We start from the raw sequence: 55,807 nt of genomic DNA, 5'->3' as shown, positions 1-55,807 counted from the left end.
GGGTATGTGAGGGTTTTGCTTCCTTTTATTTTGCACAACTTGTAGAGATGGTGATTTCTTTTGCACACTGGGAGTGCTTGAAAACTCAGCTAACATGGAGTAGCAATGCTCGAGTACAAGTACCACTATACAAGGGGTTCGATATTGATTACTTTACAGTTTATACTCACATAGTGAATGCTGCATTCAACTTTTTTTCCTCACTTTCTCACTATCTTCTCTAGATAAAATGAAGAGATTATCACAGCATTTCCCCATCCAAACACGAAGAACAATTAACACAATACATCTTTCATTTTCTCTCCTAACTAATTCTATCGTTTTCCTTTCCTTTCCTTTATCCGCCTATACAACAAACTCAAAATAAGTGATATAGTTGTTCCAATTCTAAAACTAATTGGATTTGGGGATTTAAAAGCATGAAACTTTCATTTATCTTAACCCCTTTTCTTTTACAACTTTTGCTGCCCTGGGAAGATTATTTTCCCTGTCAAAATTAATACCTAGCTCATAAAGAATTAAGCACTTCAAACCATTGACAGAAACCTTGCATCAATAGTTAAGTAACCCATTTGAGAATCAACCTTTTTCTCCCAATACATCAAAGGAATAGAACAGAACACTGACATGGTTTGCCAAGTAATTTAATAATTGGATACAATGTATTCATTGTGGTAATAATTTGCAGGTTGGACAATACCACTTTCCTCTGAATCTTGTCTCAGGTGTGAGCCCAACACAAGCGTAGTGGAACCATTCACCTCCTTGGCACTGTAAAGGAGAACAAAAGATAGTAAAATCTAACCGATCAAGAAGTAACAACTTTTTAAAATCTTTGATCCAGGGGGAGAAAACACTCTAGATTTTCATAAATGGTGATGCCTAGAGGTTTACCTAAACGAAAATCCTATTTCAAGTCCCTTGAACTGAATGCAACATTACTTCCAACACAAATTTTCTCTTTCTTTGATAAAATGAATGTAAATTGCACAAAAATAAAAATAAAAACCCAGAAAAGGCCAAATAGCTAAGACAACTGTCCAGTGATTGACACCCTCTTTTAAGTGCATCCACTAGGTGATTCTGCAACTTGCTAGGATGGGGACTGTCAACCCCATGACCCACCCACATTGTGTAGATATTGTCCGCTTTGCACACTCTCCTCTCAATGCTCACGGTTTTCCTCAAAACACATCTACACAATTAGGATGTGTCAACACATAAGTGCCAACAACCTCTCCCCCCTCAGGCAACGTGGGATGTCACAGTAGATTACTGTTAAAAGGAAAAAAGACCCCTAACAATGGTCACACGTTAACTATAGTTTGAGTGATTTGATAGACTGCTGGCCAGTCACACAGCGCTCCAGGCAATGTGGGACGTTGCAGTATATTACTGTTAAAAAAAAGACCCCTAACAATGGTCAAACGTTAAGTCTAGTTTGAGTGATTTGATAGACTGCTGGCCAGTCACACATCCCTCCCACTCATGTAACAGGCTTGATGCTTGCATGTCCATTTCATCCCTCGCGCATACATACAAGGAGGACGGTCCATCCCAAGTCCATCCGTATTTATTCTAGCCTAAGGAATACAAAATTAAAGCAAAATTAAGACAAGAAAAAAATTGTTTTATGATATGTAAGAGGGGTGGCAGGTGCTCACTTCACCAATAATTAGCCAATCATTCAATTACCTCTATTCTCCAAAAGAATTTGGTGATTGGTGGAGTGGTGGATGGTCAGGCAATATTTTTCCTCTTCTGATATTTAAGGACCATATAAAGGGGCTTGGCAATATTGACCAGTTTGAAATTACTATTTATGTATTCTTTAAGATTAAGTGAAATTGGTGTCCAGTACAAAAAAATTGAATATTATATACAAGAAAGGGTTTGCCTCATATGTCTACATTTCAGTAGATGATTGTGGGCAAATTTCTGTACATACAGACATTTGCCTTTCCACCACGCACTTAATTAATTTGTACATCCTTATCCATGCTTATAATCGCAACTTCTAGGGGATTTCTATGTCGCAAGTATAAAAGAAGAGAGAGAGGGAGAAAAAGAGGAAGAGACGAGGAAGGAAATTCTTATTATCTCAATAATTTGATAATAGTCATCTTTCCAAGCCTTTATAGCTTATCAATATATATATATATATATATATATATCCAAGCTTTTATATAGGAAAATGCTGGCAAGCCCTTGGCAAACACTAATTACTAATAGATACTGCCAAAATATATATATATATATATATATATATATAAGCTAAAAATAAAGAATAAAGGTAACTACCAAATAAACTAATTCTTATCAGATCCTTAAAATATAAGAAAATCATAAAATTTGTCCTAAAATTTATCTTTCTTTTCCCCAATCCCTAACGTAGGTATGGATGATATGGTGATGAATATGTGTGTCTCATCCTAATTTCCACCCACTCTTCCTGACTGAGAACAACTCACCTCCTAGTTCAATAAATTTCGACACAATAGAAGATGGATCATTAAAAAGTATGCAACTGGACTGTCTAGGTAATCTTCAATACAATAGAATGCAACATCATTGTTCCAAACATCCGAGGAGTCAAAATTTTCATGTTGGGCCTTCATTACTACTTTAGTACCTTCATGCTACTTAGTTTGGCAAAAGTTCTGACAAGCAGTAGCTGGGTAAGAGATAGGGGACAAGAAAAAGGAGGGGGGGAGAGAGAGAGAGAGAAGAGAACGGGGACAGCGATACGGAAGAGGAGAGAAAGAGAGAGAGAGAGAGAGAGAGATTGCATAGTAGAGTGAACAAGGGAAAGAGAAAGAGATATTTGTGAGAGAGGAATACTAGAAAGAATAGATTGATTACAGTAGACCAGAATTTGCTGAAGAAACAAGAAAGAAGAAAAAAGAATAGAAAAAAAGGAGAAGAGATACGGAAGCACAAAATCAGGGAGGAAGAAAAATCTCAATATCTCAATAATCATTCAGAAGGTGTAATAATTTCTAGTACATCAAAGCCCTTACATATACCCCAGAGGGTGGAAGAGTTGGTTAAGAATTACAAGGTTTAGGTCCCATGAGGCTATTCTCACAGATTTTTCCTGTGTTAAAATAGGCACATGGAATTGGGGTCTGCCACAAGGTTTGAGGGAATTAGTCTCACTCATAGGATGGGGGTACCCATCTTATTTAAACAAATCCTAGGCAAATCCTAAGAAAAATCTAAACTAAATAATCCAAAATAGATAAAATAAGAAAACCCCAAAACCTATATTTCACTGCTCCTACGCTAACATAAGATCCCCATCAATCAATTAACATCTGAAACTTGTTCTTGCATTTAAAAAGAAAAAAGGAAAGGGAAAAAAAAAAAAAGTTCGTTTTCTAACAATCAGATGCAAGAAAACCAAGAATGACTACTGAGGAAGTGATAAAAAATAATAAAAAAAAAAAAAAAAAAAAAAAAACTCTGAAGAAGATAGGACTTACATTTTCATTGTCACAGGCAATCATATCTCCAAAAGATACCTGAAATATAAAGGTAATTATAGTATGTTAGTGAACATGATTTACCATATTATTGCACTACCAAACACTTCAAGTTTTGATAGAGGATTTAAATTGATAAATAAGTAGAAATAGAATAACACAAAAACAGAATTCAAAACCTGATGACAGACGCAGTAGGTAGGTTCATTTGGATCAATAGGTTGATCAACATCAACGGGTGCAGCAAAATCTTTTCTGAGGCTGCCTGGAGGAGGCATGAGTTCAAAATCCCTATCACGTTCCCTATCCCAGTCCCTTTCCCTGTAGTCAAGCCGTTTCGGTTGAGGTGTTACATAGATTGGTTTGCGTTTTTCATTTTTGGGGACTATAGGTAATGTGGGAAGGATAGCTGGCTCATCTGGTGCTATTTTTCCCTCTGCAAAGTATTGGATAAAGGACATTAAGAAAACCTATAAAATATTACAAACTCGACCATCAATAATTCCCAGATGGTAACGCTTTAATTAAATATCAACGTAATGGAACTAGCAGTCAAACTACTTGTGTGATGGAACTAGCAGTCAAACTACTTGTGTGTGATGCTCCAGTATGATAGCAGGTCAGTGATTATAATACATCAGCAACCTAGCAGAAACTATTATTTTTTATGTTTAATGGTGTTAATTAGGGTGAAAAGAACTTGAAATTCTAGTGGTCTATATAAATCCTTATTGCTTCAGCACATTAAATTCTTCAAAATTGTAATCTAGAAAAAAACGTTTAACTGGATAAATCCGGGAAGCATTTTCTGCACCTTGCTTAAGATCTTCTGCAAAGTTGTTTAGATCCTCATCAAGACGTTTTACATGGCTATCTATCTGAAAGAAAGAAAAAATCAAAAAATAAAAAGATATTACACGCTTAAACTCTCAAAGAATATAAGAATGCACACACAATTAATGTACTATAAAAAAAATGCTAAATACTAAATACATCATACATATTCATATTTCCATAATTTATTCTCTCGTGGTAGATAATCAAAAGGATGCCATGACAGAGGTCATGTGGTCTACGGACATCGGGAAAACAAAACAATAAATAAATAAATAAAAATAAAAATCTTGGTAACAAACTAAACATTCATCTATATTTTCTAGAAACCCTTGTATCTTCCTCTTTAAATTGAATGTATTTTATAAATAAAAACTTAAAAGAATTTTTGAATAAAAATCTGAAAGACATTCTGTAACAGGAAACTAACAGAAGTTAATCACAACAACTTCTCGATGACCTCACTAGGAAGCATAATTTAAGAAAAGGTACCCATAGATGTGGAACGCACGAAGTAGGAAGTACAATCAATAGGTCCCTCATGCTTGCTTCTAACACCATGCTTCTCCCGCTTCATTTAATGCAGGAGAATAAGAGTTTATCACAGTTCACACCGGTGAGTGTCCAATGTGAAACCCTAATTAATGAATGCATGAACCCTAACAGATGAATGTCCTAATGGTTGTAATTGCCTTTTTGCCATTCAGTATATGTTGAATTCCATATCTCTCCTCGGACAAGGTATCATAACTAACTTAACTAAGTAGACACTCAAATGCATAAAAAAAATAAAAAGGAAAAATTACAGACTCCAAGTTTTGCTCACAAATTTGTAATAAAAAATTATCTAAAAAATTAAATATAAGAGAAGACATGGACTCGTGGTATATAATAGGAAAGAATGGAAAAAGAGAATCCATGTGGCCTACCCCATCCATATGGGATAAAAGGCAAGAATTGTGAAGAAGTTTTGATCACAAATTTATCAACCTAGTCCTATTAATCTAAAACTCTTGTTCTATACAAACAATAATTAATTGTATCTTATTCGTGTCACTCTTAAATGTATTGAATGATTCTAAGACTATTTCCACTTTTTCATTTCTCCCTCCAAAACCATGTTAACTCATATCGTATTTTATAAGCTCCTATATGTCTGTTGAAGACACCTCCTATAAATATACCTTCACAAATTAGTATATGTGTTGTTTCATCTCGAGAATCCTCAAAAAAAAAAAAAAAAAAAAAAAAAAAAAAACATTTTTATAATGTCATCTAAGTCTCATTGTGGTGTATTAACACTCGTGATACTTAATACTTCTATATCCATACATTTTAAGTCATTAATCTATCAACTTATCTTCTAACTATAACCTTGTTCAATAAACTGTCTACTACTATACTTACCCTTTTTTTGTGTCCCTCCTAACCACTCAAATAGAAAATTTTATATCATTCCCTAACATCTCTAGCTTTTTCTCCATCCATTTAGTTTGGCTATATTGTTTTTCTTCCTTTTTGAGTATATCCATAAGCTCATTGCAGTTATCGGTTAATGTTCCTACATTCCCTGATAACATTTTAATTTTTATAATTGTTTTTATTTTTCTATTAGACTGATAATTTATACTAACCCCCTTTTTTCTCATCCGGAGTTGTGTAGTGGCAATGGTAAAATAATACCCTAAGAAGTAACCCTATATTTATAAATCTTAAACGGACATCTCTATAGTGGACTTAATGATTGTAAAACGAGTTATATGGACTTCAGTGACCTGAGTCAAAAGTACAAGGGCAAAAGAATTTGCCACACCAAGTGAGGTTACCCCAAGCCACCAGCACCAATTTCTCTTTATTCTATATACACCACCATATACATAACAACGCCATTGGCTACACTCTGGCTACCCTTTTAGCTAATTAAAACCTCGAGTACCAAACTAGGTATTATCTGCTTTATATCACCTGCCAATGGCACTCGAGGTATGACATGCTTTATATCACCTGCCAATGGCACTCGAGGTATGATATGCTTTATATCACCCACCAGTTATTTTTGTCCTCTATAGAGTGGAGCAAAATATTGAGCAAGTTAATGAAGGTGAACTATTAAACAAGTTGTAGGTCTTAAACACGCGCTGCCTACGTGGCCTTACATTCCAAAAGGAAAAAAGTCAAAAGCAGACCTTATATGGGACGCTTACAAGGATCTTGGAATGGTGGATGAGAAGTCAAAATATGCCTAAATCTTGAATGCAAGGCTTGACGAAAGAGACGGAGAGCACATGCCGTGACAAAGACACTTACTATTGCATTTAATGCTACACTCCAATCATTTAATGCTCAACTATCGCTGCTGTCAAATAGCCGAAAGCATTTAATGTTTCATTAAGCATTTAATGCCCCGCTACTAAACTAAGGGCCTCAAACCCTTGGGCATTATCCAGAGAACCTCGAACTATAAATAGGGGTGTCATTGAGCATTAAAGGGTCAGAACTTCAGGTGATCAAGGACGCCATAATTGAAGCTCATTTACTCTTTGTCACAAACCACCAATATTCCTCCATTCACCATCAATCCCTTTGGCTTGTCTTCTTCTCCTCCCTCTTCCAGATCAGCGTCCCTCAACTTGTGTTCAATATCTCTCTTTTATTTAAGTTAATAATTTGCAAAAATATTACGGATATTAAAGACTAACTAATGGTACTTGCCATGTGTATATTTTCCGGATATTAAAGACTAGCTAATGGTATTTGGCTATTTGCCATATGTGGGACATTCTCAATAAGCTGGATAAATTGTGTTCGTCTAAACAATGTAGCGGACCTTTCTATTTAGGCAACTCTATAGAGAACTTCCACAATACTGCTCAACACTGTGAGTCTAGTAAATGTCATTGGAAATGTTGTACGAAATTAAATAATTAATCGTTACTAAATAAGCAATTAATTTCCACTAAGTTACCTAGATCCCAGTTACCACACCTTCTAACAAACCCAACTCAGAAAATATAGTTCACTACTATAAAAGAAAGAGTTTGCATCATATGTCTATAGTTTCTAGAAACCCTTGCATCTTCCTCCTTAAAGTGAATATATTTTATATAAATAAACACTTACAAGAATTTTTTAAGAAAAATCTGAAAGACAAGTATTCTGTAACTGGAAACTAACAGAAGTAAATCAGTACAACTTCGCCATGACGAAACTAGGAAGTATAATTTAAGAAAAGGGACACATGGATGTGGAACGCGAAGGAGGAAGTACAATCAATAGCTCCCTCATACTTGCTTCTATAGCCATGCTTCTCCCGCTTCATTTAATCCAGCAGAATAAAAATTTATCACAGTTCACGCTGGTTAGTGTCCAATGTGAAACCCTAATCAATGAATGCATGAACCCTAACAGGTGAATTTCCTAATAGGTTGTAATTACCTTTTTTCCATTCAGTATATGTTGAATTCCATATCTCTCCTCGGACAAGGTATCACAACTAACTTAACTAAGTAGACACTCAAATAAACATTAAAATTAAAATTAATTTTTTTTTTTTTTTTTAAAAAAAGGAAAAATTACAGACTCCAAGTTTTGCTCACAAAGTTGTAATAAAAAATGATCTAACAATTTAAAAATAAGAGAAGAATATAATAGGAAAGAATGGAAAAGAGAATTCATGGGGCCGACCCCATCCATATGGGATAAAAGGCAAGGATTATGAAGAAGTTTTGATCACAAATTTGTCAACCTAAGTCTTATTAACCTAGAACTATTGTTCTATATAAACAATAATTAATTTGTATCTTATTCACCTTACTCTTAAATGTACTGAATGATTCTAGGACTATTTCCCCGTTTTCGTTTCTCCCTCCAAAACCATGTTAAATAAATATATATATATATATATATATATATATATATATATATATATCGTATTTTATAAGCTCCTATATGTCTGTTGAAGTCACCTCCTACAAATGTACTTTCACGAATTAGTATATGTGTTGTTTCATCTCGAGAATCCTAAAAAACAACATTTTTGTAATTTCATCTATGTCTACTTGTTTTGTATTAACACTCGCGATACTTGATACTTCTATACCCATAAATTTTTAATACGTAGTAGTTATTAATCTATCACCTTATCTTCTAACTAAAACCTTGTTCAATAAACTGTCTACTACTATAGTAACTATACTTACCCATTTTTTGTCTCTCCTAACCACTCAAATAGAAAATTTTATATCATTCCCTAATATCTCTAGCTTTTTCTCCTTCCATTTAGTTTGACTATATTGATTTTCTTCCTTTTCGGTATATCCATAAGCTCATTTCACTCATCGGTTAATGTTCCTAGGTTCCATGATAATATTTTAATTTTTATAATTGTTTTTATTTTTCTATAAGACTGGGAATATACTAACCCACCTTTTTCTCACCTGGAGTTGTGTAGCGGCAATGGTAGAATAACATCTAAAGAAGAAACCTTATATTTACAACGCCATTATATTTATAATGGCGTTGTTATGCATGTACACCACCACATACATAACAACACCATTGGCTACACTCCGGCTACCCTTTTAGCTAATTAAAACCTCAAGTGCCAAACTAGGTATGATCTGCTTTATATCACTTGCCAATGGCACTCGAGGTATGATGTGCTTTGTATCACCTGCCAGCTATCTTTGTCCTCTATAGAGTAGAGCAAAATATTGAACAAATTATTGAAGGTGAACTATTGAACTAGTTGAAGGTCTTAAACACGCGCTGCCTACATGGCCTCACATTCCAAAAGGAAAAAAGTCAAAAGCAGACCACCTCCGTGGCCAAACCAAACGTCTAGGAAGCAAAGTCCTCCGGACCAAAATCCTGACATCAATACGTCATCACAAACCTCGAGGGAAAATCCTTGAGCCAGGAAACCTTGACACCATCAAGTCACACCAAACCTCGAGGAGTCAATTCCCGAGTCCAAAACCCTGACATCATCATGTCACACCTAACTTTGAGGAACGAATCCTCTAGTCCAAAACCCTGATATCATCAGGTCACACCAAACCTCGGGGGATCAATCCCTGAGTCCAAAACCCTGATGCTGTCAAGTGACATCAAACCCCAAAGAGGCAATTCTCGAAAGCCAAAGACCCTGATACTAATAACCACGAAGTAGCAAAACTTGAAGTATCTAGCGTCCCACCTCAATAAAAGCAACTCATGAAACAACAGGCCTTGACAAACAATCCTTGAGGTAACTGGTAAATACGAAGAAGGACACCGGTAGGACCTCTTCGTACACTTACAGACCCTATATGGGACAATTAGAAGGATCTTGGAATTGTGGAAGAGAAGTCAAAATATGTCTAAATCTCGGATACTTGGCTTGACGAAAGAGATGGTGAGCGCGTGTCATGAGTCGTGACAAAGACACTTAGGATCACATTTAATGCTAAACTCCAATCATTCAATACTCAACTATCGCCGTTGTCAATTAGCCGAACACGTTTAATGTTGTATTAAGCATTTAATGCGCCACTACTAAACTAAGAGCCTCGAATCCTTGGGTATTATCCGGAGAACATCGGATAAATAGGGGTGTCATTGAGCATTAAAGGGTCAGAAAATCAGGTGATCGAGAACACCATAATTGAAGCTCATTTACTCTTTGTCACAAAGCACAAACATTCCAACATTCACCATCAATCCCTTTGGTTTGTCTTCTTCACCTCCTCCTTCCAGATCAGCATCCCTCAACTTGTGTTCAATACCTCTCTTTTATTATACAAGTTATTGAAGGTAATAATTTACAAAATATTATGGATATTAAAGACTAGCTAATGGTACTTGCCATATGTAGATTTTGCGGATATTAAAGACTGGCTAATGGTACTTGCGGCCTTGCCATATGTGGGACATTCTCAATAAGTTGGATAAGCTGTGTCCATCTAAACAATACAGGGGACCTTTTATTTAGGCAACTCTATAGAGAACTACCACAATACTGCTCAACAATGTGAGTCCAGTAAATGTAGTTGGAAATGTTGCATGATGTTACTAAATTAGAATCTATTTTCCATTAAGTTACCTAGAGCTCAGTTACCACATCTTCTAACAAACCCAACTCAAAGAAAATATAGTTCAGTACTATGAACACAAGGGTGCATCAGTATAGAACCATTACCATTATTGGAACATGCATCATTCCATGTAACAATTATTAATAGTTTCTTGCAAGGAAATCGGATAAATGAAGCACAACAGTAGCAAATGCAACAATAACTTCAGCTTACAAGGTCATAAGCTTGTCGTGCCAACAAAACTTTTTCCGTGCAGAGGCTTAATGCATTATCCTGGTTTGCTTCAATATCCTTTCTCATTTTCTCGAATGCCACCTCATCCTCTTCATTACTCCCTTTTCTAGAGCCTTGAGTAGCCAATCCCAAGCAGTATTTTGTCTGTTGCCTCGTCTGATTAATCATAGCTTTCCACCAAAATTTTGAACAGCATTATAAACTAATTTATCATAAGTTTATAAAAGAAACATAACAAACCTAATAAATGATATTATATACATATATATGCAAACGTATGCGTGAACAAATATGTATTAACATTGAAAAGTGAGGAAAGGGTTGTTTAGAAGAGAAACGGAGAAACCTTGGGAACGCTCGTCGAGTTCTCTGATGGTATTGAGAAGCCTCTGAAGCTCTGCGGGCAATGTGTTTGCATCTATTTGAATTCGAATTCAACACCAAACCGAACGCTAATTAGGTTTCGGAAAAAAAGATTCAAAAAATATATATAGCAATTGCAAGGATTGCAGGAAATCATACACTCCAAGTAATCGTCGACGAAAACTCCTGTTCTAGCAATCGCCATGTCTGTAATGCCGTTGCCTGCTAGGGTTTGCAGTTTGAAAGGGAAGTGAGCGCATTCGCTGAAGCGAAGAAATGAGAAACGACGCCGCTTTCAGGGGCTTTTATATATTTATATTTTCCTTGGAGGTCCAAATTTCGAGTCCGGGTACGGGCATGGTGGTGGTGACTTTGTGCCCGATTTAATTTTGGGATTAAAAAATCACGATCTCCCTCAATTTTTTTCAAAAGCTTTCGTGTTTTTTTTTTCCTTCTTTTTTTTTCTTTTCTTTAGAATAAGTCGAATAACAAAGCTTTCATTTCACAATTGAAACAGTTTGAATATTCCAAGGACCACTCTGAGGGAATTTTAAGAAGTGAATATTTTAAAAAAAATAATAATAACTTCATAGAACTTTTTTTTTTTTTTCCCTGATAATTCCATTATAAGGAACCCTTGCAGAAATTTGTTGTAAGATATGAGTTTAACTGATCAGTGATCTCAGATTTTTTTGTGAAAACTATAAAATAATAATGATGGCAAATAAGGAAACTTCATATTTACTCAATAACCATATATATATATATTCCATGTATGTATGTGACTTGACCAGATGAGGAAGAGACTCTGTCATTTTCCTTGGCCATTACTACCGGGGGATATAAATTTGGGATAAAATCTAGAAAAGAGATGAGCATCTATGTATCTTTAAAAGTATTAATCAAGAAAGATTAGTTAATTAATACATTTGATTTACCAAAAATAATACGTTAATAACAAATTTTGAATTCTTAAAAAAAAAAGTTACTAATTTTGTAAGAGAAAAGTACTTAACCTCAATCTATAATCATCTTTTAAATCAAACAGAAAAGAAAATCTTAATTTTAAATCATAAACCTAAATGGGATGTCTTGTCAATCCAATTAATAACTTATCTCAACTCATAAAGAAAGCTATTCATTGAGAAATCCAGAATCATTTAATTCACATTACCGGGAAAAAAATTTGTATGCAAATGGTTTTTAATACAGTGCTAAGTAATCATCTATTCATCTCAGTTCTCTAGCTATAAATAACCAAACCATGCATTAGAACCAAACCATGCACTAGATTTTTTTGTTCTTAATTATCTGTGTGTTAGCTAGCGATCGAGGACAATGAGGAGGACACCTTTCTACAACTTCCTCCCTTCAAAGGCCCAAGAGGAATACGAGACAACCAACAATCTCCGGCCGGTGTTGACGAGCCAACTGGTGGAAGCGAGAGACGATGGGCACCCTTGGAACGAAACAAACGTTCAATGGACCATTGTCAAAGCGCTCACCCTACAAGACCTCCAAACTTACAAGGTGAAGCTACTGGCTAGTGATGTGTCGACTCACATTTACAGGTACTGGTCGAATGAGAAGGTGAGGCGGGTCCAAACACATGGCATTGTGAATCTCAACTTGCTGGATCTTGACCTCAGGCACAGGATTGCATCTGATTTGGAGAAGAATAGTGATGGCAGTTTCCACATCAATTTGAGTGTTTTTAGCGAAGAAAGAGCTCTTCAGGTTGGAGATAGCATTCTGATGTACTATGATCCTGTTTGTGATGCATTGTGCTTCACTGTGGCTCCAACCTCACCACTGAGGGCTGGGCCGGCTGGCACAAGTTCAAACACAGCAGGTATATATATATATATATATATATATATATATATATGTATAACTCATATTCATGGCCACCTATTTGACTTTATCTCAAATGTTAATAATTTTCTAACCCTTTCTTTTTCTTTTTCTTTTTCTTTCATTTTTCTGTAATTTTAAATTACAGGTGGTGGTGGCGTCAGGTATTACTGAAAGATGGGACACAAATGGTTACATACCAAATAAGGAATTAGTAGCTAGAAGTACTATATAATAATGTAAGAAAAATAAATAATAGCATTGTTGTCTGACAAAATTGAGACATGTTATTTCTATTATTGTTGATGTACATCGCATAAATTTCGTATTAGAATTATTGCGGTGAAAGTTTAGTTTGTTTTTTCCTTCTGTTACCGTACTTCTAGTGAATAATAAATTTGTATTCCTTTTATTCTCATACGTATTGCTATTCACATTTTTTGTTTAAGTGGTTTTTTTTTTTTTTTTTAAGTTGCAAAAAGGGACCAAATAGGGTTAGATTGTTTGCATAGACTTTTAGCATCATTTTGTATAATTTTATTCAATGTGACGATATGAGGTTAGTAATAAAAGAATAAAAAATAATACTATTGGGAGAACCCTCTCAAAGCATGCTTGCAACTCTTTTTTGATCTACCTTATAGGCTTATATTACCAAAAACATCCAAACAAAAATATCCTAACATTGAATAGGGGAATTGTGAAAGCCATATTTAAAACGGAAAATGATTCAAATGTATGGAGGCAAAGGGGGAAAAAATTGACATATTAATATATATTCTTTTCATATGCATCAAGAGAATCTAACCTTATGCGGTTATTAGAAAAAAAAAGGAAAAGACGGTGCAATGCTTACACTCGGGTTTCTTCATAGTCGATACTTTTAAAGGGAGAAATGTAAGGTGAATCAAACCTAAAACAAAGATTACACAGGAGCATTAGTACGACGGAACTATAATAATGATTTGTTTTTCTCGTGTTTGTTTTCGCAATTATCTAATAGAAATCGTATAACAATAATAACGTGCATAGGCCACATCAAATTAAAAACTATCGAAGGAAAAAAAAAATGCTTCGCCAGCTATATATGTTTGTGTGTGTAAGCAAAATAAGTTTTTTTTTTTCTTGGTTGAATGTAAGCAAAATAAGTTGTATAACTTACTACTATTATTTTTGTTTTGTATAAATAAAAGATTTTTAAATTTTTTTAATGTTCTTTTACAGTAATCCTAGTCCAGTCGCATACAAACATTGAATTAATTTTATTGTAAAATTAAAAATAAGTGTATACTATTTTATTACTTATATTGATTTTAGGAAAATGAAAAATAAAAGTTACAATTGTTATATATTTGCAAAACATTATGACATAGTCACCAGGGCACAAAGTCTCGACTTGATTGCCATGTATTCCTAAACTGAGAGATTCGAGATACGGTCCAAACCCTAATGGGGCATTGTGTGCGAGTATATTTACTTATTAGTGGAAAAGAAAAAAAGAAAATTGAATTGTCATCCATCCATCCATCCAATGGAAGTAACGAATGGGCGCTTGTCCATTTAGTCAAAAGTTTAATTCGTTGGGTAGTATTATATAACCGCCCATTTAAACCCCTTTCACTTTCCATCTAGATCCGATGTGGAACAAGTCCCACTTGTAATATTTTCCCCCACCCAAACCAACGCAACACCCTCGTTATAGTCAGGCCGCCCTACCTACCAGGATGGCTCACTCGAACGTCTTTCAGACTCAGCGCTTGGCATGACACCGGGTCAAGGACTAGATCTGCCTCTGATACCAACTGTAACATGTGGGCGCTTGTCCATTTACCCAAAAGCTCAAGTTGTTCGATAGTGCTGCATATCCACCCATTTAAACTCATTTCACTTCCAATCCAGATCTGATGCAGGACAAGTCTCACTTGTAACAGATATGTACATGAATATCACTGCAACATATTAGATCGCTCAGAAAAATTCAATAATATAGTTAAACTCCAAAATATAACACATTTAACCGAAAAAAAACTCTTGATAATCATGATTTTTTTTAATTTATTTGCCTTTTTTAAATTTTATGAGTAGGAATGTGATGCATAAGTTGGTTCTTTTAATTCATGTGCATATTGTTATTCACATTTCTATGTGTATCTCGCTTTCAATTTACTATAACTTTAAGTAATCCTTAAATTGCAATATTAGTAGAGTAAAAAAAAAACTTTTGGAGCTCGCATCCTCTAACTGATGCGAAAGTAAAAAGTGCATGCTTACCAACATACATAATCTTGAAATAAAAATATTGCATGAATTTTACTATATGAAACTTGTCAACTAAGTTATTTAATTTGTCGTCTTAAGGGACCAAACGTGCTCTAAAATTGTACGAGGGATCTCACTTAAATCTTTATTACTATCTAACAGACATTAAAAGTAAAGCGCTTAAGTATAACCGTCATTGGCATTGATTTGACCTCATAACAGTCACTTTGAGGGCGGAGCCAAAAATTAAATCCAGGGGCTTAGTGTAAAAAAATAAAATAAAAAATCAATAAACATAGATAACAAATTTAGATTCTTCTAATCAAGAGATAAAAAAATAATAAAAAAATTATTGCAAAATAGATAGCTGACAAATCAATGCCAATGAAAGAAAAATAAATAACTTTTATCAGAAAAATAAATAGCTGACAAAAATTAGAAAAAGGAAAGAAAAATGAAAAAAACTTTAAAAGGAAAAACAATTAGAGTTTGATTCAAAAAGAAAATTTTAACTTTTTTTAAAGAAAATTAAATGAATTTAAAGAGTAAAAGAGAAAAGAATAGAAACTACATATATAATTATAGAAACTAAAATTTTATAGGTTCATTATATGATTTATTTTATATATACATAGAAAAAAACTTAAATTTAGTATATATTATAGTAGGCGGGGCCAAGTCGGGGGCACATGCCCCCTTGGGCATACACTGGCTCAGCTCCTAGTCACTTTAAAAAACACCATATTATGTATTTCTTGAGTTCTTCCTCCCATATCACTGTCATGGCATGGCAATAATTGAGCAGTACTCTTTTCACTAAAGATGTTAACCAAACCTAAAACCAATATAAAATAACAATTATGGTTAACGAATAATTACAAATAAACTTATTATAATAAACCAATTTAAAATAGCATATTTTTACATTTGTACGTGCATGTCGCTTAATTTACCAAAACTTTATGTAATTCTTAAATTACAATATTAGCAACAAAAAATGAAAAAACTATAATAAAAGCAATTCCAGTGCTCCAATCGTCTGACATATGAGAAAGAAAAAATAAATAAATGTCATACATAATCTTGAAATAAGAAAGTTGCATGAATCTTATTATGTGAGACTTGTCAAGTAGGTTATTTAATTTGTCTGTCTTGGGTGCCGCCGGGGGGGGGGGGGGGGGGGGGGGGCGGTGGCAATTCCGTTACCTATTAATTAAGCTAATCCTAAATGATCGACCTATTATTTCCTTATGCATCAAGAGTGATCTTATTTTTATCTTTGCTATTGTATTACACATATGCACGTTAAAAAAGTATCAACTTAAAGGGCTTGAGTATCAATGCCACTCGCCCTGGTTCGATCTCACAACAATCACTTTGAAAGATATCAAATATTCAATCTTTTTCAAGTTCTTTCTCCCCATATCTCAGCCATGGCAGAACCATAACTCAGTAACGATCTTTTTACTTAGGTGATTACTTAAACCTAAAACCAATTATATAGAAATTGATAATTAAGTTACCATAAGGAAGTTGCATTAATTTTATTATACAATATTTTTTAGCTAATTAAGTTATTTAATTTGTCATCTTGAGTGCAAACGCGCCCTAAAATTGCAATTTGTAACTTTGCATGTGAAACCACTACCTATTTAATTAAGCTTGTTATAAATGATCTATTATTTCTTAATGCGTCAAGAGGAATATTACTTAAACCTTCATTACAATGTTACACGTGTTGAATCCCTTGAATTTCGGTGTCATTGGCACTGTCATGACCCAAATCCGTAAGATCCGAGTCATGAACCGGAAAGGATGCAAATTGGGCTCTTGCTCGAGCCCAAATACAAAATTAGAGGTAAATTAGTTATTCCACGACAAAGATGGTGGATGAGCTGACTCTAAGTGAGTCAAATAGGAGCCATTCATGTCACTATAAACGTTTAAAAGCATTCCATAGGCTTCTGGTTGCTAGAACAATGCTTTCCCACATTTACGCACCCTCGGTTTAAGGGATTTCCTGAGCAGGTCCCACTAAAAAGGACATCACTCTCTCTACGATTAGAATTTCGGAATATGACTGGTATCATTGGAAAGCTAAGTTTAAATCCTTCAGTTTGGGCAAAAATTTGATCCCATTTAGATTTTAAGTGAAGAAGTTATGATGGTTTTGAATTGGTAAATCAAAATAATAATCTGGTCAAAGAGCACGACCAATCGCGCAAAACATAACCAGTTCTGCAAAGGTAGTAGCCCCATCTGGAACTCTAGAACCCAGAATCTTAGCGCAACCAGTTTTGCAAAATACAACAGTAAACTACAAATGGTCCTCATTTAGGACCATTTTGTTATGCCAATGGTCATGGACATCATTTTGGTCCAATGTAAAATCTTCAAAGTGACCTAAAACTTGCTTCAAGGTGTTGAATAAACTCGTACACCGTGATAAGGACATTAGCTAAGGCATTTATAAAATATAATGGTAGCATGATCACATTCTTTCAAGATTTACATACCAAATTCCAAACTACATACAAATGAATCCCAAGTGGGTCGTAACCACATGCACACGCCAAAATGTTTAGAGTTAGCCAAACTAGATACAATTACATCATTATAGTCTATCATAATATGAATTACATCAAATCAAGTATAGTTACACACTTAAACCATTTTGACAAAAAAACTAATTACACATGCTATGGATAACACATGGACATCCAAAGAATTTGTTGAGCACCTTCAAATCTGTGATAATGGACTTTCTTCCACTTCCTTGCCTTAAAGGGGTGAGCGGCACTCACCCAGTAGAGTTGACTAAAATATATGTCATCATAAGAAGGAGGGATCATGCTCCACATGAAAATTTCAAAAGGGAACACAAGTGAGCATTTCAATAACATTAAAAGGCAATATAAATAGTCATACCCAAATGTGATATAATAGAATCCAAACGCATCACGAATACAACATGCCATAAGAATGTGCACACATGCCGACCATGCTACACACATAACTCAACCACAACTCCAAGTCCATTAACACCCTCAACTTCAGCACGACCCGGCAAGGTATCCGCCTACAACACGAGAAAGTTGATAATCTATCCCTAGGAAAGAATCATCTTATAACCATTTGAAACCTAAAAGACTTAACTCTCTATCTTGGTTAATCCACTCGAAAACGGTATTTACCGATAATTTTGATTTTAAGCCAAAACTTTCCCATAAATTTTAAAAGCTCAACATAACCTTGGATAACTAACCTCATCACCCTAGTTACCACACACATCCCATACCACACATGAGTGACAAATGCACATAATGTACTCACACCACCATTTATCACGAAGAGCCTTGTGTTACCAACAAAGTCAACTAGACAAGCTTTCCAATATCAATTCCTACATACATTTTCACTTTGACAATTTATCATACAAATATCATGCTTATACTCAAGAAACTCATCTCTAAACATTCAAATACATAGACTTAGCAATTTCATTGACATAATGCATATAGGTTCTCTAAAATAAGCATGTAGCACACATTTTATCACAAACCAACATGTAGAACATGCAATTTTTCAATTCACCAAGCAATGATACATGAACTCAACAACTTAAGCTTAATAACATGTAATTTAGCAAACATACAAGACTAGGTATATCAAGTAACATGGAAATTTCTCAAATTAATCATGCTATAACATGTAAAAGCACTTAAGTACTTACAATAGCCCAGGAATTCATGGGTTAGGCGCCCCTACCTTATGAAAAAGGGACAAACCCTAACTTGCTTGAATGTGAAACTCCTCCAATTGCCAAACTAGTTCCATAAGATTAAAGAGGGTGAAGAAGAGAGCAATAAATCCTCTTGAAGCTATCTCAAATTTCAACCTTGAATTTTACCCAAAATCTTCAAAGTGCTCTAATATGAAAACCGTAACCATATGAGTTCGTCATTTTTCTAAACTATCATGTCTCCAAAATCTTATACTAACTAGATCAAAACCCAAGCTCAAGTATGTAACAATGGTAGAGAAAAAAATGAAGAAGAAGATGAGAATGGGGGAGGGGGGTCATCTCGGCTGAAACTAAAGAGATCGACCAAATGTCCTTCACACCTCTCTCTTCACGTATCTATCACTATATGAAGTTAATGATGGTTGGGTCCCCTACTATAAATTCAAATGACTATTTTGGCCTTAATTTTCTCTACACCCACATACTTATACATAAACCACATAATATATAAATTCAAGTGTCAAAATAAAAAAGGGATTGAATAAGTGAAAAATATATCAATTTTTTTTTTTTTTTTTTGAACATAGATGCATTACTCGAGCCCACATGGGGACCTCAAGGGTCCACAGGCCTGAAATGAAATAAATGGCTCTAAATACATTTCTAAGTGTCCGAGATTCGAAGAAATGGTCAAAATGGATCCTGGAACCTGTGGCACGGATCCCCACACATAGAAATATGAAATACAAGAAATTCAAAAAATGCCGAAAAAATAAAAAATGAAATCGGGCCTCACAGGCATTGATTTAACCTCATAGCAATCACGTAGATATTGTTGTTGAAGTGGGCTCAAGCACCAGATTTAACAGAAGTGGTAATCGAAGGAGTTACAATGGCTTGGCTCATAGTCATGCCAAGTATGCTATGCAGAGAAGAGAGAATTTTTTTTTTTTTTTTTTTTTTTCCGTAAAGGATATGGCTTATATGGATTGTATACATAATTGAGTTTCTCTAATGGAGTTCTACTTATTTCTTTTCCTTCTTACTCTTATTATTCTTCTTTAAATTTCTTTTTATTAGCTTCAAAAATTTTGCATTTGCTTTCTTAAATCAAAAGCTAATTATTTTTCTTTTAAAGTATTTTTCTTTTTAATTTCTTGCAATAATGTATGATTTTTGTGCATTAACCTTCTTTCTCTCTTATTATTCCTTAAATTTATCACTATAATTTTGTATACTTAGGGTGCATTAGACAACCATTTTCTATTATATATTTTCGTTGGCAAGTTATTGAAAATAATAAACAAGTATCACAAAAACAAATCAATAAACTATTAATTTTTGGCTTGTACTTAGATTGTTACTTTAGTAATATTTTTTCTTTTTTGGTTGTTATGCTCAATATGTCTGAATTAAAATTTTGGCTCCGTCCTAACCATGGCAGGACCATTACTGAGTATAAAACCAAGTGTATAAAAAATTGTATCACTGCAAAAAGAACTACCATAATTATTTGTTTTTTCCCACATATGAAGAAGAGAAAAAAAAGAAAGAAAAAAGATGAAGAACAAGAAAAAGAAGAAGATAGAAGAGATAGAGCACTGCCCCCACTTTTACATTTGTTAATTTTTTAATAAGCAATCAAATATAATAATTTAAAGATGTGTGAAAATTCAAATGAATAATTTAATACATCTTTTAATTTATTAAGTAAAATAGAAAGCTTATGGCAAGGAAATTTTAATTAATCTCTTGAAAACATTACTCTATTATTAATTAATATTAAAATTTTAATTAAAAAATTAGGTAAATAAACCTTTACTGTTAATAAATAATTATGTTAGTAAAAGTAAATAATATCGGTTGCTTTTTTATATTACACTTGTACTCCAGTTTTTAATCCAATAATATACTCAATCTGTCGCAAAATAAGTGGCATGCTTTTCTTTTTTGTCCGTTCCAAAATTGTCCACTTTTCTTTTTTAAACAATATATTTTATATCTTTTCATGTATGTCATTTGAGTTTAAAATTTCAATCTTGATATTCAAAATTTAAAAGGATAAATTAGCAACTTTGCAGAGATAATGTATGTCTCTCATGTCTTTTTTAAGAATTATTACTCCTCGTAAACAACACTTAGATTGAACCGCATAACATAAAGATGTGATCACAAAGGTAGTTGTAAATGCAAGAAAATATCTCTCCTCCTCTCTTTAGAGTTTCATCACATTTTTTCTATCTCCCCACTTATTTTTCTCTTCTATGCCTATTTATAGGCAATTACAAGTGTTATCACTAATTTCCTATGTTGGGCTCTCAGTCTTCGGGCCTTCTTCCTTTTGGGCTTGACCCAATCCGGTGGATCTCCGGTGCTGGGCCTATGGTATCACTCTCCAAGCTTGGGCTAGAACCTGCTGCCCAACCCGGTGTTCTCCTCTCGGGTCAGATCCGACCCACTCTATCTTCAGCTTCCTCAACTACCCCCATAATTACTCCTTAATAAATTAGGGGGTAATTATTAATGGCTGCGAATCATGATTTTGACGGCTCAAGGAGATCTTATGGGAAAAAGGACGGTTGGACCTAGAAACGATGCTTCGAGATTCAAAAAACTTCTCGTTTTCCTGACGCTTCGGCCTTCGGGCCCACTTTGTCTTTATAAGTCTCAAAGATGCCCCCACAACCCTCTTTATTGTCTCCATCCTGCCTTGCTGTTAGTCAAATCCTTGCTTGTCCCTTTCAAATCAAATCAAATCTCTTCCGTTGAACTCTTGCGAAAGCTTCTTTTCCAGCAATCTCGCAATGCTCTTTGCAGTCTCCAATCTTTGAGGTTAGTTTTGCTTCTATTTCTTCTTTCTAGGGATTTGCTTTACTTTCCCAAAGTTCTTATTCGCTTTCATCATGACAATCGACCTGGATATCCTTCGTATGAAACTTAATCTCCCCAGTGACGTTCAAATTAGGGTATGTCCTAGAGATGTAGATGTCAGAACTGGTACGGGTCTCCTTCCCGGCGAAGTTCTATTTTCCCATCTTCATCTTAACGTCATTAGGTTCCCTTTGCACCCCTTCTTTAACTATGTTTTTAATAGATTAGGGATTTCCCCTCTGCATGTAAATCCAAATTTCTTTAGAATCTTATCCGTTCTGCTGCTCCTGACCCGTGACAGAGGTCTGGATCTTGATCTCATAGATCTTCTCCTCTGTTACAAGGTTAGCAAAATCCGAACTGATGAACTGTTCTACCACTTCTACCCGTTTGAAAAGAAATCCATATGTAAGGACACAATCAAATCTGAGAAAGGTTGGAGAAAGAACATAATAGGGGTTAGGGGGGCCTGGTCTTCTATGGCTGCAAAGGATTATCCAATCCCGAGCGCCTTTGGCGTGTGCTCTGTTTCTTCGTATAAGAAATACAAAACACACAAGAACGATTGTCCCTGTAAAACTTGTATTCCTCGCTTTTACACTTTCTTATATCGTTCCCTGGGCATTCCTTGTAATGACTTGAGTTATGGTGTTTGCAGGGATAGGGTTAATTACCTGAAGAAGTATGTTCTGAACAACATTCCTTCCTGCTCAGATCTCCTTACTTCAGATAACCTTTCTGCCCTTTCAGTCCTCGGCAATACAATGAGTCAGCTCAAGATCCCATCCTTTGGTAAAAAGAAAGACCCTCCAAGGACCACTACCGCTTCTGCTGTAACCTCTTCTCCAGCCTCAGCATCTTCTTCTGCCATTATCTGTAGCACCTCCCCTTCTATCAATCCGACCGTGGTAACTGCTAGCCCGATCATCAACGTTCTGCCAACCAATCCGAGCACAACTTCTTCAGTCAGCAACCCTCCGAACGCTACCACTGTTGCTGCTCGTGAAAAGAAGAGAGGGAAAAGGCCCCTACCTGAGGGTATATCTGGCCCAGATGGAATCCCTCCGACCAGAAGGGTTCGCACTTCTAGGTCGAATGTGCCCGTGTTTCCACCAACAAGGCCCTCTGCACCCTCTGGGTCTGTCGCAGCCACTGTTTCTGCCTCCATAATGGCACCATGGAGTCCTCGATTCGTCCGAGTGGATGGGACAACCGTGAAACCGAGCGAGACCATGTTCAGGGATGGTCCTACCACCATGGCATATTATAGGAATATGTGGACTCCCAAAGACATTGAGGTGGCCAGAGGCTTGTCTCAAAATGAAGTGTTCAGCCGCTTCCCCTTATCTGCCATGGAGGTATCTTTTTTTCCTTTAATCACCAGCTCTTTTCATAATCTTTACACTTGACCTCTTCTGACCATGCGCTTGATTTAACTAGTATTCATGCATATCTCTACAGACCTTGTTCGGTATGATGGCCATGCAGAAGCAAGTGGAATTGGGGAAAGCCAAGGCTCATAAGTTTTATGATGGCCTTGATGTGGCCAAAAAAGAGAATGAGATTATCAGCGCCAAAAATGCCGAGCTGATGGTTCAGCTTGACAAAATTGAAAAAGAGAGAGATGCTCTGAAAAAGGAGGCAGATTCTCTCCAGGATGAAAAGGACGCTATGCAAATTCAGAAGAGTGTTTGGCATACTGAGCGTGAATCACTTAGGGCTGAGAAGGGAGAACTTCAGCGCCTACTTAGTGATGAGCAGACCGCTCGAATGGCTTTCAAGAGAAGGGACTTGGAAGAACGCGATACTCTACTTAACATTATTGGTAAAGTAAATGGTGGTATGATGGCTCTTCATGCACGCTTTTCCAGGGTAGGTGCCCTCAGGTATGCACAGGGGTTCTTAGAAGGTTATACCGACCGCGTTCCTGCTGAAGGCCAGACCGGTTCTACTCCGGATGAGGTTGACAAGGAGTTAGAAATTGATCCCCCAGGAACCTATGTTGACCCAGATTCCACTCCTGCTGAGCATATTTTTGATGAGTGTCAAGAGATTGCTTCTTCCAGGGTCACTCCTACTCCTACCACTGATCAGCCTTTGGACGTGCCTTCTCTATCCACCTTGGTCCCTTCTGCGACCACTGTTGTGGTTGAGACTCGGCAGAACGACTCAGTTATTCAGCTTGATTCTCCTCCTCGCGGAGATGGGGTGACCAATGGTGGCGAGGAGATAAGTCAGCTCAACCAGGAGGGCGATGGAACAGAGGCAGCCAGTTAGGGTTCTCCTGTTGCCACAATTTCTTTCTTTTTGTATTCATGTCATCTGTATACTTCATGGGTTGTAATCTCAAAATTCTTATTATAAATGAGATGACAGATTTTTTGGCTGAACTTTACTCAAATTTTTTTTTTTACATTTTCCCATTGATTACACCTGTTCATAAGTAATAACAATTAACTTCATATTCAGCTTCGGCAAGTTTTTAGCGTTCGGCTCATAGTGCCAGCTACCACTTACTTTGCAGAGTGGTTGGCGCTCGGCTAGAATGCCACTTACCACTACCACTCTTCATTTTTTGGCAAGTTTTTGGCGTTCGGCTCGTAGTGCTAGCTGCCACTTACTTTGCAGAGTGGTTGGCGCTCGGCTAGAATGCCACTTGCCACTGTCACTCTTCATTTTTTTTTTTTGGCAAGTTTTTGGCATTCGGCTCGTAATGCCAGTTGCCACTTACTTTGCAAAGTGGTTGGCGCTCGGCTAGAATATCACTTGCCATTACCACTCTTCATTTTTTTTTGGGCAAGTTTTTGGCATTCAGCTCATAGTGCCAGCTGCCACTTACTTTGCAGAGTGGTTAGCGCTCGGCTAGAATGCCACTTGCCACTTTTACTCTTCAATTTTTTTTTTTTTGGCAAGTTTTTGGCATTCGGCTCATAGTGTCAACTGTCACTTACTTTGCAGAGTGGTTGGCGCTCAGCTAGAATGTCACTTGCCACTGTCACTCTTCATTTTTTTTTAGCAAGTTTTTGGCGTTTGGCTTATAGTGCTAGCTGCCACTTACTTTGCAGAGTGGTTGACGCTCGGCTAGAATGCCACTTGCCATTGTCACTCTTCATTTTTTGACAAGTTTTTGGCGTTCGGCTCATAGTACCGGCTGCCACTTACTTTGCTATTTTTCAAACACTCAATTTTTTAAAAGATAGCTCTTTATAGATTTCAAAATTTCGTATATTCATACGTACACAATTTGAAAATGAACAATGATAAAATTGGAACTCAACTTTCTATTGATAATACCTTTTCAGAGATGTAGCATTCCATGGCTTGTTGACCAGCATTCCAGCCATGGTCTCTAAGGTGTAAGCTCCATTTCCTATGACTTATGTAATTCTATATGGGTCTTCCCAAGGTGACACCATTTTTTTAACCATTCCTACCTTCCTCTTCAGAACCAGATCACCTGGTGTAAAGTCTCTGTACTTTACCTTTTTGTTATGGTTGTTCATAAGGGTCTACTGGTAGGATGCGAGCTTTACTGCCGCTGCATCTCTCTTTTCCTCCAACATATCGAGGTTAAACCTCAACATACTGTCGTTTTGCTCTCGGCTCCATGCTAAGCTTCGGATAGTCGGAACCAAGTGCTCGACCGGTATAACTGCCTCGGTACCATATGCCATGGCGAATGGGCTCTCTCCAGTCGGCCTTCTTGAGGTCGTTCTATAAGCCCATAAGATGTTCGGCAGTTCATCTAACAATTTCCTTTCTGATCCTCAAGCTTCTTCTTGACGCAAGTAAAGATTGTTCTATTTGTGATTTCTGCTTGGCCATTTTCCTGTGGATGACTTACTGCTGCCAATTTCTGGTTGATTCCATATTCTTCCAGCAACTCTTTTACTTGCTTACTATCAAGATTAGTTCCATTATCCATGACAATCAACCTTGGAACACCAAAGCGGCAGATAATATTATTCCAAATGAAGCGCATCACATGAGTTTGGGTTACGCTGGGATATGGCTCTGCTTCCACCCACTTGGTAAAATAATTCGTTACTAACAGAACGTACTTGTTCTGTGATCTTACGGTCGGCAGAGGGCCAACCACATCCATCCCCCATTGCGCGAAAGGCCAGGGCGTGGCCATTACGTGCAAATCTTCAGGTGGTTGGTGAATCAGTGGTCCGAACCTTTGGCATTTATCGCATTGTAATACCCCTAATTTCAAAAGGGATAAAAATGGAATTTAAATTTTATTTTTGTGCATTTTAAATTAATTTTGTATCTATATGCTTATGTGTCCAATTGTTTGTTTATTTTAATTCATTGTGTTATTTTTTTTTAATTGTTTGTTTATTTTAATTAAGGGTGTAATTATTTATTTGTTTGTTTATTTTAATTAATTGTTTTATTTATTTTATGTATTTTAAGTGTTTCGTTGCTTGCTTATTTGATTTAATTAATGGGTGTTATTAAATTAATTATTTATTAAGTATTTAATTTTTGAACAGGGTAATTATGTAATTCTCATTAACTGGGGTTTTAGATACGTTTTAGTTAGGGTTTTTGGAGCCGTCTCATAAGCATCTGATATGTATCTAAACTGGGTTACTTTGTGGGCCGACAAAGTTAGGGCTCTGTGGATTAAGGTTTTAATCTTGCAATTATAAATACCTCAGTATATGTTAAACCTAGGGTTATATATTGTCATAGCTTTTACACGGAAAAGTCTGCCAAATAGAGAGAGTTACAGAGGGAGTTTTGGTGAGAACAGAGCAGTTTATGAGAATTTCGATTGGGGTTCCAATGTTTAACCAAGGAGAAGGAAGGAGCAGAGGTTCTAAGAGGTTAGACAAGTTTCAGTGGATGTCTAAAAAAAACTAAGACCAACGGCAACAAGGGTTTGTTTGCAAACCTATTCAGGTAAGTTCTATCTTCCTCTTTCCCTTTGAGCCGTGTTCTGTGCACCTAGATATGCTCTAGGGTTTTAAGGAAATTAACAACTAAATCATTCATGTATGTTATACATCAAATTAATCATATGTATGCTTTGAATTATTTCTGTGATGATTTCTGTAATATCTGTTACAGTGCAGCAAGTTGGTTCAGTTTTATGTCCTTTAAGCATGAGGGTTCTTGTCGTAGTTTTTGTCTCTGTTTTTTTATTGCAACTACTGTAAACTAAGTATGGAAAGACTATGGGAGTTATGTAAATCTCATAGGAAGGTTGCTATTTCTGTTTTAGATCTCTGTTGCATTTTGCTTCGTTGTAATCCATGCATGAGGTTTCAGTTTTTGCACAAGTTTACTTCTATTAATTGATTTAAATTGCTATAATCAAACCTTGGGGATGCTATCAGGAAGGTGTTAGATCCTTTAGATCACTTTAAGAAACAAGCAGAGGGGTAGGAATTGATCGGAGAAGGAGCAGATTGACGGAAACGGAGCAGGGATGAACTGGAGGCTCTCAAGAGGGAGGGAGCCGGCTCTAGAAAGTCAAGAGCCGGCTCCCTTTCAGCAAGAGCCGGCTCCTAGGGAATTGGAGCTGGCTCCAATAGGGGAAGAGCCGGCTCTTCCATTCCAAGAGCCGGCTCCAATTTGTTTTACGTCCAGAAAGTGTTTTCTAGGGCTCTGTTTGGTGTTTTGAGCACTGTTTGAGCTTCTGAGTGATGCTAATGAACTGTAGGGACTTAACAGAGGATCTAAGTAGTTAATTTTAAGTGTTATTAAACTTATTGTTGTATGGTTTAAGTCTCTAAGACAAAGGATGAAGCAGTGTAAAAATATACAACGGTGTATGCTACTAACAGAAGAAAGGAACTAAATGGCTTGATTAAATTTTAGAAATTTAATGAGACTTCACGGAGGGATTAAATAGTTAATTTTTGGGTGTTATTAAGACCCTAAATTGATTTAAGGTTAATTCTAAATTAACGAATCAAACTGTATAACACTTATGTACATTATATACGGTTAGTGGATAGATGAAGTTTTAAATACTTAAGCTTATTTTTAGGCATTCCAGTGGGATTTAATATATTTATAAAATGGTTTTAAATATATTATAGGGTCATTGATGTGTTAGATGTGATCTATGCAGGCTCTGGATGTTAGTTGTTGATTTATTAAATCATCTCCTGCAACTATATGGTTAATTGTTTGGATTTAAATTGCTGAAACATTTAAAAATCTTCTGTAATTAATTGGATATTGGTTTTGGATTTTAAATTGCTGTACTATCATTCATAGTCTGTAATTTACATGGTTTTGGTTTTAAGTTGTTGAACTACTAAATATTAATCTGCAACGATGTGGATGGTTGGTTTTGGACTATAAATTACGTGCTTATTATTTATGCCTTGTAATTTACTTGGAATCATATATTGGATTATAATTGCTGAATTCTTATATTAAATTTGGTCAATTATTTGGAATTATGTATTGGATTTTAATTGCTAAATTCTCACATTAAAATTCTGTCAATTATCTGGGTTCGGCTTTGGATTGTAAATTACTTGCTTATCATTTGAATGTTGTAATTTACATGGATATGGAGGATTGTATGCACCGGTATGGGACGGTGGCATACTAGGTATGGTTTAGCTCAAAATGCTAATTCCTACCTTATGGATTTTAATTGGTGAACAGTTTTACCTGTTCTATCAATTATATGGATTTTGTGGATTGTATGCACCGGTATGGGCCAGTGGCATACTAGGGATGGACTGATTCAAAATACTCAGTCCTACCTATTTTGGAAAGAAGGGTACGAATTATAAAAACATAATTCTCCTTATATTTAAGTCTGTGCAGTTGAATAAACTGAACGACTTACTGGATCTCTTATAAGTCTGTGCAGCTGAATAAGCTGAACGATTTATTGAAGTTCCTATGGATGGATTTGAATGGACTTTAAATTTATGGTTATGGTACCACGAGATGGGCTTGAGTCTCAGACTCGTTGGTTAGGACGCGTATATGCAGTGGATGCGTAGCTAGCTATAGTAGGTTGAGGTGTACCCTGTTAGGTCTAGGTACTCATGCCCACCTTTGGGTGCGTTTTCGCATGTTGCCTTCTATTCAGGTTGAGACCCCTATTGTAGTTCAGTGAATGTCCCATAGTGTGGATATATATATGTATGGACTAGATAGATATTGTGAGGTATCTATGGTGTATCCGCGTATCGGGTCACTGTATGGATTGCAGTTAGATTAGAACTTGCTTGTGGGCCTGACCCACCCTTTTATTATTTTTTTCAGGTGTTCGTCAGTTCTGGGCTGTAGAGCTTGATCGTGCTGAGCAGATACAGTTATTCACTCTACTGATGGCGTAGGATTTTATTTCATGTTAAGACTTGGGTTTTGTTCCAGTCTTTTGAGTACCATTGGATATTTTAGGGGTCCACTAGATGGATTCCCGAGTTGTATAAATTGGAGAACGATTTCCATTCGTGGTGGATCAGTTGTATCAAAATAGTTTTAATTATCAATGAAATTATTTATTCTGAGGTTTTCAATTATTGGATTATCATTCTAGGTTCTTTTCAGCAAAATTTTATTCATTCTTGTTTTCTATATTGTATTCTGTGTTCATTAAATTGCTAATTGTTGTGATATCCTCGGGTAATCGGGCGTGGGCCTGGCCAACCCGCATCCGGAAATCCGGGGGTATCACACGCATCTTCTAGAGAATTCTTCTGCATCTCGTGACATGTTCGGCCAAAAATACCCCTGCATCATTGCTTTGTGCGCTAAAGACCTCCCCCTTGAATGGTTCCCACATACACCTTCATGAATGGTTTGCAATATCTGCCGAGCCTCTGTGGGGGTGACACATTTTAAGTATGGCCCAGAAAAAGATCTTCGGTACAACTGGTTATGCACTATGGCATATTTCGCTGCATTTGACTTGATTTTCCGAGCTTCGTCTCTTTGTTCAGGCAGAATGCCATCTCGTACATAAGTTATGATCGGATTTATCCAGCTCGGTTCTTATGGAATGATATTCACCTGCCAAGGATCTGAGCCTGAGGGCTCTTCGAAGATGGATGGCTGGTTCAATATACCTACTGGGATCACCCTCGCCAATGTCTCCCCAGAACTCGAAGCACTACATGCCAACCGATCGGCGTCTTCATTTTGTTCCCTCGGTAACTGGACAAACTAGACATTATCAAAGTTTTTAGCCTTGCGCATGACGGCAGAACGGTATGCCTCTATTGTTTTGTCCTTAGTTTCATATTCATCATTCACTTGCCGAATAACTAACTGTGAGTCACTAAAGCGGTTAAGTTCCTGACTTTCAGCTCGTTGGCTAACTTAAGTCCCATCAGCAATGCTTCATACTCTGCTTCATTATTAGTGGCTCGGAATTCAAGTCTGAGCGCTTGACTTAGGAATGTGCCTTCTGGTGTCTGTAGTTTGATACCAATGCCTGCCCCCGGCTAATTTGAGGATCCATCTACAAAGAATTTCCATGGACAACTACGAAGGTCTTCCTCCACATCTTCCGAATCACATTCTAGCAAGAAATCAGCCACTGCTTGCCCTTTGATAGCCGTTCTAGGTTCATACGTTATATCAAACGAACTTAACTCTGTGGCCCACTTCGTCATTCTCTCTGAGAGGTCTGGCTTATGCAGGATCACTCTGATTGGGAAAGCGTTCATAACGACGATAGGATGGAATTCAAAATAATGCCTTAGCTTTCTTTTTGCATTTACGAGCAAGAGTATCACTGGTTCAGCCTTTGAATATCTCCGTTCAGCATTAGTTATTGTTTTGCTGACATAGAACACTGGATGCTGAGCTCCTTCCTTGCAGCGGATCAGAATAGCACTCGTCGTAATACTAGATACCCCGAGGTACAAAAATAACTTTTCTCCTGGTTCGGGAGCAGACAGGATCAGAGGGCTCTGCATATATTCTTTTAAACTAGTGAGCGCTTATCGCTGTTCGTCCCCCCAGGCATGTCTCCCATGGTTTCGTATGGTATCAAAGAATGGCTTGTAACGATCTGACAGCTTATAAATAAACCGGCTCAATGCAGCTATTCGACCTGTGAGGGCTTGTACTTCTTTAATTGTTTTTGGTTCAGCATTCTTGGTCAGAGCTTCTGCTTGGGCTGGGCTAGCCTCGATTCCTCTATGATTAACCACATGTCCTAGGAATTGACTAGAACTTACATCGAATGAGCATTTGGTTGGATTAAACTTCATTCCATATCTTCTCAATACCTCAAACACGTCCTGCAGATGCTTCAAATGGTCAACTCTTCTCTTGCTTTTCACAACCATGTCATCAATATAAGCCTCTACAGTCTTCCCCATCTGATCCTTGAAAATCTTGCTGATCAGCCTCTGATAAGTTGCCCCAGCATTCTTTAATCCGAACGGCATAACTTTGTAGCAATAGGTCCCTCGTTCGGTTACAAAAGAAGTTTTCTCCTCATCAGCCGGGTTCATGGGGATTTGATTGTATCCTGAATAAGCATCCAAAAAAGTTAAACGTTCGTATCCAGTAGTGGCGTCCACCATTTGATCAATCTTTGGCAGCGAGAAACTATCATTCGGACAAGCTTTGTTTAAATTAGTGAAATCAATGCATACTCGCCACTTCCAATTCTTCTTTCGCACAACTACAACATTCGAAAGCCAGTCTGGGTAATATACTTCTCTAATGAATCCCACATCAAGCAACCTATCAACCTCCTCGGCTATGATCTGATTACGTTCTTGAGCGAATCTTCTCTGCCTCTGCCTTACAGGCTTCGTGTTCGGATTGATGTTGAGGGAGTGGCAGGATGCTGAAGGGCTTATTCCGGGTATGTCCGAGTGGCTCCAAGCGAACACATCAGCATTCTAAGATAAGAAATCAATTAACTCCCGTTTCTCTTCCTCGGCAAATCTTATTCCCACTCTGGTTGTTCGTTCCGGTTTGTTATAATCGATCTGCACATCAATAAGGGGTTCTTCGGTCAAGTTCCCCAACTCTTCCTCCCTACTTTGGCTGGGTGGAGGCTCCTGTACTTGCTATCTGGGGCTTGAAGAATGAACGGGAGTTTTTCCCTTTGCAGCAGATTTCAGCGTCACAGAATAACATTCCTTAGTTGCAACCTGGTCCCCATGAATGTCAATCACCTTATTTCCGTCAGGCCCCAGGCATCTCATCACTTGGTGCAGAGTTGAAGGTACACCCTGAACTCTGTGAATCCACCATCTGCCCATCAGAAGGTTGTAAGATGGATGGATCTCAACAACCACAAAGCTTTCTATCAGAACTCTTTCTGCAGCCTACGCTGCGACTTCTACCATACCGACGGGTTCCACCCGTTTTCCATCGAACCCTAGCAAGGGATTTGCAATGGGCTTGAGCCTCTTGGGTTTTATTTCGAGCCAATCGAACGTGTCCCTCGGCATAACATTCGCGATACTTCCAGGATCAATCAGGACTCGTCGTACCAGGCACTCCGCTACTGTCAGACTGACGACTAACGGATCCTCATGGGAAATTTGAACACGTAACAGGTAGGTTCTGTCAAACTTTATCTGTGTTGATGCGCTCTGCTGGTGCAGAGTGTTTCACTGCCTATCCTCCTCTTCATCTGTGCCTGGCGGAGGCATGTTCGAAGCAGTTCATCTGACTCCTCAGTGGGTTCTGGCCGATCGTGAATTGCATTAATTATTCGACCTGGTTGCGAGTTGTGGGAGCTCGGCTTCTGATTCCTCTTCACGTGCTCCATCGGTCGGTTCTGTTCTACCGTCGGGCCTTGAATATAACTTGCGAACTCCCCTCTGGCTATCAGCATCTCTACCTGTTTCCTTAAGTTTCTGCACTCATTAGTCTGATATCCAAAGTCAGAATAGAATGCACAATGCTTAGACTGGTCCCTTTGTTCGAGGGGCTGTCTAATTGGTAAAGGAGATCGGAACTTATCTTTATTTTCTTGGTATAGCCTTGCCAAAGTGACTTTTAATGGAGTAACCAGCTCTTCCTCTATGAGCCTCTTCTCAGATTTCCAGGAGGTCTGATGCTGTGGCTGAACCTGCTTTTGCCAGATCTTTACTTTGGTTTTCTCTTCTGTTGATGTGATGGATGTCTTCCGAGCATTAGCTGCCTCTTCTTCTTCTAAACGCACAAAACCATCAGCTCTTTCATTAAGTTCATCCATAGTCTTCGGCGTATTTACTACCAAGCTTGTGTGGAATGGAGTGCCACGAGTCATGGCCAATTTAAACACTTGAACCGCCGTAGAAGGATGACATTCAATCACTATGCTCTCAGTAAGGTTAAACTTGGTAAGAAAAGCTTGGAGACGCTCGTCCTCATGCTGCTTCATTGTGAATAGGCTCAAAATGTCCTTTGCTGGACGTTTATTCCCATAGTACTGGCTTATGAACCGATCGCATAAACTTCGGAAACTATCCACTGAGCCCCTCGGCAGGTTCTTGAACCAATTGAGCGCTGGTCCAGCTAGACTTGTAGAAAAGCATTTGCACATTAAGGAATCGTTCTCAGTGTTCATGGCTATTTTCAACTGAATGTGATATACATGATCAATCGGATCGGTCGTCCCGTCAAACAGAATGAAAATGGGCATGAATAATTTCCTCGGACTAGGAGCATTCAGAATTTCATTGGTAAACGGCGAGTCAACCGTTCGAGCCGCTGAGTGGAGGGCTTCATTCTCCCTCTGGAACCCTGCGGTAGCTCGCTGATCTATAAATCTCCTTTCTGAGCTTCGATAATCGAACGTTGCCATGGAAGGCCGATAAGACGGATCGAATGATCTTTCCTCCATAGACTCCTTGTGCCACGGTGGTATAGCTTTGTGGCGATCAAACTCCATTGTTTCTTCTCGCCCGAGCATTTCTTGATATGGATCGAAAGTTATGGCTTCGTTTCGTTTAATCTATTCACGCCGTGGATCCACATGAGTTGATCCTTTATGATTATCAACACAATGAGGATTTGGTGGCAAATCATTTGGCCGGACCTCTTCGTGGTGAAGATTTGTCTGGTTGTTCCCTACCTCCTCACCGTGATGTGCAGCACCGGGACGTAGAACTTTTTCTTCTGCCGGGAGCGGTCGCGGAATCACCGGAGCTTCTTGACGCTGTATTTCAGTCCTTAGCTTTGCATTCTCTCTCCTGAGAGCTTCGATCATGCTCATCAACTCATCAAGTTTCATCTACTGTACATTCTCTACCGGATTGGAGTTCTCACCCCCATTCATCATTCCGGAACGGAGCAAAAGCATGAATTACAAATTCTAAATCAGATCTGAGTTTCACTAACGCGAATCACGTCAGATCTGGACTCAAATTTTATGAATTACGTTCACCAATTGCTAGATCTGAGTTTTCCTGACTTTGAACTTGTCAGATTGAGCCACGATAGAACGAATCACCGCTGTGTAAATCTGACACCAATTTCTCAAAATCAATTAGGAATCAAGAACTTCTCAAGAGCAAACCGCAATCTCTCAAATCTGGATCCAATTTCCAGAAATCAAGCTTCGTTTTCACGAATCAGTCCGAATTAACATGATGTTGATCAAACAAGAGTCAATCTTCAACGTTCCCACAGACGGCGCCAATTGTAAATGCAAGAAAATATCTCTCCTCCTCTCTTTAGAATAACATCACATTTTTTCTATCTCCCCCCTTCTCTTTATCTTCTATGCCTATTTATAGGCAATTACAAGTGTTGTCACTAATTTCCTATGTTAGGCTCTCAGTCTTCGGGCCTTCTTCTTTTTGGGCTTGACCCAATCCGGTGGATCTCCGGTGCTGGGCCTGTGGTATTACTCTCTAAGCTTGGGGTAGAACTTGCTGCCTAACCCGGTGCTCTCCTCTCGGATCAGATCCGGCCCACTTTATCTTCAGTTTCCTCAGTAGTGTAATTTTTCAATTAGGTGGAGAAATTCATTTTAGTTACATAACTCGAGGTGAGTGTAATTAATAATTGAATCTCTAAATGTATAAGTACGAAGAAGGTTTATGTTTATTATGATTGATTACCTAATGCCATAATGGAATGTATGTGTGTGTAAATATATATATTGAAAAATTTTATTTATCTTTTCTGAGGTATATTAATATTTTATATAAATTTCTCTATATTTTATAATATCACTTATTTTTCTAATAATATCACATATTTTCTTTGTCAGTGATTAAAAAGTCTATTTTGTCTTTATTGTACTTGAAATGACAACAAAATTTATGGATAAAATGATAAAGAGGCAAGTGGAAATTATTAACCTTGTTGAAAAGGAAAAATAAAAAAGAGGCTGGAAATTATGAACCAAAAAATGAGTTACGTGAAATATTAACAAATCTCAAAAGAATCAAAGTAAAATTTACTTTTAAATTTTTTTTTTTACATCAATGTATAGTGGAAAATAATATCGGATGAATTGATTTAGGCATTGTTATGAAACACAGATCAATAAATCCAACTAAGATTTGAAAACATCAACAGAAAATTGTGTAAATTCCTGTAAATATTATCCGACCAAAAAAAAAGAAAAGAAAAAAAGTACAATAGTGTCTACCATAGTCGGTTCGCAATTGATGAGTGTTGAATGAATTTGAATGGTCATGATGCACCCAAAATCCGTATGATCCCAAGTCATGCATTATACAAGTATATACAGCCACCAGTTCTTTCTGGCAATGACACTAGTACATATTACATGACCAACAAATCAGTGCTAATTTCGTCTTTTGGAATAGTTATACAGACTTTTTCGTCACTGTAATTAAATAAAAATAAATAAAAAATATATATATTTCCTTTGGTTATTTACAAGGCCACATATTGCATGCATTTGTGGTTTTTCGTATAAAACAGAAGAGGTTTGGGACACCAGAGAGTTTACTTACACATAGAGAGAGATAAATACATCATATATATATATATATATATAGATGAATATATAGATAGAGAGAGAAATACACCACCGATAGACGAAGAAGCAACACATCGGCATTACAGAGTTCCCCCAAATCTCCACCTAAACTTATCGGTTTCGAAACCCTACGAATTTCTTCCCTTATCTTCCGCCATATTTTACCGGAGGTTTCGTCAAACTTTAGCAAAACTTTGAGCTTCAGACAACAAAAAGATAGAGAATGTCACATGTATTCAGTGAAGATCTGAGCCCGATCGACTCATCGACGCGATTCTTGAAAGCTTAAATGTACCGATTCTTTAACTGTTTGCCACCGATCCTTCTGGTTTTTCAGATTTTGAGGTGCGATCTGTGAGTCCTTTTATCTTCTCCATTTTCTTCAATGTACGGATAATATTATTGCTTGATAGCTTATTTGATGATCGATTAAAGGACTTGTTATTATTCAATCATGATCGGATTAAATTTAGTTTGGTTTGCATAGATTCGATCCAATTCGAGTTAATCATTGCTCAGACTTTTGTTAATTGTTTGTTTGATAGGTTTGATATTGATTTGCATCCTCGTTTCTGATCGTTTTGGTAAAGAGCGTTCATTTCTGTTGAAACAGATTACTGCTTAAAAAAGAAAGAATTTTTTAGATTTTAGTTTAGAATTGCAGCTGATAGATGTATGCTTTTTTAGCTATACTCGTGTTCATATTTCTGTGTTGAAAAATTGCAAATTGGAAGCGTACATCATAGAATCTTTCTCTATATATGTGTTGCAATATATATATATATATATATTTGCCAAAAATAGTGTCTAATGTCAAGTCTGTTACTTTTTCAGTACGCTACTTTTCTCGTCTATTTTCCTCTTATGTACTATGGGTTGGAATCTGATAGAGGTTTCTTGGAACTGTTTTATGAAAGAAAGAGCAAGAAAATAGCAACCAGTATTATCGTCATAAGAAAATAACAACCCAAATTATTGGAACTTGAGGTTTCATTAATATAATTACAGCTTGATATTTTTGAATCAGGATTTTTTTACTTCAGAAGATTACTTTCGGAGGTTTATTTTGTTTGCGTGGAAGGATTTCGTTTAGTTGTCTTCTTAAATTTTTTTGTTGTAACTTGTTTCTTTTGCACTTCTCTTTTTGGTTTCAGAAGATCTGAAGTGATATTGCAGGTATTAAGTGGAATGTAATTTGCATGGGGTGACGATGCCAGAGTTGCGAAGTGGAGCCCGAAGGTCGAAACGGCTTGGTGATCTTCAGCCTGCCCCTCAACCAGCCGATCAGGCAGAAAATTGGCTCCTGCCTACTCAAAACAGAACCAGGAGGAGAGTTGGGGGAGGAAGAGGAAGGGGTTCTAATGCCAACGCTGTAGCGAAAGGACCTTCAACAGCATTACCTGTGAGACCAACTACTGCTGGTAGAGGTAGGGGAATTAGGTTGATAGATTTAGACCCAGAGCCACCTTGTGAGGTTCTTCCTGAAGTTGCTGCTATAGGGGCCGGCGAACCAGTTTTTAATCGAGTGGAGGGGGTTGCGGATAGGGATATTGCGATGGAGGGTGGAAGCGGGGACAAAGTAATAGGAGTTGAAGAAGAAGCAAGCACAACTCCTGTGCCTGAAAGGGTATCTCCCTGTTTTCTTTGCTATTTTTGGAAATGCTGTAAATCAAGTTTAAAGTTGGATAAATTTGAGATTGTTGACATGAATAACGGAATCATTACTGCCACTACATGCCCTTTTTGCTCTTCAACTGACTGTTATTATTACATTTACCTTAAAAAGAATCTTTCAATGCTTCAGAGTCTTTTAGGAGTCTCTAAAAGGATTATCTTTATGTCGTTGAATGCAGGTACAAGTGGGTAATTCTCCTCTATATAAGATAGAAAGGAAGTTGGGGAAGGGTGGTTTTGGCCAAGTTTATGTTGGCAAAAGGGTAAACGGTGGCACTGAAAGAACAGGACCAGATGCGGTTGAGGTAGTACTCACATCACAACTTTGTGTAAGGTTTTCATTAATGATATCCTTCTAAATATGATGCTGGATAATATTTTCTGTCAGGTTGCATTGAAGTTTGAACATCGGAACAGTAAAGGTTGCAACTATGGCCCTCCTTATGAGTGGCAAGTGTACAAGTGCGTGCTACCTTCTAAATGCCAAGAGACACATATTTAGGTTTATTTGTTATTACTTTAGGTTAGTTGTCTTAAGTTATTATCTTATTTGCTGCCTTTTGATTGAAAAGCACTTTGAATGGATGTTATGGAATTCCATGGGTTCACTTCAAGGGTCGCCAAGGAGATTTTTACATTCTGGTGAGGTTTGATATAGAACTCAATGTGCAAATGACTTCCTTATTTGCTCATCATTCTGAAGGAAATTAAATAAAATTTTCAGGTCATGGACATGCTTGGGCCCAGTCTTTGGGATGTGTGGAATTCTTTAGGCCAGTCGTAAGACAAAATCTCTCTGTATCTTTGTCTCTATCTCTCTTGCTCTTTCTTGAACACTCGATGTAATTTACTTTCACGTGAACTGAATATATGTGCTTGTATACCGATTGGTAACTGCAACAGGATGTCACCAAATATGGTGGCTTGCATTGCTGTGGAGGCAATATCAATTCTTGAAAAGCTTCACTTAAAGGGGTAATTTTTATTGAATCATAAAATATGCGCTTCCATCTTTGTACGTATCATTCCTCGTAATCAGATCTTCCCGCAAGTTACCATTTAACTTCTTTAATTGTTCTTGTGATACTTCTACCAGGTTTGTGCATGGAGATGTGAAACCAGAAAATTTTCTACTTGGCCAACCTGGATCTGCTGATGAGAAGAAGCTTTATCTTATTGATCTTGGTTTGGGTATGCTTACCTTCGTAATGTCTTCCACTTCTGTCACTTTCTGTCCTCCCTGAAATATCAGCTGTATTTGTATTCCACTGTTTTAAACAGTGTATATGGGTGCTTGGGGATATTTACCCATGGTTCTAATTTACTTTATGGCAGACATCAATTCACTTTTAAGTAATTATCTCTAATGCTACTAATACTTTGTTGATTCAGCTTCTAGATGGAAAGATTCATCATCTGGTCAGCACGTTGAATATGATCAGCGGCCTGATATATTCAGGTTTGCTCATTTCTGAATGTTTGTCAATTGTGTTTTGACATGTACTAATAGTCTTCTCTGACAGGGGTACAATAAGATATGCAAGTGTACATGCGCATTTAGGTCGGACAGGAAGCAGAAGGGATGATCTCGAGTCATTGGCATACACATTGATATTTCTTATTAAAGGAAGGCTACCATGGCAGGGCTATCAGGTGGATTAGCACTGTTACTTCAATATATTCATGCTAGGTTTAATTTCGGCTGTCACATTTTATATTTTTAATTCTTGTATGCCTGTTTTGGATATTTACAGGGAGACAACAAGAGCTTTCTTGTTTGTAAAAAGAAAATGGCGACATCGCCAGAGTTGATGTGCTGCTTTTGTCCTGCTCCATTTAAACAGTTCCTTGAAGCCGTAACGAATATGAGGTTTGATGAGGAGCCCAATTATTCCAAGCTTATATCATTTTTTGAAAGTCTGATTGAACCGTGCACGCCTTTGAGACCAATTAGAATTGATGGAGCTCTCAAGGTTATATTTATTAACTTTTTCCTTTCTCTTTTTTCTTTTTAAAAAAATTGTAAGATACTATAGTACACTGACTTCAGTTTTGTTGTTCATGGTTTTCCCTTTCTTTGTCTTTTTTCCTTTTTGGCAATAATCAGGTTGGGCAAAAGCGGGGGAGATTGCTTATAAATTTGGAAGAAGATGAACAACCAAAGAAGAAAGTACGACTAGGTAGTCCTGCTACACAGTGGATTTCAGTTTATAATGCACGACGTCCCATGAAGCAGCGGTGAGTTGTTATATGTTCATTCAATGTCATTCAATGTCATCTAAAATGTGTTCTCTTTGCTTATTGGATAAAGCTTCTTTCCATGTAATATGTGTCTCATGACTAATCCTTTCTGATGTTATTATGCTCATGGAGCATTACCACTTTGTCTTCTAAAAGTCACTAATTTTGCATACGGAATTTCAAAATATAATAAATAAATTTCCTTCCATATTTGCTTGTTCCGTTGTGCTATGTTCTAGTACATAAATACCGAAAAAAGCTGATTATTATTTTTAGTTTGGAATAATATGTTAAAATTAAAGTTAGTATCTGTTATTTTCTAATGTGAAAATAGTTTTCTGCAACTCGTCTAATAGTTTCTCTTGTGCATTAATCCTCTCTCTCTCTCTCTATCTGTACACATATATATTTACGCGTATATAGACAGACCCCTATAATTTGGCGGGCATGGACTTGAATATCTTGGTTGACAACAGACACATAAGTTGGTTACATTTCCTCTAGATCACACAAGGATGTGTCTACATGTGTTTGCATGAGAATACCACACATAGAAAACAAAATAGTAGTTCCCATGTGTCAAGTTTCTGGATGGACATGCATAGCGCGGTTGCTCATATGCTTTTGGTAATAAATGGACTTTCTATAATTTTCCAGACTAGTGTCGGACATGGTGGACACTGTCATCATGTCTGTGACTGTCTGCCAATTCAATGACAATAAGTGACCTATTATTGCAAATTTGTTTCTGAATCCTGATTATGTAAATGCTCATTTGAATAACGACACGTTTTAAATGGATTTGTATTAGAGATGCTTGGCCGGGCTTGCTTCAAGCCTTTATTTAACATTTGTTTTAGTTAAATGTGAAGCATTCAATGAATTAAATGGAACATTTAATTATATCTTAAATTTTTTCTTGAAGGTATTTTTCGGAATCTTTTCAATTACTCATTGTGCTAAAAGTGATCCACACAATTTTTTATTGCCTTCAAATAATGTAGACAAGGCAGAAAAAGAACAAAATCCTAAATAAGGAAATAATTAATGGTGTTTCTATTTAGTCGATTATTTAAATTGAACAATATTAAAATATGTATAATAGATGAATATGTGGAAGACTTATATTATACTAAATATTGCAAAAGAAAAGCTCAACTTTTATTAGTAAATTTAGTGAGTGTGCCAAAGAAGGGTGGCACAACCCTTGTACATCCCTTTGGTAAGGAGTTCAGGAAAGGGTTCCCCCTCTTACGAAAAGCTCAAAAAATTCTTTTTCATGTGCTTAACATCTCCACAACTGAGAATGGGAATCCCAACTGACTCTGGAAGGCAGTAACCTTTAATTTGGGGTATATGACACTTGTCCATACATGCTTGGAAACATAATACTGTCGTCAGCATTTTGTCCCCTCTTAATTGTCAAAAATTTCCAGCACAGAGCACTGGATTTCATATCTTAAAATAAAAAAAATCAGAAGAACAAAGTATCCTGCTACAAAAGGATCAGAACGGTCTAAGGCAGGGGCAAAAAAGTCTTAAGCCCAGAAGTTAGCTGATATTAATTTATATCAGGAAGAATTAGAAACAGGTAAAACGGTCCCTATTTTTGGCACAAAACTGACAACTCCGTAGAAAGAAAAAGACGCAGAAACAATGAAGTTAGGAGCAGCTGATGAAAACTAGGAGGAAGAGCAGAGAAAGAAAATGGTTCTTATGTGGAGGGGAGAGACTACCTGAAAATTATAGTGTCAGGGCTGGTTAAAGATCCTAATGCCGTCATTGCCTTGTCAATTGGAGAATTGTTATTGTCTGTATATAAATTTTGTCGATTTTATTTATTTATTTAAATCATCCTTCAAGATTTGTTAATTATGATTCATGAAGAACTCCAGTATTTTTCTCAATTGCAAAATTGCTGCTCCATATACCATACTGCCTTTTAAGGTTTTATCTGGTTTTATTATTTTCTAAGTGGCCCAGCTTTTATATATATATCTTACAGTCATAACTCATGAGTAGTATTTGGAAACTTCGAAAATTTTACTATTACCATTAAAACAAATGAAGCATAAACCAATTTGCATGAACTTTTTACGTAAATCAGTAGTATTATGTATTGAAGGTATAAAATAAAGAGTACACAAAAACAAAAAAGAACACACGCACACACAACATATTCACATATATAATGCTTACACATGGTTGTACTCATGATGTTATTTTGGGATATTGTTGTGTCACATACTACAAAATGCAGGTCAACACAAGAAACTATTTCCCTCCCCATTTCTCCTCTATTTCCCTGCATTGTAGAAGTAACTGGTCTACCTTTCTTGCTGTGACACTGCACACACAATACTGGTTAGGGAGCACCTTTTGCCTTCTAACTGAAATTTCAACTGTTCGAATCTTACATTTGTGAGTAATATTTGGTAACTTTGAAAATTTTACTATTACCATTACAACAAATGAAGCATAAACCAATTTGTATGAACCTTTTACATAAATCAGTAATATTATGTATTGAAGGTTTAAAATAAAGAGTGCACAAAAACAAAAAAGAACACACACACACAGATATATATATATATATATATTCACATATATAAAGCTTACATATGGTTGTCCTTGTGATGTCATTTTGGGATATTGTTGCGTCACGATCTACAAATTGCAGGTCAACACAAGAAACCATTTCCCTCCCCATTTCGCCTCTATTTCCCTGCATTGTAGAAGTTACTGGTCTACCTTTCCTGCTGTTGTGACACTGCACATGCAATACCGGTTGGGGAGCACTTTTTACCTTTTAAGTGAAATTTCAATTGTTTGAATCTTCCATCAAGCCAAGTCTATATAAAGAAAGAAGTTATCATGCAGTTGAAGTTTAGATTTCTCAACATGCCAAATTCACAAGCAGGGAATATGGGCCAAATTGGTTGACCTAATTAAGTGGCCTACTTCGTTGATATCATATATGCTTAGAGCTGCATTTTTACATGACCAGGATGAATATCAGTTGGAGAATATCGTGCTCCACTTGCTTTGCTAGTTGTTATGCATGCATGACTTCCTATGGTTGCCTAGGCTAACCTAGATAAGTGAGAGTTAGCTGGAGTGGTGGTGAACCAGCGCATCAATGTTGTTTCCTCACATATGTTCCGAAGGTACAAGTTTAGATTGATAACTGTTAAGAGGCATGCGATCACTGCTTTTACAAAAATGGCAAAGGATATTTAAATCAGACAACTGTTTCAAATTTGCACTTAATGGTAGCTCACCTCTCTCAAGAATATCTAACAACCTTTAGATCTCGCTTTGGATATTTGTCGAGAACTTCTCCTAAAGAAACTAATGGATGCATTATTGAAATTGAAATCAAAAGTTCATATAGTTAGATATGAAGATATGCTTATTTAATAGATTGTCATGTATCATCTGCGTGCATAAAAATAACATTCTTGGCTGGCGAATGGGAGAGAAGATTATTTTGACCAAATTAGTTATTTAAATATTTTTAAGGTTAACAGTAACAGTAACATATTAAGAGTTGGCTATATTACATCTTCCTCATCCTTTCTCAATCATATTGAATGGTAGTTTCCATGTACGACTAATATTAGCACTTGTTTTTGAATGGTAGTTTCCATGTACATTATCTAACTTGAAGTTTTAGGAGATTATAAAATGGTGATTTGGTCATTGAGAATCTCTGGATGATGGGCCTTATTTTGTTACTGATTCTCTGAAACAGAATTCATGTTTACACGGGCCCATAGAAAAGACAATCCTTGTGGAATGCTGATCAAAACACATGTTTCTGGATTTATTTTTGTTTTTTGCTTCAGTAACTTTAGGTTTCACATCATCGATGTTGGTACGAGGTCTGGAATTTGACTCTCAAAGAGTGTTTACATTTACTGGTCACATGCATGAGATTACAATGTCTCTTTTTCTATGCCATAAGTGAATATTTTTTCTGGATTTGTAGATATCACTACAATGTTGCAGACTCAAGGCTGCGTCAGCATGTAGAGAAGGGTAATGAAGATGGACTGTATATCAGCTGTGTAGCTTCGTCAACAAATCTTTGGGCCTTAATCATGGATGCAGGAACAGGTTTCTGTTCCCAGGTTTATGAACTTTCTGCTGTTTTCCTGCACAAGGTCACTCTCCAAATGCATCGATGTTGTCATTTCTTGTGAATAATAATTCTTTGATCGTATTCTTATCACTAATTGTACTGTTTAAATACTCAGGATTGGATTATGGAACAGTGGGAAAAGAATTATTACATCAGCTCAATAGCTGGTGCAAGTAATGGGAGTTCCTTGGTTGTTATGTCTAAAGGTTGGCCAATTGAACTGTTTTTCTATGATTTATTGATATATATAAAAATAGAAATACATATATAAATATTTATAGACGTGTATATTTGTATTAGTATGTGTTACTTATGTATCTATATGATTCTTGTATCACTTTTACATCTCTCCTAATTATTTTTGTTATTGATGAAAAAAATATAGCATGCTTTAGGAAGCTTACAAATTGCTGACATGATATGTGACTAATATGCGTATTGTTAGGGCAATATGCTTTTGAAAGTTCTGGGAGTTCAGCGAGGGTGGGGTAGGATCCTCAAGTTAGAACACAAGCTGTCTTCTCTTGTTACTAATTTTTACTATTTACACAATAGATTGTATATACTGCGCAATTCAGTTTCATCCTGTCATACTTTAATGCCATGTTGTATTCTATCATCATCACTTCTACTAGGTTAAGTCACTGTCCTTCATTGCATGTGGCCAACTGATTGGTGGCAGATCTAGCAGGGGTGTGTGTTATCCTTTTATTTTTGTTCTTCTCCATTTTCGTTTGGGCAGGGGGTGGGGTGGGGCTTCCTCCCTTGTTGAGTTGTGGGTGTCAAAAGTTTACCAATGTGTTATGCGACGTGGCTGGTTGTTGGCTGGATTGAACTTAGAGGACTTACTGCTGCAATTATTGAATGCTGAATGCTAAGGTTGATCTTAGACTGATTTTGGCCTAATTGCTTATATATGAACTAGAATGTGGTTTGGCCACTAGCCTTCAACTGCTAGCTGATTTAAGGGATGCAGAGGATGATATTTTAGATCAAGACTGCTAAAGGAAGTAGTGACTTCTTTGTTGCTATACACATAATCGCCAAAAAAGAAAAAGTTCCAGATGTAGGAAGTTAGATAGCTGTCTCATGTCTTATCAGAGCATTTCTCGTTGACCTTGACATTTTCAGGTGTCAGGTGATTGGCAGGCTGCTTGTTTTCCTGTCCTGATGGTCTATTTTATTAGCCTCAGTGCTAGTTGGGCTAGGTGCCGACCAAGGTCATTTCAGGTCACTTTTGAAATGGTTAAGGTAACGAGCAACGGGGAATCAACAGGAGTCATGTCCTTATCCCATTGAATACAATAATTAGATGCTTAGGTGACATTCATCTTATTCTCATGTCAATCAATCCACTTCTCTCATGTTATATGTGAATAGATGTGGGCTGGGTTTGTGCATCTACCAGGTTGGAGCCCAATGCAGTTTTAAATGGGTTGGGTCTGAGATTGTTCCAAGTCGTCCAATACCACCTTGGTGTTAGGCAGCTATGGTCTTTATTGGGTCAATTGCCTTGTGTCTTCCTTCTGTCCACCTTGCGTGGTTGTCCCTTGCCATATTCATCAAGTTAATTTGTGATCATAACATAATGGGTTTGATCTTTATATAGGCGAAGCAAAAAGGCTTAGTGGTTCAAGTGCTTGGACAAATAGATTACCCACGTGAACCTTCGGTTGCCTTTTTCATGTATCTTTGCTCATGAGAAATCAATATCAACAGAGTTTAGCTTATTTTATGCACATGAAGATCATTTTAAATGAGATGATACACCTCAAAAACAAAAAATTAAAAAAAAAAACAAAAAAAAGAAGAATAATATATTATCAGTCCCTAACTGAAGTGTGAATAATTGATATTTCCTTTTCCCTCTTCCAGTGTTGCTACTACTACCTTATCGTGCTCTTAACAAAATAAGAAGAATAATGTATTATTTGTCCCTAATTGAAGCGTGAATAATTGATATTTCCTTTTCTCTTTCCAGTGTTGCTACTACCCTTATCATGCTCTTACTGCTAGTGTTGCCTTTTTGTCATGCCTAATTAATTTCAATATCTTGGTAAATGCTCATGTTGTAATATGTTTCGTGATGGCGTTTTATTCAATACTGTAAACAGGTTTGTCTTCATAACTATAAATAGAATATTCAGTGGTCATACGTCATTCATACAACATTCTTAAAGAGTGCTTTACTTTGGTCCTCTCAAAAATATCTTCGCGGATGATTATTTTTGCGGATAGATTTTAGCCATTAACGACATCAATTCTGTAGGGCTGGGCTTGGCTCAACATGTTTGTCTGGTTTTTAGGTATGCTTGAATGCAGTTCCACATCTACTAAAAAGCTCTTTTCGATCTCCTTTGCATTTGGATTAAGGGTAAAGTGCCAAAAAAAAAAAAAAAAAAAAAAAAACCATGCTATATAAAACATATGCAAAAAACAACGCTGCAGTTTAGTATGTGCATATAAATCCCTAACATTTCAAAATATGTGCAAATTGCCCCTTGACCGTCAATTTTGACCAAAAAAATTTATTAAAACCCGAAATAAATATTTTTGGTCTTCTACCATTTACAAGGATATAATGTTGGGCTTCTACCATTTTTATATTTCATCAATTTTGAACACTAGGGGGGGTATTTGCACATTCTGTATATAACTGTTTTTTTTTTTTTTTTTTTTTTTTGGCACTTCACCCTTTGGATAATAAACTAACACAACATATTCCTGGAGGGCTTCTACCATTTAGGAGGATATAACGTTGGGTGGAACTAAAGGTGGACATATAATTTATTTGGTTGACCTGAGTAGTTGAGAGGCTCTGTCTAGTTGTGATTTGGAAAAGTACATTATTGGAAAGGAAAGCATGTTCTCTATGGGTTTGGCATGTCCATCCAAGCTACTTGGGCCCGGACCCTAGTGTATTTTCCATGATCAAGCCTCTTATAAGTCGAAGTCCTCCACATGTTTTGGTGTTATGGTTCAGGCTGTGATGTGGCTTTACATGAGTTGGTGCTTGGTGTACTGCTTGTGAGCTAATCCTAACATACCGTCCTCACTTCTGCCATCATCACTACTGCAAGCATCATCATCAGTTCTGTTTATGTTATCTTACCTCATCTCTGGATCTAAACAAAAAAGATTCTGGTTAATATTAAAACCAAAATGTTCGCACTAATAATTACAAACGAAGAATCTCAATAGTTTATTTTACTCTATTTTATCTATTTTTTTGTTTTGTATGGGTTGTGTGCTTTTGTGTGTGTGTGTGTGTTTTTTTTTTTTTTTTTTCCTTCTGAGACAGTTTTTTTTTTTTTTTTTTTTTTTTGTGTGGGTGGGGGGGTGTTGATATATAGCATTAGATAGATTTAAACATCATTATCACAGTATATGGCATTCATGGTGTTGTATGAGTTTGCACTTTCACAAAGTTTCAGCATCTCTACAGTTCTCTATCGCGTGTTTGGTAGACTAATACTCTGCATAATATTTCCATCATATTGAGTGCAATATAAATTGATGATATATAGCTTAATTTTTTCTTGCTACCCATCATTTCTAAAAAATTCTTATTTGCTTCTCTTTTATGGTGTGTTCTGTAATTGTTTAGGAACTCCTTACACCCAGCAGTCATACAAAGTGAGTGAATCTTTTCCTTTCAAGTGGATTAATAAAAAATGGAAGGAAGGTTTCCATGTCACATCCATGACAACTGCTGGCAGTCGCTGGGGGGTAGTAATGTCTAGGAACTCCGGATATTCCGAACAGGTATGAGTACTACTTTTTAACATAACTTAATCTGTATGCCTTGTAGATATTATGACACTTCCTTTCTGACTCCTCTGTCAAACTGACTGATATCTTAGGTTGTGGAGCTTGATTTTCTGTACCCAAGTGAAGGAATACACCGACGATGGGAAAGTGGTTATAGGATAACTTCTATGGCTGCTACTGCTGATCAAGCAGCCTTTATACTGAGTATACCAAAACGTAAGATGATGGATGAGACCCAAGAAACTCTGCGTACATCTGCCTTCCCAAGCACCCATGTAAAGGTATGTACCTTGTGCTTATTTATTTATTTATTTATTTTTAATGAGAGCAGAACAGAACGCCCTACAAGGGGCGTTCTTGTCAGCTAACACTTCCCATCCTCGTTGGTTTTCTTCTCTATGGTTGGATAGAATGTGGTTCCTTAAAATTGAGGCACTTAGATCTTTCAAGGTTTTAATATTCTCATCATCATAAAGACAAAGTATAGATTCATGTAGTTCTACGAAATGCTAAACTTGTTTTGCTTGGCAGATAGTAAGGACAAGAGAAGGTAGAGCAGATGTCATTTTCCTTTTGTTATCCTCTCCTAGTTAAATAAAAATAGAAATTTTTAACTTCACAAAAATGGTTGAGAATTAGATAATTAAAAGGAAAATGAGATGTGAAATTAAAATTTTAGCACTTGTGTTCCACACATTTAGTTCTCTCTCCTCTTTTACTTATCAAAGCCATAGGGAAAATTATATTTTACCTTGTTTGGTAACCAAACATGTAGGCATGATCTCTTTTGACATTTTCTTTATCTTTGAGCTCTGCTTGTAAATCCTTGAAGGAAATGGAGCATTAGCTAAAGAATAGTAGTAGTTGCAGTAAACATTTTTTTTTTAATTCTACCAGTTCATTTATTTGTTCCTTTCACAGGAGAAGTGGTCCAAGAATCTCTACATTGCATCAATTTGTTATGGTCGAACTGTTTGCTAATGGGTGGTGGAGTTGCACCCCCTTTTTTTCCGTCTAGAAAGAATTTGAAGTTTGAAAGCTGAGAGAGACTTTATTTCAGACTCTTGTTTTTTGTTGCGTGAGCTAGCTCTCTCCCGAAATAGAAAGAAAATCGAAGCTTCTCATGTAAGATCTCTACTTTATGCTTTCTGTAAAAAAAAAAAATAATAAAAAAAATGACAAAAATATATATATATATATATCAAAATTTGGAGTTGCCCAAGCTTCGTGACCCAACAGACATGAGCTTGTAGAGACAACAGTGTGTCGGAAGACCTTTTAAAAAATATATATATATAAATTACATTTGAGAGTAAGTAACCAGGGATTTGCAGCCAAGTTATGGTTTCATAGCTGCCATTGTACTCTTAAATTTTTTATCAATGGGAAACAATTGCTGTATAATTTAAGTCGATTTAGCTACTTGTCTTTATATATGTATGTATATATATTTTTCAAGTTGATACTTACACACTCCGCTAGGGAAATTGTTTCTCAAGCGGACACAACTTGGTATATATTTTTCAAGTTGATACTTACACACCCCGCTAGGGAAATTGTTTCTCAAGCGGTTGTCGTCTACATATTTAGACCTCCAAAAAGGAAAATGTTATATTCGAAAAACGGGAAGAATAATATGGTCTCGTCAATGTCGCCAAAAAAAAATAAATAAATAAAAAAAAAGAAAAGAAAAATAACCCCACAATTTGAGAAACACGGTTTCATGGGAATTAAATGTCACGTGACCAATTGTGATACTTTAAAAGACAAAATTATCCTGTTGGTTAGTTGCAAATTCGAAGACCTCAATCAATCTTCTTCCTCAAGTTCAATGGAACGTATTCCCAAGCAAACAAAACTTGTGAATGGGTTATCAACCATGTGACTGTATTTCTAGCATCATCTCCTCTCTCTCGGACACACACCCTCACTACTGCTCTCCCTTGTCTCTCTCACTCAACCCCATCTCTACTACTCAGCCGCCATTCAACTTTCAATTTTATTAGAAAAATCAATACTCTAATTCAATAATTTTGTTTAAAATGGAAAAAATGGAACCCCTAACTTCTCTATTCTAATGCAAACTCCATGAAAAAAATAATCAAATTTAGCACCCAAAAAAAAAAAAAAAAAATAGTGGATGAAATTGGCCATGACAACAAAAGAGATAATTGGAGAAATTGAATTCAGAGAAAAGTCGAATGGTTTTTCGGCATGACCTAACAGTAGTAGCAAATCATCGAAAAACGGATTGGATCTGACTGTTGTAGAAGATTTGTCGTTGGATATCGGAGGAATTAGGCTCCCTGCAAACAAAAGCGAACTCAAAGTCTTCGTCCTCTTTGTCATTCTTGTTCACTTCTTCGTGTTGAATGATATGTTGCTTTTCCTAAAGATTCCTCACCTTGTCCATTGCCGTAACATTACAATTTCCCCCTCCTAAAATTTTTCAATTTTTTGTCGGCGCTTAACCGACACACTCAATATCTACTGCAGAGTTGGAGGTAATGATATCTATTATGTGGATACCTTATGCCACACAATGATAAAGTCTATTTGCATAGCTCAGGAGTGAGTCTAATTGAAAAGGTCTCAACTAAAATTGTAGTCAAGAACGCAGTGGTTATGGTCTTGAGATATGACTTACATGGGGGTAAATAGGCATGTTCTCACTTTTTGCTTATATCTAGACTTAACTATGATTTTACACAATTTTTTTATTATCTATTGAATATGGAAGTTAATATATTACAAATATATCAATTCAATTGTGATTGGTGAATTAAATAGTCTTTGTATTCAATTACTTGTTAAGCACAAGACCGTTAAACAAATAAATCAGCAATAAATAAATAAACTATTTATTTAATTAAACAAATAAATTAAGTAAATTTGTTAAATAAACAAATAAACTAACAACCATCCCATAGTTGTATTTGGACAACCAAAGAATTAAGTGATTAATTTAGTTTAATTGCTTTTAATCTTTAAGCGCATGCATCACATAGCCGTATATAAGCAAATAATATGTAAAGTAAATAAAGATAAAGACTTGAGCACCAGATATACGAGAAAAAACCTTCCCCAAACGGTAGATCAAACAACCTCGCGACTTGGCAAGGCCAAAAAAATCACTGAAGAAAGAGATTACAACTAGTCCAGTTTAGTCACCATGAACTCTAGTTAACATCTGTGATACCCCTCGATTCTAGAACCACGGGTGATCAAGTCCGGGCACAGATCCGAAGGATACCAGACAATCAATATATAAACAAGCAGGAATAAAACTGAATTAAGAATAAAATAATTATACGCTGAAAAGAATTCTAATTGTAAAACCTCCAAAATAAAAGTTTTAATATAAATAAATTTTCAATCCGTACAACTCGGGAATCCATCTAGTGGACCCCTAATATTTCCAACTGATAAAACATTTACAGAATTAAAATCCAAAACCAAAATAAGAAAGAAAATCCTATGTAGTCGAAAGAGTGAGTGACTGTATCTGCATCACCACGATCAAATGCTAAGCCTGGTACTCACAAACACCTGAAAAATAAAGGTGGGTCAGGCCCACATGCAAGTTCCATCCTACTACAATCCGTACATAAACCCGATACGCAGATACATCCTAGATAGCTCGGCAATATCTACAATAGTCCATAGATATATAAATACACACTATAGGATGCTCACTAGCCTATAACATAGTTCAGCCTGGGTAGAAGGTGACATATAAAACACGTTTTTCAGCGGCCAAGTACCTAGACCTACCAGGGAACATTAGCTATATCTAGCTACTCAACCTTTGCAATATACGCACCCTAACCGTGATCAGGAGACTCAAGCTCGTATCACGGTACCATAAAAATAAATATAAATTCTTTCCTAATGCAGAAAAATAAAATAAACATCCGTTATGTCGTTCAACTGTTTTAGTTGACAGGACATGCATCCATGTAGGATTTAACTATTTTAGTTAATCCATTCCGTATGTATGAAAGGGGTAGGACTTAGCTTTTTGATCTAATCCATCCCTGATATGTCACCGTCCCATACCGGTACATATAATGCATATGATCCACACATGATGCACACTCAAAATGAACATCAAGTATATCCAGAACCAACATAATAGAAATCAGATATAAATAAGCTCCTATCATGCATCCAGTGTATGATTATATTCATAGATCCTCCTTTTAAATTGTTAAAATAAGAATAAACAATTTAAACCATCCATTTCCATGTAATTGACAGAACAGAAAATTAAGACAGTTCAGCAATTATCCTTCACAACATAATATAATGAATATCAGAATTTTAAACTGCATATTATACTAGAATTCCAAAACAACACATCCATACTAGTTCGTTTAAGATGTTAAAATGATGACTAGCATTTAAATCCTCCCATATCCTTTACGGCATGCAAATTTATAATTAAATCTCATGGCATATATGTAATTCCCCATTATAAATTCTGTGTCGGATATAATGACACTCCAAAGTTTAAGTACATCATATGAAACTTCAAAAAGTATTTTATATGAGTTCCATTTAATTTGCTAACACAAAACTAGCAACTAATCTTCCACTACTCCCGATAATATGCAGCTTATTAGATAAGGGTACATGACGTCATAACCAACATTCCTGGAACTGAGCTACGCTAAATATATTATTGATATAAATTATAACAGTAATTACAATGTCAGTCCAAATTAAGTTGTCAAAACAACTTAGCAAAACAAGCATTCCTCCTTCCTTGACAGTAGGCCTATTATAAGCTTATATTTTATGACATGCATTTAGGTTTAGCACCTTAGCATAAACCAACTATTTGAAAGCTTTAACAAGTTAATTTTAATCATTTAAAACCCCCCATCACTTTTCAGTAATTACCTTTAAGCCCCTGAACTTCAAAAAAATTGCAGAAAACACCCGTAGGGGTTTTTTTTTCCATGGGAGCCGGCTCCCCTTTATTGGAGCCGGCTCCTAGGCTTCTAGAGCCGGCTCTCCCTCATGGAGAGCCGGCTCTCTCTTCATGGGAGCCGGCTCCCACCATTTAGGAGCCGGCTCTCACCCTTGAGAGCCCCTCTCCGCTTCACTGCTTCGTCTTTGCTTCCGGCAAAAGTTCCAACTGTCTGTCCTAAGTTTCTTAAGGATTTTAAGAGTTCAATTTAAGCCCTAATACTCCTAGAAACTCCTTTGATTTCCCTAAGAATAGTTTGGCAAAAATCTAATTTGAAGACAAAAACAGTTTATGCAAACAACCAATTCAGTTCTTCTTCGCTTCCGGCGAAGTCCAGTGTCATATCCCAAACTTTTGTAGCATTCTTTGGATTCTATTTAAGTTTTTATAGTCCTAGACCCTCTCATACTCCAGTGTAAATCAAACGACAGAAATTAAACTCACAACAGAATAGTTTAAGCAACAACGGGTTTAAACTTTAAAAACACAGAACAGATTTCAGAAATCATCTAGCAATGCATAAAATCCGTTTTTAATAGTTTAATCAAGTTCCTGGAGTCTATATAAGATGCACAGAACACAAGTTTATGGGGAAAGAGATAGTCTGAAACTTGCCTATGAGATTTTGAATTAAAACCTCTACGCCGTCTCTACGTTTCAGAATTCCCCAGATTGTTTTCCTCCTTTGATAAACCTTCTATTCCTCTGTTGATTCTTAACTTACCCACAAGCAACTCCTCTGCTCGTCCTCTATCCTTGCTCCATTAGCCTCACAGATTCTCTCAAGAACCCTCTCTGTTTTCCTCTCAAAATACTATTCCGTGAATAGGGTTTTGTTTTTGTTTCTCCAACCCTAGCAGACCATACAGTTTTATATATATAGGCTATTATTTAACCTATGTTTAATTCAATTAAATTTAGCAGTCGGCTACACCATGAATAAATGAAACCCTAACTTAAATTTAAAATAACCCTAAAATATAAACCATATAAGCCATAAACAAGACACGTCAGTTAAAACTAATTAAATTAAAATAAATAAATAATTAATTTAAAATACCAATTCAATTAAACAATTAATTTAAAACCAATAAAAAATTAAAAGAAATCAATTAATCTAAAACAAATAATTTACACTTAATCAATTAAACAAACCAATTCACTATATAACAATTAAATTAAATACACACAAATAATAATAAATCAACTAATTTAACCAAATAACAAATAAGTCCAATAATTTAAATAAAAATGAAAAACAAACAAAAATATTCCCATTTTATCCTTTTGAAAACTAGGGGTATTACAACATCCACACTCAATAAGATACCAAACCCTCAACACTCGTTCACCTTGTCATTGATTACTCCCACATGTTTCATCCAACGCTGTAATAAAGCACTCCAGAAGATTTCTAGGTATTCTCCAGTCGATCCATCTAACTCGTTGGCATTGTATTGATCCACATCAATCCCATCATGCACAACTCTTTTATCTCGGACTCGTTCCACCACTTGTTTGGTTTGATTTGGCTTTATAAAATAGCATTTCTTGGCATTGTATTGATGTTGAACTTTTAACTCATACCGTAGTAATATTATCAACACAATGAATACATCATAATCACCATATCTACATTATCAACACAATGAATATATCATAATCACCATATGATGGGTGATTATGATGTATTCATTGTGTTGTTTTAATCACCATATCTAATGTAGAGTGTATGATATATATGATTGATGCAAAAACAAAATAACACAAGATATATGGTGTAAATTATATATCAAGTGTGGTGCCCTCAACTCAAATAAGAAATATTTCTCTCAGAGAATATCTTATGGATACACATAAGTAAAACTCTCACACAGAACACTTGTGGATAAATAAATAAACAAACGAATGCTTTTGGCGGTAGTAAACACTCTAAGGCTATATTATTTTTTTAGTACACTTATATAGTCTGAATTTCAGACCTTGTATATATAGATAACAATATTTGTTCCCCACTCAAATAACTTGGTCTCCTAATAGACTTTTTGTCCAATACATATTTGTAATGACCCAAACTCGGAGGTCCGGAACGTTAACCGGTCCTAACCCGACCCAGGAACACACAAGGACAAAATGGTCATATCATGTAAAAATTATAGGATAAGACATATATTAATAGAAAGGTGGCTCAAAAACATGTAAGTTAGGCTCAAGAACGACCCTATTCGGGTTTAAAATGGAAAATATATAGGCGTTTGAAGTTTGAACTAACATAGTGTAAGGTTAGGTCACTTTGTGCTTGAGCACAACTATTTGTGCTCGAGCTTAACACTGTGCTGGAGCACAAAATTTTGTTCTCGAGTTCTGGGACCTGCAGAGAAAAGTCCCAGGAGCTATACATTCAAGACTACCCCAATGCTCGAGCACAAAAGTTTGTGCTTGAGCTCAAGACCGCCGGTGCTTGAGCACAAAAGTTTGTGCTTGAGCTCAAGACTACCCCAATGCTCGAGCATTGGCCACCCTGCAAAATTTGGTTCCCGGTCCAGGGCCCTGTGCTCGAGCACAAACTGGCCCTGCAAAATTAACTATAAAGCCATACTTTGGCCTTGACATGGTTCCTTAGGTTATAGTGTCAACCCACACACCTCAAACCTATCCAAAACGTAAGCAACAATGGTCCAAATGTACATGACAACCCTATTTATAAAATCAAACACGTGGTGACACAAAAGAGCTTGAACCTCATTCATTCATCATTCATACATTACATTTAAGCCATTGGAGTCCATTGTCATCATATACATATCCAAAATATACATTAACATGCCCAAAAGAGTATTGTACATTGATAAGTCGCAATTAAAAGACAATTACATGTCATTTGCCAAAGTTTTTATGATGACCCGAATTTTAATAACCCGGAGCATCAGCAAGTAACCTGAACGTTGACTCGATATCGAGTCCGAAATGTGGAAGCAAGAAAAGAGAAGATGTCTCTAGAGATGGACACTATCTCTAAGACAACAAAGTGACCTCCTAAGAACTCACGGGTCTCAAATAGGAGACGAATGCGGAAGCTAAGGTCAAAACGGACAAAATATGGAACTAGGGGTAAAATGGTTATTTCACAAAAATGGATGCTACAGCGCATACCATTGGATAGCCAACAAAAAATCGATAAACTTAGGCTCAAGAACCACCTAATTTGGATCTGGAATGAGAAAGATATGATGGTTGTAAAAATGGATGAAAAGGATGGTCAAGGCAAATCTTGCCAAACATGTTTCATGTTTTTGATTCAAAAATTTTGGCAAAAAACAGTACTTGCCAACCTTGTTTTGTGTTGCATGTTATTTTTATAAAATTTTCAGAACAAA

At 36.4% G+C, this 55,807-nt stretch overlaps 2 protein-coding genes across 4 annotated transcripts; one reads left to right on the top strand and one right to left on the bottom strand.

Moving 5' to 3' along the window:
• Window positions 1–518: 518 nt before the first annotated feature.
• Window positions 519–11,308, bottom strand: LOC132313455 (PHD finger protein ING2-like). Its single transcript, XM_059812223.1, has 7 exons — window positions 11,150–11,308; window positions 10,974–11,045; window positions 10,607–10,797; window positions 4,300–4,363; window positions 3,665–3,921; window positions 3,486–3,524; window positions 519–771 (listed from the first exon to the last, which is right to left on the bottom strand). The coding sequence occupies exons 1-7, from the start codon at window positions 11,193–11,195 to the stop codon at window positions 667–669; spliced, it is 774 nt and encodes a 257-aa protein (XP_059668206.1). The 5' UTR covers window positions 11,196–11,308; the 3' UTR covers window positions 519–666.
• A 24,277-nt stretch (window positions 11,309–35,585) lies between these two features.
• LOC132313452 (casein kinase 1-like protein HD16) lies at window positions 35,586–48,887 on the top strand. 3 transcript variants are annotated; one of them, XM_059812221.1, is made up of 17 exons: window positions 35,586–35,970; window positions 36,802–37,252; window positions 37,479–37,604; window positions 37,688–37,761; window positions 37,872–37,941; window positions 38,024–38,079; window positions 38,203–38,274; window positions 38,396–38,490; window positions 38,692–38,758; window positions 38,823–38,952; window positions 39,054–39,272; window positions 39,407–39,537; window positions 43,532–43,706; window positions 43,800–43,890; window positions 47,292–47,449; window positions 47,548–47,736; window positions 48,377–48,887. In XM_059812221.1, the coding sequence occupies exons 2-17, from the start codon at window positions 36,836–36,838 to the stop codon at window positions 48,434–48,436; spliced, it is 2,130 nt and encodes a 709-aa protein (XP_059668204.1). In that variant the 5' UTR covers window positions 35,586–35,970; window positions 36,802–36,835; the 3' UTR covers window positions 48,437–48,887. The 3 variants fall into 3 exon arrangements, with proteins under 3 accessions (XP_059668204.1, XP_059668202.1, XP_059668203.1); XM_059812219.1 differs by having other exon boundaries at window positions 36,780–37,252; XM_059812220.1 differs by having other exon boundaries at window positions 35,586–35,979; window positions 36,780–37,252.
• The last annotated feature ends 6,920 nt before the right edge of the window (window positions 48,888–55,807 follow it).

The sequence above is a fragment of the Cornus florida genome, unplaced genomic scaffold (assembly GCF_030987335.1).
Source record: "Cornus florida cultivar Cherokee Brave unplaced genomic scaffold, ASM3098733v1 CherokeeBrave_3.0.0_Hap2_Chr06, whole genome shotgun sequence".
In the NCBI taxonomy this organism is placed as follows: Eukaryota; Viridiplantae; Streptophyta; class Magnoliopsida; order Cornales; family Cornaceae; genus Cornus; species Cornus florida.
This window is presented reverse-complemented; position numbering and strand designations above follow the sequence as displayed.

Coding starts and splice junctions, on each gene's coding strand:
- LOC132313452 (XM_059812221.1), top strand. CDS start 36,836: ATGCCAGAGTTGCGAAGTGGAGCCCGAAGGTCGAAACGGCTTGGTGAT. Junction 37,253..37,478: donor CAACTCCTGTGCCTGAAAGG/GTATCTCCCTGT, acceptor CGTTGAATGCAG/GTACAAGTGGGTAATTCTCC. Junction 38,080..38,202: donor TGGAATTCTTTAGGCCAGTC/GTAAGACAAAAT, acceptor TAACTGCAACAG/GATGTCACCAAATATGGTGG.
- LOC132313455 (XM_059812223.1), bottom strand. CDS start 11,195: ATGGCGATTGCTAGAACAGGAGTTTTCGTCGACGATTACTTGGAGT. Junction 10,798..10,973: donor ACTCGACGAGCGTTCCCAAG/GTTTCTCCGTTT, acceptor TTTGGTGGAAAG/CTATGATTAATCAGACGAGG. Junction 4,364..10,606: donor CACGACAAGCTTATGACCTT/GTAAGCTGAAGT, acceptor TCTTTCTTTCAG/ATAGATAGCCATGTAAAACG.